The 72089-nt window shown below is 37.2% G+C and overlaps 1 protein-coding gene across 3 annotated transcripts; it reads left to right on the top strand.

Moving 5' to 3' along the window:
- Positions 1-51406: 51406 nt before the first annotated feature.
- On the top strand, positions 51407-61601 carry LOC107781434 (protein HIGH CHLOROPHYLL FLUORESCENCE PHENOTYPE 173, chloroplastic). 3 transcript variants are annotated; one of them, XM_075234990.1, is made up of 16 exons: positions 51407-51902; positions 52811-53218; positions 53365-53415; positions 54523-54657; positions 54884-54907; positions 55028-55139; positions 55721-55846; positions 55961-56010; positions 57673-57828; positions 57902-57997; positions 58088-58203; positions 58354-58477; positions 59689-59802; positions 60207-60287; positions 61073-61231; positions 61397-61601. In XM_075234990.1, the coding sequence occupies exons 1-15, from the start codon at positions 51834-51836 to the stop codon at positions 61217-61219; spliced, it is 1809 nt and encodes a 602-aa protein (XP_075091091.1). In that variant the 5' UTR covers positions 51407-51833; the 3' UTR covers positions 61220-61231; positions 61397-61601. The 3 variants fall into 3 exon arrangements, with proteins under 3 accessions (XP_075091091.1, XP_075091090.1, XP_075091092.1); XM_075234991.1 differs by having other exon boundaries at positions 51756-51902; positions 52811-52991; positions 53109-53218; positions 61073-61601; XM_075234989.1 differs by having other exon boundaries at positions 61073-61601.
- Positions 61602-72089: the final 10488 nt, after the last annotated feature.

Here is a 72089-nt window from a genome sequence, read left to right as displayed (position 1 = left end):
CGATGCAGGTCAATACAATCGAGGGACTCCAATCTTAGCTGAACTCGGTTGTTTCTCGTCAATAAAACCTGGCCAAGGAGCTTGAGGCGTCCAAGTTAGAGGTTGTTGTGGTCAGAGTCGAGGCTGATGATAAGGTGGCCCAATATAAAGCTGATACCGAGGCGATTCAGGACCAAGAAAAAAATATGGTGAAGCATGCGAGGTGGCAATCCTGAAGGGAGGCTCTCGAGGGAGTCCACGCTCAAAATTTTAACATATTGGCTGGAATAAAAAATGCCAAGATATACGAAGCCAAGGCCAGGAAACTGGCTTATCCCGAGGAAGATTCCGAGGGGTCTGAAGAGTTGGGTGAGTCCGATGGTGAGGCCCCCGATGAAGATTAGGCCATTTAGGATCTTTTTGTTTTTTGCACCATCTTTTTGTCGAGGTCATTCAGCCATTGTAAAAAATATGTATCGGGGCTATTCAGCCTTTGTAAAAAAATTTTGATATATATATATATATATATATAAAGCTTTTTCCCTTTTATAGCTCTTGCAGTATCTTTTTGCTTTTATTTGTTTTCTCAAAGGTCAATACGCCTTAGCATGAAATACTTAGGTTATGTTCGAAGGTTCGAACAAATCTTGCTTTTAACATTACTTTGTGTTAAGACATTGTAGGGATTCAGTGTTACCGAAAACTTTTTCCCAGAATTATTTAGATTTATAGCTTGCCGAGGGTAGCCTTTAGAACCGGTTATAAGAATTTTTTGAAGGCATTGTTTTTATTACGAGTCTCGGACGTATCCGAGTCGCGTTAATATGGTCGTAGCCTTTTTAATTCGGGCAATGCCAAATAAGCTTCATGCCCCCGAGTGTTATTAACTCGAAATGACCTTAGCCTTTTAATTCGGGCAATGCTTTATGCCCTCGAGTGTTATTAACTTGAAACGATCTTAGCCTTTTAATTCAGGCAATGCCAAATAAGCTTGATGCCCTCGAGTGTTATTAACTCAAAACGGCCTTAGCCTTTAAATTCGGGGAATGCCAAATAAGCTTCATGCCCTCGACTGTTATTAACTTGGAATGGCCTTAGCCTTTTAATTCGGGTAATGCCAAATAAGTTTTATGCCCTTGAGTGTTATTAACTCGAAACGACCTTAGCCTTTGGGCAATGCCAAATAAGCTTCATGCCCTCGAGTGTTATTAACTCGAAATGGCCTTAGTCTTTTAATTCGGGCAATACCAAATAAGCTTCATGTCCTCGAGTGTTATTAACGCGATACGTCCTTAGCCTTTAAATTCGGTCAATGCCAAATAAGCTTCATGCCCACGAGTGTTATTAACTCGAAACGGCCTTAGCCTTTTAATTCGAGCAATGCCAAATAAGCTTCATGTCCTCAAGTGTTAGCCTTTTAATTCGGGCAATGCCAAATAAGCTTTATGCCCTTGAGTGTTATTAACTCGAAACGGCCTTAGCCTTTTAAATTGGGCAATGCCAAATAAGCTTCATGTCCTCGAGTGTTATTAACTCGAAACGACCTTAGTCTTTTAATTCGGGCAATGCTAAATAAGCTTCATACTCTCAAGTGTTATTAATTCGATACGGCCTTAGCCTTTTAATTCGGTCAATGCCAAATAAGCTTCATGCCCTCGAGTGTTATTAACTCGAAACGCCTTAGCCTTTTAATTCGAGCTATGCCAAATAAGCTTCATGCCCTCGAGTGTTATTAACTCGAAATGGACTTAGCTTTTTACTTCGGGAAATTCTTAATAAGCTTCATGCCCTCAAGTGTTATTAACTCGAAACGTCCTTAACCTTTTAATTCGGGCAATGCCAAATAAGATTCATGTCCTCGACTGTTATTAACTTGAAACGGCCTTAGCCTTTTAATTCGGAAAATACCAAATAAGCTTCATGCCCTCGGGTGTTATTAACTCGAAATGGTATTAGCCTTTTAATTCAGGCAATGCCAAATAAGCTTCATTCCTTCGAGTGTTTATAACTCGAAACGGCCTTAGTTATTTTATTCGGGCAATGCCAAATAAGCTTTATGCCCTCGAGTGTTATTAACTCGAAACGGCCTTAGCCTTTTAATTCGGTCAATGCCAAATAAGCTTCATGCCCTCGAGTGTTATTAACTCGAAACATCCTTAGCCTTTTAATTCGGACAATGCCAAATGAGCTTTATGCCCTCGAGTGTTATTAACTCGAAATGACCTTAGCCTTTTAATTCGGGCAATGCCAAAAAAACCTTTATGCCCTAGAGTGTTATTAACTCGAAACGGCCTTAGCCTTTTAATTCAGGCAATGCCAAATAAGCTTGATGTCCTCGAGTGTTATTAACTCAAAACGGCCTTAGCCTTTAAATTCGGGGAATGCCAAATAAGTTTCATGCCCTCGACTGTTATTAACTCGGAACGGCCTTAACCTTTTAATTCGGGTAATGCCAAATAAGCTTTATGCCCTTGAGTGTTATTAACTCAAAACGACCTTAGCCTTTGGGAAATGCCAAATAAACTTCATGCCCTCGAGTGTTATTAACTCGAAACGGCCTTAGTCTTTTAATTCGGGCAATGCCAAATAAGCTTCATGTCCTCGAGTGTTATTAACGCGATACGTCCTTAGCCTTTAAATTCGGTCAATGCCAAATAAGCTTCATGCCCACGAGTGTTATTAACTCGAAACGGCCTTAGACTTTTAATTCGAGCAATGCCAAATAAGCTTCATGTCCTCAAGTGTTAGCCTTTTAATTCGGGCAATGCCAAATATGCTTTATGCCCTTGACTGTTATTAACTCAAAACGGCCTTAGCCTTTTAAATTGGGCAATGCCAAATAAGCTTCATGCCCTCAAGTGTTATTAACTCGAAACGACCTTAGTCTTTTAATTCGGGCAATGCTAAATAAGCTTCATACTCACAAGTGTTATTAATTTGATACGGCCTTAGCCTTTTAATTCAGTCAATGCTAAATAAGCTCCATGCCCTCGAGTGTTATTAACTCGAAACGGCCTTAGCCTTTTAATTCGAGTTATGCCAAATAAGTTTCATGCCCTCGAGTGTTTTTAACTCGAAATGGACTTAGCTTTTTACTTCGGGAAATGCTTAATAAGCTTCATGCCCTCGAGTGTTATTAACTCGAAACGTCCTTAACCTTTTAATTCGAGCAATGCCAAATAAGATTCATGTCCTCGACTGTTATTAACTCGAAATGGCCTTAGCCTTTTAATTCGGGAAATACCAAATAAGCTTCATGCCCTCTGGTGTTATTAACTCGAAATGGCCTTAGCCTTTTAATTCAGGCAATGCCAAATAATCTTCATGCCCTCGAGTGTTTTTAACTCGAAACGGCCTTAGTTATTTTATTCGGGCAATGCCAAATAAGCTTTATGCCCTCGAGTGTTATTAACTCGAAATGGCCTTAGCCTTTTAATTCGGTCAATGCCAAATAAGCTTCATGCCCTCGAGTGTTATTAACTCGAAACGCCTTAGCCTTTTAATTCGACAATGCCAAATAAGCTTCATGCCCTCAAGTATTATTAACTCGAAACGGCCTTAGCCTTTTAATTCGGGCAATACCAAATCAGCTTCATGCCCTTGAGTGTTATTAACTCGAAACGACCTTAGCCTTTTAATTCGGGCAATGCCAAATAAGCTCCATGCCCTCGAGTGTTATTAACTCAAAACGGCCTTAGCCTTTAAGTTCGGGCATTGCCAAAGTGGTAGTCCCCGAGTGAGAGTGAATGTTCGAAAGAAAGAACCGGGGCCGTACCTTAGTAGTAATATCACTTTAAATGAGTTATATTCCAGTTGCTTGGCAATTGCTCGCCGTTCATTATTTCGAGCTTGTAGGATCCTTTTCCGGTGATCTCGATAATATGGTACAGTCCTTCCCAGTTTTGCCCCAGTTTCAGGTTTCAGGTGTTCAGTGTAACTTTTCTTAGTACTAAGTCCCCGTTATTGAAATATCGAAGGTTGGCCCTTCGATTATAATATCTCTCGATCCGTTGTTTTTGGGTGGCTAACCGGACAAGGGCAGCTTCGCGCCTTTCATCTAATAGTTCCAGGCTTGTACCCATAGCCTCATTGTTTGATTCCGTTGTTGCATATTGGAATATGATTCTTGGTTCTTCGACCTCGACTGGTATTAAAGCTTCGGTGCCATAAACTAAAGAAAATAGGATGACCCTTGTACTGGATTTCGAGGTTGTACGGTACGCCCATAGGACCTCAGGCAACATTTCCTTCCATTTTCCTTTGGCGTCGATCAACCTCTTTCTGAGGTTTTGGATTATGGTTTTATTGGTGGATTCTGCCTGTCCGTTCCCACTAGGGTGATAAGGAGTGGATAAGATCCTTTTGATCTTATGGTCTTCGAGAAACTTGCTTAATTTGCTGCCAATAAATTGTTTCTCGTTGTCATATACAATCTCGGTCGGTATTCCGAATCAACATATGATGTGGTCCCAGATAAAATGGATGACTTCTTTTTCTCTGACCTTTTCATATGCACTTGCTTTCACCCATTTAGAAAAATAGTCAGTCATAAATAAAATAAATAGAGCCTTACTAGGTTCCCGTGGGAGGGGGCCAACGATGTCCATCCCTCATTTCATGAACGATTATGGTGACAAGACCGAATCTAGCGGCTCTCCTGCTTGATGAATCATCGGAGCATTCCTTTGGCATCCAACACATTTTCAAATAAACTCATTCGCGTCTTTTTTCCAGATCGATCCAGTAGTAACTGACTCTGATTATTTTTTAAACTAGTGATTCGGCGCCCGACTGATTTCCACAGGTACCTTCGTGGATTTCACTTAAAACGTATTCGGTGTCTCCTGGTCCCAAACATATCGTAATCGAGCCATTGAACATTTTTCTGACTAAGGTTCCATCCATCGATTTCTGTGGGTCTGAGGACAGTTTTTCGGTCTTGAGATATTCCACGTACTTATTCTTCCAGTCCCAAGTTAGGCTCGTTGAGTTTATCTCGGTGTGGCCTGGTTCCACCACCGATCTTATAAGTTGTACAATTTCTCCCTAGTTGATCTTGTTGTCTTCGACCGATGATCCTAAGTTAGCGAGAGCATCGGCTTTGCTTTTTTGATCCCTAGGTACATGTTGCAAAGTCCATTCTTTGAACCGATGTAATGTTACCTGTAACTTGTCCAAGTGTCTCTGCATTCATTCTTCCCTGACCTCGAATGTCCTATTAACTTGGTTTACCTCAAGGAATGAGTCGCACTTGGCTTCGATCACCTCTGTCCCTAAGCTTTTGGATAATTAAAGGCCTGTAATAATGGCCTCATATTCAGCTTCGTTGTTAGTCAACTTCACAGTCTTAATAGATTGCCTAATTATTTTACTTATTGGTGGCTTTAGTACGAAGCCAAGACCAAACCCTTTTGTGTTTGAAGCGCCGTCCGTAAAGAGGGTCCAGATTACCGATGAAGTCCCCGAGTTAATCAATAACTCTCTTTCGACCTCAGGTATTAAGGTCGGCATAAAGTCGGCCACGAAGTCATCCAAAATTTGGGACTTAATGGCGGTCCGGGGCCGGTACTCAATATCGTAACCACTTACTTCCACAACCCATTTGGCCAATTGGCCCGAGAGTTCAGGCTTATACATTATGTTCCTTAACGGGTAAGTTATTACGACACATATATGGTGACATTGGAAGTATGGTTTTAGTTTTCTCGAGGCGCTTAGCAAGGCGAGCGCCAGTTTTTCTAGGTGGGGGTACCTAGTTTTGGCCTCACCTAAGGTCCTGGCAACGTAATAAATCGGAAATTGCGTACCTCATTCCTCCCCAACTAGGACTCCACTTACCGCTAACTCTGAGACCGCCAAGTACAAATACAGTTATTCGTTTGTCTTTGGTGTGTGAAGCAACAGTGGGATCGATAAGTATCTTTTGAGCTCTTCCAGAGCTCGTTGACATTGAGGAGTCCATGAGAAGTTATTCTTTTTTTTCAACAGTGTGAAGAATCGGTGGCTTTTGTCGAACGACCTTGAAATAAATCGCCCCAGAGCGGCTATGCGCCCGGTTAGCCTTTGCACGACCTTTATGTTGTCTACGACCGTAATATATTCTATGGCGTTTATCTTGTCAGGATTGATCTCGATTCCTCGGTTGAATACCATGAACCCGAGAAATTTACCCGATCCAACTTCGAACGCACATTTTCTTGGGTTCTGCTTCATATTGTACTTCTTCAATATGCTGAAGATTTCTTGCAAATATTTTAAATGGTCCTCTGCTTGCAGGGAATTATCCAACATATCGTCAATGTAAACTTTCATCTATTTTCCTATTTGTTCATCGAACATCAAATTTACTAAGCGTTGGTGTGTGGCACCAGCATTTTTTAATCCAAACGACATTACATTATAATAGTATGTGCCGTATTTAGTGATGAAGGAGGATTTTCCCTGATCACCTGGGTCCATCCGTATTTGGTTGTACCCGGAATAGGCATCAAGAAAACTGAGGATCTCGTGGCCGGCCGTGGCATCGATCATACGGTCGATGTTGGGCAAGGGAAAAGAGTCTTTGGGCATGATTTATTCAAATCTTTATAATCTACATACATTCTTAGTTTATTCCCCTTTTATGGACTACCACTACGTTTGTCAACTAATTCGGGTATTTAACCTCCCGAATGGACCCTATTTTAAGAAGTTTAGATACCTCATCCTTGATGAAAGCATGTTTGACCTCGGATCGGGGCTTCCTCTTCTGCCTGACCGGATTGATTTTCGGGTCTAGGCTTAGTTTATGAGTAGTTACTTCCAGTGGGATCCCTGTCATATCAAGATGGGACCTAGGGAAACAATCTATATTAGTTACAAGGAATTGAATAAGTGTTTTCCTGAGCTTGAGAGTTAACCCCGTGCCTAGGTATACCTTTTGATCGGGCAAGTGCTCGACCAATATAACTTATTTCAGTGCTTCGACTGTTGATTTGGTTGCGTCAGAGTCATCAGGGATTAAAAAAGATCGGTGGACCCCGTAATCATCGTCTTTATAATAACCCTGCTCATCCAACTGAACATAAAAAAATTGTTACACCCTATATTTATTTATTTTTGTACGTAAAACTGCGTCGTGAGCAAACTAATGTAGGACCCAAAAAAAATGAGATCATCTTTGAAAATATATAAAGCAATTTAATCATGTTACCTCGGAAGTTACAAATATTGAATATCATGAACAACAAGTACAAAGAGGGTTGGAAGGTTTAGAAGCTAAAGGAATTGAAGAAAATAATGTTTCGTCGAAAGCCGACAAATTGGGAATGTTATAGCATGTACTTTTGGGATGAGACCAGGGTGTTTTACATGATAAGGAGGTTATGTTACAAGTTATGTTATTCGTATGATAGTCGTATGTTATGTTTTGAAGACAAGCGAGTGGTGGAACAAAATTCGATGAAAGTCATCACAAGTTACGTTCATAAATTTTACTGAAACTTTGGATCAAATGTAACTGCGATTTTATCCCAATATACTTAGAGTTATGGGGTGTTCCACCCATAAAATTAAAGATCTATGAGTCTAATTTCCAACGCACTAAACCGTTTGTCAATACGATATCTGAGTAGAGAGATATGGGCATTTTTGCAAGACTGCGCAGACTGTCACCTACTTGCTTAAACGATAATCCAAAACTGGGCCTGTTCGGGTCGTCCAAAAATGTGCCAGTTCGGGTCGTTCAAAGAGGCCTTTTTAAAGTCCTATACCCTTCATATATTAGTCTGATAATAGGGCAAAATAATCAGACTCATTCTCTGCAAAACTCCTCCCAAATATTTCCCCCAAACCCCAATTGATTTTCCCCCCCTTTCAAGTTCTAATCGGAGGTAAAGCCTAGAGTTTGAAGAACCAAGATAGGAGTCGAGTTATCCAACAAATAAGGTAAGTTTACTTCTCTCTTTCATACATTTTGTTTCTGTTGTAGATGTATAGTAAGTCGTTCTATATTTGTAAGAACTCACGGGACGGTGATCGGAAGCCGTGAGTTCGAGTTATTCACTTGTAGCGGACTGTTTTGTGGACTATTTTGTGGTGCTGTTGGGCTGCGTGTTTTACTACTATTTTGTGGAGTTTTGGAGGAGGAAGGGTGTGGAGAAACACCACATAAATGCAGGATGTTGGGCTGGTCATTCGTCGTAACATTTTCGGGTTGTCGACACTACTACGATAGTCATTTTGTGTATGAAGAGATTGGGGTGTGTTGGGCTATTTTGTAGTATTGTGTGGTGTGCATAAGGTTGGAAAATAATGTATATATGTTGTTATTGTTGTTTTTGGTATTGTTGGTGTTATCTTGAATTTGGAGGAAGTAAGAATTATAGGGGAAATGCTGTCCGTTTTAATACAAAATAAGCATGTCGTTCGTTGTGCGATAGTTATACGTTTCATAACTTAATGATAGTATTATTATCGTTGTTGTATATTAAGGTGAGAAGAGGCGAGTTTGAAAAGAGTGTGATAAGGTATGTTAAGGCTAAGTCTTCCTTCATTTTGGCATGATCTCGTAGCTACATGTGTTAGTAATGAGACAAAAAAAGAGAAGTCCATATTCATGAATTTATTCACACTATTCTAGTCTCATAAGTTACAATATTATTCCTTATCGAGACTCTATATTCAATTTAGTATCGTCTTCTTCCAGTCAAGAGAGCAGCAAGCCTATATATACAGTATTACAGTATTTTCATTACCATCGAGTTATAATCGATGGGCAGGCCCCTATTGGGCAACCTCTGATCAGATGTAAAGTTATATACCGAGCCTACTGTGGCCGAGTGCCTATGAGAGATCCCAGCATGGTCGAGATACATAGCCTAGTATGGCCGAGCGCCTATGAGCGAGCCTACTACGGCAGAGCAGTTATATATACCGAGCCTTATAAGGCCGGACAATTATTTTACTTACTGTATTGAAGAAGTTGAGTCAGTATCAATAGGTAAGTATATCTCCAGATCATCTTTGACTCCCAATTACTTTTAGTTATTATATTATCAGTTCAGTTTCAACTTTCAGTTATGTTATCGCCTTATATACTCGGTACATTAATTTGTACTGACATACCTTTTGTGGGGATGCTGCATTTCATGCATGCAGGTTCAGATAGACAGACGGGTATACCTCCTCAGTAGGTGTTTCCAGAGTTCAGCCTGATCGGTAAGCTCCACATCCTTCGGAGTTATCGGGTCTAGTTTTTCGTATACATCTTCTATGTGTATGTATATATATTATGGGTAGGTCGGGGCCCTGTTCCGATCACAATATATCTATCAGTAGAAGCTTGTAGACATATTCTGTCAGTTAGTGCATTATGTTGGGCTTGTAGGCCTGGTATGTATATTTTGGTGGTTTGTCAGTTGTAGTAGTTATGACGGCCTTATCGGCCCAACTTTATATTGATGTTTAGTCAACGCTAGTTTCCATTCAGTTTTATATTTTGCTTCGCAAATTGTCTTGCAAGGTGGACCCTTGGCCAAATTATGACATTATATGTTCAGAGTCCCTTAGTCGCAATTTGATACACTAGGTTAGTTGAGGCACCGGGTGCCAGTCTCGCTTCAAGGTCGGGGCGTGACAGTCGGTGACTGTTATTTGGTCTCTTGGTTTGTGCCCTAATTTTGTTCTTTCGAAGTTGTGAGTGTTGATATTGGAATCATTTCTTCGACTGCAAATATCTCTTTTGCGGCTGGTAACCCGTAGATTGTCTTAATCCCTTCCGGAGTTGAGAATTTTAACACTTGGTGAAGAATTGAGGGCACTGACGTCATGTTGTAGATCCACGGCCTTCCGAGAAGGGCGTTGTACCTCATGTCTCCTTCGATCACATAAAACTTGGTCTCTCGTATGGTTCCGGTGATATTGACCGGTAACGTTATCTCCCCCTTAGTGGTTTCACATGCCATGTTGAACCCGTTTAGAATTCGGACTGCAGGCATGACTTTGTCTCGTAGACCGAGCTGTTCCGCGACCCTCAACCGAATGATATTGGCCGAGCTACCTGGATCAACCAACACATATTTAATTGGAGTTTTATTTACGAGTACAGATATTACCAGTGCATTATTGTGAGACTGTATGATCCCTTCCGCATCTTCGTCATTGAAAAATAAAATTCCTTCCGGTACGTAGTCTTGAGTTCGTTTCTCCCTAGTGATGAATACTTTGGTGCATTTCAACATCGGACCTTGTGGGATATCGATTCCACCGATGATCATATTTATGATGTGTTGAGGTTCGGCATCTTCTTGTCCTGTATGTTTGTTAGAATCCATGTTTTTAAAGTGGTTCTTGGCTCGGTCGCTCAAGAATTCTCGAAGGTTCTCATTGTTGAATAAACGGGTTACTTCTTCTCTCATTTGTCGACAATCTTCCGCTCTATGACCGTGAGTGCCATGATATTTACACATCTGGTTAGGGTCCCTTTGAGCTGGATCATATTGTAAAGGTCGAGGCCATTTGGTATCATTGATGCACCCGATAGCTTATATGATGGCGGCAGTATAGACATTGAAGTTGTATTCTGATAGCCTCGGCGCTTCTTTAGGCCCGATGGACCTGTCGAAGCTATTTTTGGTCATGAGCCCCCGGTTGCTTCGACCTTGATCATTTCTCCTTTTGTTTCTTATTGGGTTCAGTCCAGACCCCACTGCTCTTCCGATCTCCATTATATGGTAGATATCGATCCCTTTTTGATCTTGGTTCACGAATAATGTCTCTCTTGATTCTATCGAGGGTTGTGACAAGATAAACAGACTCTGAGGGGGCCTCGAGTTGGTCATCTTCGACTCTGATTTTTGATTGATACTGTGAGCACCTAATTTTTGACTATGCTTGAATATTTTATAACTTTTTAGTATGTAAATATATTTTAAGTTCAAACTAAATATTTTAGCTCTTATTTCACCTTTTATAGTTATAACTTAAGAAAATATTATCACATATTTTACCACCAATACAATTATTCCCTCACAACTCACACTCCCGCACTCCCGCTCTTCCTCTTTAATAACTCACACTCCCACTCTTCCTCTTTAACAACTCACACTCCAACATTTCCTCTCTTATTTCTTATTATTTAAACACACTCAAGGGGCAGTCCTTTCTAGGTCCAGACACACACGAAAAAAGGGGTGTTGTATTCCTCTTCTTCTTCCTAATCATACACTCATCTTCCTCACCTCATCTCTTCCAATAACCCACAAAAAATAACCAGCTCTTTACCACCATCTTTTTCGTCGAACTAGTTCCAAAATTACCCCACACTTAGCTAAAAATTTCAGCTGAAAAAGTGCTGAAAAACAGGCCCTTTTCTAGCAAAAATCAGATGTAAAATAGCCAAAAAATACTGCTAAAACAGCACCGAAATAATCCGGAAATAGCAGGTCAAACCGCTGCCGGTTTCACCGAGAATCCGTCTAAAACAATGGCGATTTCTTAGGGTTCAAAGTTTTCCGTCAACATCGAGGTTCTGTTTGGGTGCTCCGTTCGTGTTTTAGATGCCGCTTCCCCGTCGGTCTAGGCATTGAAATTAGATTTTGAGTTCCAGAGTTTGTTTTTTGTCCTTTTTCTCAATTGCAAAGAAATCAAATAGAGGTCCAATCTCTTATCTTCAATCTTTGTTATTGATCTATCTGTGCGTCGATTTTTGCTTGAAGATTACATGCTGCATGTTTCGCTTAAATCAAGTGTTGCTTAGATGATGATCTATTCGTTTATGGTTTCACCCTTTTGAGATAAAAATCTGATTTTTCAAACTTTTAATTTCGATAGTGACATAATCATTTGTTGTTTAATAAAATTTGAAGAAAAGAAAAAGTGAGTCCATAGGCACAACTTATATTATATTTTTAAGAATGTTTATTTAATGGTTTAAACTCAACTATTGACTTGCATATTTATTCTTAGTTTTTTGTTATTGTATGTTTAGTTTGCTGCATTTGATTTCGAGAGTTGTTTAAATAATTTAGTGAATTTGTTAGTGGGCTCATGAAGTTCTAATTACTATTTTACGGATGGTATTTGGGTTTAGATATAATTTAAGTCCATTTTCTTAATTAATGAAGAATGTTCCGTAAAAAGTCCATTCCAAAGTAGTTAAATATCATACTCTTCCACAATAAATTCCATATACATGACTTTATAATAATCTCAAAGTTCAGAAAGAGTAATGAACATCGTTAGAGTGTTTTAGGCGCGCTTTTAATTAGTTTATCGCGATTATATATACGTTCGTGTGGCATAATTATAATTTTTAAAATTAAAACCGAAGTATGTGTTCGCGCAACTTTGGCCAAAACAATCTTAATATAATAAAATATTATCAATTGTGTACACATATGCGTGACATGATTTTGGCACAATAAATAAAACGGATTCACACACTTGATTCATTTCAAAGATAATTTTATATTTTAATAATTAAAAGCATATAGATAAAATATGGAAACCAATAAATCACAGTTTATTCAAAATTAATTCAAGCTAAATTATAGTTAATAAAGCGACCGTGCTAGAACCACGTGACTCGGAAAATGCCTTACACCTTCTCCCCGGTCAATAGAATCCTTTATCCGGACTTTGTTTTCGCAGGCCAATAATAAAAGAGTCAAACCTTCCTTTGACTAGGGATTCAAATAAAAGATGACTTGGAACACCAAAAATCAATTCCAAGTGGCGATTCTGAATAACAAAATTATCCCTATTTCAAAATTGTCACTTTAATTGGAAAAACTCTTTAACCCACAACAATGCATAGCACATATCTTGCGGGGGGTATAAAGGGGTGTGACATATCTTCGAGCTTGTACATATTGACTTTTATTTGGCTTTATTAATTTTGTATATATTGTGATTTATTTGAGCTTAATGTGCTACTTGTCTGCTTTTTACCCCTTTGATATTATTGAACTGTACATTATAAATTATCCTATCTCGCACCCCTCTGAGTCTTCTGATAGTTAGTTATGTTGTGTTTGCCTACCAGCATCACAAAATTTCTGTCTTGAGATAAAACCAGTTAGCCTACCAGCTTCTGGTGAAGGATTTAGTCACACGTGTTTAGGCGGGAGAGTCGTTAGCTAGCCAGTGCTGTTATACTACTGGTGACGCTTGACGCTCCTCGGCTTGGTTTGTCCGTCTGGATAAGCCAGGTGTAGATACCATCTCCTTTAGGATTTGAAAACTTAGAAGAACAAGCCAGAAGCAATGAATATTCCTAGTAGGCTACACTTTATTTGCATCATGTGTATTTGGCTTAGCAACACTCGGCACAGGGGCCGGGTTCTGTTTTAGGACAGATACCTTGTTGAGACCAATATGTTCATTTTATGTGCTATTTGTTGTACTAATTTGGAGGCTTGCATGTTGACCGACTTTAGGATAGATTAGTTGAATGAACAAGAGAGAAATTCTCTGATTTATGTACAAATGTCCGTTAAAACAAACAAATTAAAAAATAAAAATAAAATAAGGGGATGATGTGGTCTAGTTCTATGGTTTTAAGGATTAATTTTCATTAATCAAAAGAAAACATTGTCAGTTTTTACCGAACTACGCGGGTCTGATTCTCACCGGATATGAGATACGTAGGCAAACCTCATCGGTTCCGGCCCCAATTTTCAAAAAACAAATCCAAAAATACTTTCCCTTCCCTTAATTCCTTCTTAGAATTCTTTCCTTAGAAAATTCAAAAACAAATCAAATCCAAAAATATTTTTCTTTTTTCTGAAGTCTTTCATTAAAAAAAAAAATCAAATCAAAAATATTTTCTTTCTTCTTTAGAAGTCTTTCTTTCAAAAATTTCCAAAAAAACAAAGAAAAAACATAAAACAATATATAAAAAATCAAAATCTAAAAATATTTTGTTTATTCTTAAAGAATTTTCCTTTCAAAAATTCCAAAAAAAAATAAATTAAAATTCAAAAATATTTTCCTTGTTAGGAGCTTTTGTGGTCTGTTTGTATATGAAAAAAAAATAAAGGGAAAAAGAGTTAGTTTATTTACTTTATTCCTGATCTTCCCTTGAATTACGTAATCGTCAGATTCATGCGGGCTGCGGCGTCATGATACATAGGCAATCTCTATCGGATGCGATCATAGCCCTAATTAATCTAAGTGAAAATTAACAAAAAGAGAGGGGAAAAAGGGGGGACAGTGTGATAAAAATGAAAGAAAAAACTGGAATGACAACAACAGGAACAACCAGGAATGACAAAGCGAAAGAGAAAAGAGAGTGGAAATGAAAGAAATGAACTACAGAATGAAAAATAAGATAGTGAAAGTCGGGATGAAATACGCAGTCATTGCAAAAATATTTTAGAAACGTTTAACTGTTCAGGTACATTACATCCCCAAAGTGTGATTCCTTATTGGTTAAATATCTCAAAACGGATAAGGATGTTGTGTGTGCAATTCAGTAGGTCTTGCTCAGTTGGTTAGTTTTATCGGTAATCTGGTTTCTCATCCCTATTTTACAAGATCCAAAGGAAAGATCCCAATGGCTTCAGAAAGCAATCTCCGCATCATTAACACTGAGGATAGCCCTGAGCTTGCTATTTCACAACCTGAGTTGGCAACTGCCGAAGAAAACAAGATGTTGCGTCTCCGCATGTTGGAAATGTGGGACGCTTGGTCCAACGGTAGGGAACCGCTAAGCGCAATTTCTGGGTTCCCAGAGATGGTCCCAAGGACAGTTGGAACCACCGACATCCCTATGACAAATCCATTTGTCCCATTTGGGTACCCATCTATATCATACAACTTCACCGGTATGCCTTCTGTGGTCCGCCCCCAGGCATCATTCTCCGGAGCACTGTCAACGTTGTTCTTCGCACCACCAGTCTTTACCATGGCATAGCCAACCGTGCCCAGGCCATGCTTTGAACATTCAACATTCACCTTCCAAGGCCCGCAATTTCAGCCAAAACTGACTAATATTACTCCGCACTTATACGCTTTACAACCACAATATGAGTCCCCGATTAACAAGAAAAAGCGGTTAGGAATCCCGAGCAGGAAGAAATGGCTCGGAAGTTGAGAAGCTTGGAACAAAGCTTGAAAAACATGCAAGGCCTGAGTGGCTAAAAAGGTGTTTCTTATTCAGACCTGTGCATGTTCCCAAATGTTCATCTACCTGTCGGCTTCAAAATGCCAAAGTTCGAGAAGTATGATGGAAACGGAGATCCACTAAGATGGGCTGGTGGGAAAGAAGAGTTGTTGATGGCCTACTTCGGAGAAAGCATGACAGGAATCGCCTCAGAATGGTATATGGATCAGGAAATCTCCCACTGGCACATATGGGATGATTTAGCTAGGGATTTCGTCAGACAGTTCCAGTACAACATCGACATCGCTCCAGACAGAAACTCCCTCTCTAATTTGAAGAAGAAAATTGCGGAAAGTTTTCGCGAGTATGCTATCAAATGGCGCGAGCAGGCCGCCAGAGTGAAACCACCCATGGACGAAGCAGAAATGGTTACAGTCTTCTTGCAAGCCCAAGAAGTTGATTACTTCGAGAATATAATATCCGCTATGGGCAAACCATTTGTTGAGGCCATCAAAATCGGTGAGATGATAGAGAACGGTCTGAAAACTGGCCGGATATTGAGTCAAGCCACCTTGAAAGCTACCTCTCAAGCCATCCAGAACGGTTCAGGGGGTTTGGCTAATCGCAAAAAGAGAGAGGAGGGAGCCATGATGGCTTCGGGTTCAAGAGGGCCTCGCCGATCATTTGCCCACTCTTATATGCTATCAAGAACCCCACAACATTACTACACGCATCACGATGTAGCTTATGATGTGGCACCGCCTCACTATGTGGTGATGAATGCCCAACCTTACAAATGACCACAACAGCACTAAAACCAAGCTCGAGCTCCACCTCCCAGACATAACCATCCATACCAAGCTCCATATAATCCTCGTCCACCACAAACCACACACCAATATAATCCACGCCCTCGTGATCCTCCCAAGAGAAATAATTTCACCCCTATTAGCGAATCTTACTCCAATCTGCTTCAAAAGCTAATCCAATTGGGTCTATTGCAACTTGTACCTCCCAATCGGCAAAATACTGAGTCACCATCATATAGGACCGGTACCGGATGTGCTTACCATTCAGGAGTAGAAGGCCATGATACAAAAGACTATTGGACCCTTAAAAGGGCAGTTGAAAGCTTGATATAAGAAAAAAGAATTGTGCTAAGGGACGGAGAGATCCCAAATGTGACTAACAATCCATTAACGACTCACAATAATGGGCCAGTCATTGGTGTGATTTGTGAGAACAAAGAATTTGATCTGGCACCGAAGGCCATTGCAGCCATTGCCGAGACAGAATAAAAGCCAAAAAACGATCGCCAAATCTAAAAGTTTCCGGTCAGACAGGAGTCTCGGTTGACGGTCTTGCTATCCTTTCTGCATTCGGATTATTTCAGGGTGTGATCCGGATGTTTAACTTTGTTGTCTTACTTTCCGATTGTAAACCCTTTTATCTTTAAAATTAAAAAAAATAAATCAAATGAAATTAATATTTCATTGTCCAGGAATGTCTCTTTTCTTAATCTTGTCATTTTTTTATTCTCTTTTCAATTCTGTTAAATACAGATTTTAATGACATGACATGCTTGCGGACTTCAGGCCCAGATTCTAAAACGCTGTCAGTCTTTGAAATAATGAATCAAAAATCAGAATGCAGTGAAGATAAGTTTAAGGAAATAAAACAAAGAACCGGAATAGTTAAAGGAAAATTGGCTCTAGATTGGAAAGGTCCATATATTGTAACGAGAGTACTACCAAAAGAGAGCATTGTACATGGGAAATATCGAAGAAAATGTCCTGAAACAACTGTCAACGCAGTTGTAGTAAAAAAGGTACTATGTTTGATCCTCTATATAACCTTAATGTTCTCCCATTTGGATGAAGAAGGCTTTCATTCTCGCTACCCAAACATTATCAAACCTTTGCAAACCCTTTGAGTCGGTTACTCTTCTTTGATTACCCTCTTTGGAACCTGAAAGTGTTATTGAAAAAGAAAAGAAAATGAAATTAAAAAAAAAAAATAGAAAAAAAAAAGAATCAGAAACAAAGTTTATCGAACTACGTTCGACTTGATTCTGAAAGGATACGTAGGAAACCTCTCTCTGGGGTTCAGTCATACAAAAATAAAAATCCACATTCCCCCAAAAGTTGAAACTGGGGTAGGTGTTACAATGGTTCGGCGATGGTTTCGCCTGAGAGGTTCCAAAGTTATAATTCAATCCAAATACTTTTTACCCAAAATTCTTTTCAAGTTTCTCCGATCAATCAATGAGAATGTTCAAGAATTTGAGGATGCAGTCACTTGGATCTGATGCCACCAAAATGAGAGAGTCTTATTGGTGAAAACCCTTACTGGCACTATAGGGCGATGACGAGCAGAGAAAATGAAAATGAGAGTCTTGTTAGAAAAAACCCGCAAATGTCACTATAAGGCGATGGTGAGAAGAGAAATGAGAGAGGTCAGCTGGTGAAAACCCATAAAGGGCACTACTGATCGAAAATAGGATTTTCACAGCCATTGGTATTGACAGTCCCGGGCAAGGTATCTCAGTTTTGAGGCAAAAGTTGTGATGAATTTCTAAGAGTCGGACGATTTACACATATCAGGCATCCAGTCCAAAAGGCATGTCATGTTCATTGAAGTCCGCATGTACTCTAGATAAGTCCTTTCCTTTCCCCGAAAGGGATACCTTTTGTATAAATTCATTATCCATTCCATTGTTTGCTTTTCTTTGAATCCCGTTCGGTCTAACTCTGTTCCAAAACTAACACAAAGAAGGGATGGCAAGACTGATTTACAGGGCACCCAGCCTCGGCAGGGGCATCAAATCAACCCCGACTGGCCATGGTGGCTGATGCTTTAAAATCAATCAAAAACTCTCGAAATGAGGAAATTAAATTGAAAGTGCCTACAAGGGTAAAATGAAGTTAAAAAAGTTAAATCCCAAGTGTCTAACCATCTTGGCAAAGTTTGAAAATCCAAAGGTTTTCCAATTCTCTAAAGTTAAAATTAGAAAAAAGAAGTCAAATGCCCACAAAGGAAAAATAAAGTTGAAAAAGGTTAATCCCCACGCGACCAACCGTCATGGTAAATTTTGGAAAAACCAAAGGTTCTCCGGGTCCAGAAGTGCAATCAGTATTCAGGAGACAACCAGTTGCAGTTGAAATTATCATCAAAGAAGCCGGGTCGAGATCCTTAGTTGAGGTACGTCAATCCTTAATTGAGGCACCATTTAGACAATCAGGATACACCATTCCCAAAGAATCATGTTTTTCCAGGGTACACTAATTCCGACCTTTTATTGCTTTCAATAATGAAGTAGTTAGAGTTTTGCTACAAATAACTAACGAAATTTTCCTAGTATAAACTGGAGCAGAAAAATTTTGTTCATTTGTTTGTTTTGATGTCTGAGAAGGTTTTACCTCGAGGCATAAGGTTCAAGACTACCAAAAGAAGAAGTCTCAATCCAGAATAAAAGAAAAAAAAAGAAAAGAAGAAAAGAAAAAAGAAGTGAGTTCAAAATGCAAAGCAGATGAAAAGGTGTGGACTGCTCAAGACATGACTGAAGTCACGAGCATTACATTTCCCATTTTGATCAAAAGAAGGTTTAGAAGAATGAACTAACACATGCAGCTAGCAAGCATCAAGGCTCAGATCATATTCTGCATGAAAAAATAGTCAAGACTCAAAGATCAAGTTTCGAAAGACTTATAGATAGGAATCTTGTAACTCATAGCTGATAGGCTTGTTTAGTTTCATTTGATTTTAAATGAATTTTGATGTAATAACAGGACTACAGACCGGAGTCTCGACAGAACCTCATTCGACTCTCCAACTTAGCATTCCATCATTTTCCTTGAACTATACGCGACCTCATTCCCTTATAATCCGGGATATGTAGGCTTTCCAAAATCAGGACTCGGTTGCACTATTTTCTCTTATCTCTTCCCTTTTTGAATAATGGTATGGCCAAAAATTAGTCATATCGCTCATTTTTTCTTTGCCTGAAAACCCTTCATGTTTCCAAGCAAAGAGAGACATGCTGTGAGCACCTAATTTTTGACCTTGCTTGAATTTTTTACCACTTTTTAGTATGTAAATATATTTGAAGTTTAAACTAAATATTTTAGATCTTATTTCACCTTTTATAGTTACTACTTAAGAAAATTATATCACATATTTTACCACCAACATAATTATTCCCTCACAACTCTCACTCCCACTCTTCCTTTTTAATAACTCACACACCACTCTTTCTCTTTAACAACTCACTCTCCCACTTTTCCTCTCTTATTTCTTATTATTTAAACACATTCAAGGGGCAGTCCTTTCTGGGTCCAGACACATACGAAAAAGGGGGCATTGTATTCCTTTTTTTCTTCCTAATCATACACTCATCTTCCTTACCTCATCTCTTCCAATAACCCACAAAAAAATAACCAGCTCTTTACCACCATATTTTCTGTCGAACTAGCTCCAAACTTACTCCCAAACTTAGCTGAAAATTTCAGCTAAAAAGGTGCTGAAAAACAGGCCCTTTTTCAACAAAAATCAGCTGTAAAATAGCCAACAAATAGTGCTAAAACAGCACCGAAATAATTCGAAAATAGCAGGTCAAACCGCTGCCGGTTCTGCTGAGAAGCCGTCTAAAACAGTGGCGATTTCTTGGGGTTCAAAGTTTTCCCTCAACGTCGAGGTTCTGTTTGGGTGCTCCGTTCATGTCTTAGATGTCGCTTCCCGTCAGTCTAGGCGTTGAAATTGGATTTCGAGTTCCAAAGTTTGTTTTTTGTCCCTTTTCTCAAACTGCAAAGAAATCAAATAGAGGTCCAATATCTTATCTTCAATCTCTGTTATTGATCTATCTGTGCGTCGATTTTTGCTTGAAGATTACCTGCTATATGTTTCGCTTAAATCAAGTATTGATTAGATGAAGATCTATTCATTTATGGTTTCACCCTTTTGAGATAGAAATCTGATATTTCAAACTTTTAATTTCGATAGTGACATAATCATTTGTTGTTTAATAAAATTTGAAGAAAAGAAAAAGTGGGTCCATAGGCACAACTTATATTATATTTTGTAAGAATGTTTATTTAATGGTTTAAACTCAACTATTGACTTGCATATTTATTCTTAGTTTTTTGTTATTGTATGTTTAGTTTGCTGCATTTGATTTCAAGAATTGTTTAAATAATTTAGTGCATTTGTTAGTGGGCTCATGAAGTTCTAATTACTATTTTACGGATGGTATTTGGGTTTAGATATAATTTAAGTCCATTTTCTTAATTAATGAAGAATGTTCCGTAAAAAATTAATTCCAAAGTAGTTAAATCTCATACTCTTCCACAATAAATTCTATATACATGGCTTTACAATAATCTCAAAGTTCAGGAAGAGTAATGAACACCGTTAGAGTGTTTTAGGCGCGCTTTTAATTAGTTTATCGCGATTATGTATACATTCGCGTGGCATAATTGTGATTTTCAAAATTAAAATCGAAGTATGTATTCCCGCAACTTTGGCCAAACACAATCTTAATATAATAAAATGCTATCAATTGTGTACACGTACGCGTGACATGATTTTGGCACAATAAACAAAACGGATTCACACACTTGATTTATTTCAAAGATAATTTCATACTTTAATAATTAAATGGGGATAGATAAAATATGAAAACCAATAAATCACAGTTTATCCAAAATTAATTCAAGCCAAGTTGTAGTCAATAAAGCAACCGTGCTAGAACTATGGGACTCGGGGAATGCCTTATACTTTCTCCCCGGTCAACAGAATTTCTTATCCGGACTTTATTTTTACAGACCAATAATAAAAGAGTTAAACCTTTATTTGACTAGGGATTCAAATAAAAAGTGACTTGGAACACCAAAAATCATAGAACATATCTTTCGGGGGATAAAAGGGGGTATGACAGATACCGATTATGTACATCTACCCAAGTAACGACAGGGTATTCTATTAGATTCTACTTTAGTTGGTGGGAAGCCACCGAGCTATGAATATTGAGTCCTTTAGTGAAAGCTTGAACAACCCAATCATCAACGACTGGCAGCAGATCCATTCATTCCATTTGAAAACGGGACACGAATTCTCTGAGCATCTCGTTATCCTTCTGTTTAACTTTGAAAAGGTCTGATTTTCTAGTTTTGACCTTGATGACACCAACATGTGCTTTTTCGAAGGAATCTGCAAGCATAGCAAATGAATCAATAGAATTAGGAGGTAAGTTGTGATACCATGTCATAGCTCCCTTTGACAGGGTCTCCCTGAATTTTTTTAGCAGAACATATTCGATCTTGGCGTCTTCCAAGTTGTTCCCTTTGATGGCACACGTGTAAGAAGTTACATGCTCGTTTGGATTGGTCGTTCCGTAATACTTAGGTATTTTGGGCATACTAAATTTCTTGGGGATTGGCTTTGGAGCCGTGCTCAGAGCAAAAGGTTCTTGCACGAACTTCCTGGAATCTAGTCCTTTCAATATCGGAGGTGCTCTTAGGATTTGATATACCCTCGAATTGTAGGTTTCCACCTTTTTGTTGTTTGCCTCGATTTTCTTTTCCCCTGATTATATACGCTTTGTCATCTCCTCGAGCATCTTTATAATCTCGGGGTTAGTACCCGATTCTTGTTCATTTGACTTTACTATGACCGGTTCATTTGTGTGGGTGACTTCACGAGGCGGATCGGGTTCAACCCTGCTTGGAGTCTGGCTATGGCTCTGCAACTAGGCTATTTCCACCTGTTGAGCTTGTAGCATTTCGAAGATCATCCGTAGGCTGATCATGTTTTCTTCATTATTTTGTGTGTTTCAAGCCGCCGATCGGCCCCTACCACAAATGCTATTTTCGGGGTCGGTAGGCAAGTTGGCGTCGATCACCACATGTGAATTAACATCAATCGGATCTGCGATTGAAATTCCTACAGGACCAGCGGGTGGCCCTACGTTACCGGGCGCTATGTTGTTATTCTCACCCTGATGACCGGACTCGTTGTCGATATGCAAGGGTGCTAACTGAGAGTTCGACATTTTTAGCCTGAAATCAAAAGTATTTCAAAGAGCAAGTGTAAAGTAGTGTGTGTTATGAAGATTTGTATCAAATAATCACTATTATCCTTAGCCCCACGGTGTGTGTCAAACTGTTTACCCTCAAAATCGGATAACAATTGAATTTGTTAGTGGTTATAAGGACATGTGGATTAACTTGATACAAAGCGATAAATTATATTGTAATTGAAATAAATAACGATAGATTAACCGTAAATCTCGTGAGTTGGATGATTTCGGCTTAGGAAAGCATGACACCCTTGAATTGAATGCACTTTATTTGACACCAAAATATCAAAGAGTAAGAACTTAAAGAATGTATTGCTTATTAGTATATGTTAACATACCGTTAATGAATTGCCAAGTCCCCTTTATATATTAGGGGAGATCTACCTTTTAAGGTATTTTTGTATTATTCTATAAAAGGCAAAAGTCCTTGATTTGTTAACCGTTAGTTCTCTTTTTGAGTTAGTTCCGTGATTTCTATCATAATAAATGGTTAATGGAGAGAATTACGGACCCCTGTCGGATGAGTTGACAAAACTTTCCCCGAGGCCGTTGGAAACATGAACGGTTACGCCTTTGGTAAACTCGACGACAAACCTGATAGTTTCGATGGCTAACTTTGACAATACTTTGGGTTCGATCATAATCATTATGTGTCGATCTTGGCCGATGGTGTTAGACGTCAGGTCGATCTTCGAGCTCGACTTCACCCGGTCACAGATATTTCGACCCTGGCCTAATCAAGGAGTTCGAAAGCTCGATTGAATATCGAGCTCGATTTTAACCGTATACATATCCTATGTCATTTAACTTGGATTTTCTGACCAAAATGCTTCGATTCTAAGGACCCGTTTGGCCATAAATTTTGCCAAAATAAATTTGGGTTTTATTTGGCAAACACATATTTAGCCATAGATTTTGCGTACATTTTGGCAAAATCCAAAATCCCAAATCCCAAAACCAACTCAATAACTGGTTTTGGGTCAAAATATCACTATTATATTTTTTAAAAATTATCCCAAACTTTTGTATTTTATAAAATAGCCCACCATTTATTATTTTGTAACAATGTTGCTTCGTCTTCTCGGTCACCTGATAGTGTATCATGTAGTTCATTATAAAAATGATAATTCTGTATCAAATTTATTTATGTTGAGAACTATGATTTGCGATAGTATAGTGAATGTTATTGATAATAGTATTATTGGGTATTTGTGATAGTTTTTAGAACTTGTGGGTATAAGTCATGTTTTACGTTTTTCCAAAATAAATTTAAGAAATATGTTTTGAAAACTGATATCCAAACATATTTTCATCTTCAAACCAAATTTCACCCAAACCAGATTTTTCAGAACAAATTTGGAAATCCATGCTCAAATGCTAGCTAACTTTCAAGCATAAATGTCTGCTTTACCTCAAGCTTAAATCAGATAAACAAAGGGAGAAAAGAGAAAAGAAAAAATCACAAGTTATGGCCCATCCAACTATCCAAGCGTGCAGCTGATTAATCTATTTTAAGTTTTTTTGTACATTATTATTAACATTATCTTAAGTTTATTTAGTATGAATCCCATATTAGTTGCACCAAAACAGCACGCCCCACAAAACAAAAAGATCTATTTACCAAAAATAAGCTTAAAATCAGGGGTTTGCTTTCTTGCTGTCGTCGCCATGCCATTAGCATATAACTTATTGCAATTAGCATCAGAACCAGACATTACACTTGGTATTTTTTCCAATGAGTTGTCCAAAACGCCTAAAAAGAATAGAAGTCTGAATGTTTTCGATAGGGAGTTAACATTAATAATAAGAATCGAAAATGACAAAAAGTATTAAATTCCCTATAATTAATTTTTATTTTGTCTATGCTTATAATAACTGCTCACTCCGTTTATTTTTAATTATTTACTTTTGTCTTTGCACTCCATTTAAAAAAAATAAAATAAAGTATGTATTTTGTAATTTTACCCATAATAATAATAACATTTTCAAAAGTCTTGGAAATAATTTAAAAAATGAGTAGTTAATAATAAGAGTAAAACATGAAAAGAAATATTGTCTTTCTCTTGATTTAATATAGTGGACAAGTAAAAGTAAAAATATATTTTTAGTATAATAGACAAGTAAAAATGAATGGAGAGAGTAATTATTAGTTATTCTGTATAACATTAGTATTTGTTTTTGAGGCTTGCAAAAACAATGAATAGAATCTTGTATTTTGAAGCATCCTTTCAAATATAAGAAGTCATTGAGCATTATGCGCAACTTAAAAGTTAGCATTCTCATTATGACAATATAACTCTTTTTCCCATAGTATTTATCAAACACAAAATTCCTTCTATTTACGACTTTAAGGAAATAAATCATTTGGAATTCCCTATAGAATAAGGTCTCATTTGTTTGCACTTAATGGAGGTCTGAATCTTAATTATTCAGATCTCAGACGTTAAGTGTGTTTGTTTTTAAAGTCTGAATCTTAATTATTCAGATCTCAGACGTTAAGTGTGTTTGTTTTTAAAGTCTGAATCTTAATAATTCAGATCTTAACCATTAAGTGTGTTTTTTTTTTTTACTTCACAATCACTTAATGGGTCTGAATAGGTTTATATGATTAAGATCTATAACAGAGATTTAATTTCATTAAGATGCTATCATCCATATTCTTTATTAACTGCCGCACCGCCTACCATTATCAAGTACCACCACCACACCACTATCATCATCATTACATAGCCGCCACCATTATCGACTATCACCACCCACCATCTCCACCACTGCCACCATCATCATTCTCAACCACAATCAACACTCATTCACCTCAACTACCACAACTAACTACCCCATCAACATCAACAACCAGAGCCGGCATTACCCATCATTATAACCTACCACCACCCACCACCACCTTCTTCAATCACAACTACCACCACCACCCGCCATTATTAACTATCACCACCCACCACCACCATCCCCAATCATAATCGCCACCATTACCAATCACCATTAGCTACTACCTTGAACCACCACCATCAACCAAAACTACCTCCAACCACCGCCTCTAGTCGGCATTCACCCGTTAGCCATCACCACCAATAGCTATCATATTTTAAAAAATTATATATTTTATTGATAGAATATTAGATTAATTAGTATTTTATTTGAATTTTATGTTTATTAATTTTCAAATAAAGATAAATTATATACATTCAGATGTTAAAAATCAAACAGTCATAATCATTTAGTATTCATATCTTAATACACATTTTGATATTCAGTTGCGTATTCAGATTCAGATATCTTAATCTTAATTCACATCTTGATATTCAGATGTGTATTCAGATTCAAACGTCTTAATCTTAAATAAAACAAATGAGGCCTAAGTATAGAACAGTTAAGCGCGAAATCGACAAAAGAAAAAAAAACAGTTATAGTATCTGATTATTGATCTTCAAATATATTAGGGCTTCATTCTAATCCTGTTTTTTAAAAGAGCACATGAAATGTTGGGAGGCATGCTTGAATCTTTTTGTAATATCTTCCCTACAAACAAAACAAAAGTACAGTACATTTCTGTAAGTAGATAAGAGAGGAACTAATAATCCACAACGGAAAATAATATGCACGCGTCTTTGTTTAAGCATCAAAGGGTCAATGAGTAATATACCAATTTATATAGTACATGGTTTCCTTAATCTTGTGCTAAAAATATTCTAAGCACCTACCATTAATTTAATATCATCCATAGATTGCACGCGATTATTATAAGTAAAATCTACCTAAACTTGAATTTGGATTACAATTTTGAAATTAATTCTCCAATGAAAAAATGAAATAAATAAGTCACCTATTGTTATTGTTTTTGCTAGCAATCATCCAGTAGTTACACTCACGTACGGCTTATGAGTAAAACTAAGAGAAAAATATAATTTTCACCATGCTTGTATGGTCCCTATTGGCCAAGCTAGCCTTTTCATTATACTTTGCATTTTGAATCATATTCCAATTATTCAAACTAAAAAGTCAACGATAAACCTCGATCAAAATCTTCTGCTCGTATGAAATCGTATTAATATAAAGAAATATCCATATAATAAAAGACAGGCTCTCTAAAATATTGACGGTGGTTGTCACTTTAACTGACAACCCATATGACTTGATTAGTTATTTTATTTTATTTAATTAACTGTCATATTTCCAAGACTGTTTCGACAGGTCCTCTGATAACGTTTCTCTTAATTTTTATTATTCTTTTATTAGCTTTTCCTTTTTATTTTTGTCTTTTCGAGCTAGCGGAAGACAAAAACAACATAAGTTGGTTTAGTCGTGTTAAGACTTAGGAGGCCATTCTTTCGTGAGTGTTCGCAGAGCATGTTGAGTGCGTCATCCTAGAAATAATATTATTGCTTTAATTCAATTTTCGGTTCACTTATTTAGTTATTTGCTGTAAAAACAAAATGATATCTAATTCTACTTATATAAAGAGTATATAAGCGACGAATATAAATAAGCCGAGAAACAAATATAATGTGAATTTGAGTTGATAGTCACAACTAATTGCAAAAGCATATGTAAAGAGAGTTGAAAGAAGAAATATAATTACTTTAAATTGTACTATTTAGAAATTATATAAATATCTATGTTGTATATTGTCTCTTAGTATATCTTTTCTATAGGAATTTCCTTTTTTTTCTTTTAAAGAAACATAATTTTCCACAGTGTCCATTTTCATAATGTACCTACTCTTACATATAACATGCTTCAAATCATCCCACAAAATTATTCAACAAAAACCTACCTCATTACCCCATAATTTCTGCCCCAATTGTCCAATAAGGACCTACCGTGCCACAACAAGCTTAAAATTAACAAAGATTTTTGTGGTCCTATAGAATTAATAAATAAGAGCACAAAACATCATAGGAGGTGATTGTCTGACTTGTATTGAATGAAAATAATTGAAACATCCCAGTTATAGATATATAAAAATAAAAGATTTTCCAACACGGAGAAGATCAATCAATCTTACCAAAATTGTCAAAAATATGGAAAGGGGGTGACACACACATATATTTTTATTTTCAGGTTTTGTTTGTGGTGTCTTAAAATAGGCTGAATTGTCGGCATGGAATTTCAAACGTTTGTGGGGGGGAAATGAGGTTTGCTAGGAAGAAATTGAACATTTGGCCCCTTGAATCAGTGGCCATGTCCACTATTTTGGTGTTTGTTTTTAGACAGCAGCAATTAATTTTCCGGCTATGGTTGCTGCCGAAAGGGTTTTGTCTTACTTTTTGAGTATGAACATGATTGTTACCTTTCAACCATATTTATTACACATAGATCTCCTACCCTTTCGTGTTTTAGTCCATTTTTTGTTTTTTCTATTTGCAATTATACATAGACTTTCTTTTTCAGCATTTTCTTAAGCATGATTCCATGAGAATAATATATATATATATATATATATATATATATATATATATATATATATATATTCTTTCTATAGCGTATTTCATAATACCAACATGATAAATACATCCACTGTAATGAAATAAAATGATAAATACATATCATATATTATATTGGAAGATTTAATTTTAAAACTTTGAACTATTATAAAACAGAAAATAACACAAAACTTAAAATAGATAATATTTAAGGAAAGATTACAAATTATATATACAGAAAACTAAGGTATTAAGCATTTGAAATGAAAAATTAAATTGATGTCAATTTTAAGTAAGTCCGTAAGTAGTTGAGAAAATGACTTTTTAGATCTTATACGTAAAATACAGATTTCTTACGTGTAAAAATAAATCTTTTAAATATAAAAAAATAAATAGTGTCATAAAACTAAAAAAAAAAAGTTTATAATGATCAACATGACTATAAGCAGTTTAAGGTAGTGAATAGCCACTAAAATTTTACGGCAATTTGTCTTTATATGGATCAATTCTATAGCAAAAAAGGAAGAAAAGGGGAAATCTAAAGTTGCTTCACATTTTACGTAATCCTATAGACTATGTTAATCGAAGGAACACAGCTAGTTACATTTTTCAATAACATCTAGCCTTCTCAAGTAGAAAATCTAAGAAAGAGCCTAACTACAATCTATTCAAATTATAAACTGCTTACTATATTTGTTTTAATATATCATATCTAATGCTAACATATCTTAAAGGAATCTAATTACCTACTATCATTTCCACGAATGGTACAATAGTTTCACCAGTATATATGCTACACATAAAATACTTTATAGAGCTATCTAAAATATTCTTAAACAGCTGCATCCTGATGTGCAAAAAAAGAAGTCTTTAGACAACTTGCTAATCTTCTGTTAGATTTTGTTAATTTCTTTTTTCCTTCTAATGTATATTTTACGATTGAAAACCCAAAGAAGAAGAAAAGAGGGGCTTTCTAGCACCTTAAATATAACGGAAATTATTCTTCATACAACTGAACTGATCAAACTAATTAAACATTTGATTACTATCATGCATGTGTGTCACGATATCCTTTAATTTACTTAACATCATATTTTTTATTTCTAAGCGTTAGATAGAATAAAGAGCATTATTGAGTAGTTAAATAGCCCCTCCTTGTTCGTTAATTAATGAATCTTAGCGTCGTCAGAAGATGTAATCTGAGATGATTTTGTTCATTGATTCCTTGACGAAATCCACAACCTGTAATTGGATTTATAATAATCCGTATTATTCTATGAGAATGAAATGTTGTATTATAATTTTTACGATTTCGTATTAGCTAAGGAACAACATGCAGGCCATGCCTCCACTTAAGTAATACAGCAAGAGTTAAATACAACTTTATAATAATTGGGTTAATCCTACAGCTTTTTAAACAGTAATTAATTAAGAAATTGAGATCATGGGATTAGCAAATCTCTTAGTTTAAAGCAAGTAGTAATGCTAAGAAGAAAATCTAATGAGGAGAATTATTAATTCATTAAGCTTTTGTAATGCTAATTTGTATGTAGCTAAAAGTAATTTGTGTATGGCCAACTTAAAGGGCGGACGCCTTAGGAGTAGTAAGATTTTGAGTAATATCAATCTATTAATATGTTTTACTCCATTTTATTTCGTATCTTTGTTTTAGAAATTCATACCTAATTACAATCTATTGTCCGTGCTTATTATAAGGAGGTCACAAATACGAATCATAGTATAGACAACTTCAAGGCAAAATTTTGTTATTTACTAGCCACTTCTAGTTTATTCAGACGATCGAAAATTTCTTTAGCGTTATTTCTCTACTATTATTTTGTTATATCAGTTCTTTAAATTGTTGCAAGATTTGAGAAGTTGAATTTTAAACCTTTTCTTTTAAAAAAACATGATATTTTTGAAATTTCCAACAAAATGCGCAGGACAAATAAAATAACCGATATGTCAATTTTCACGCATTCCGAATATGCCACCAATAATGGAACTGTCAATTACCAAGGAATCCACCCCCCAACCCCCACCCCATACATACACACAAAAACACACACAAGAAAAATAAAGATATTGGCGTGTAGAGACTAGAGCGATGACCTTAATTTATTTACTCAATAATATGCTAGAGAATAGTACTACATATTAAAATTTACTACAATAATTAATTTATTAGATTGCCTCATCATAAGGAATCTCCGTCTTAGATTTAGATGATAATGCTATTATTTCAATGAAATAATATATATCTAATGCCGTGGCTTGTTCCTTTCTTGACGAAATCTACAACTTTTAATTAATGTGAGTAGTATATATATAATAACAGTTCCACAAATTCCATGACAGTAAGGTGTTTTACAACATTTTAAAACATGCCATTTGCTATAGAGAATTAATAAGCCAGCCATATACTTGATTTGCAGAACAAGATTTTTTTTCTTTTATTTTTCTTTTGGGGGCAATTGTCCCATTTCCTCCCCTCTATTCTCTCTCACAACTCCAAGGCTACAACTGGGAAAAGGGAATTTTTATCTAGCTATACTATATTAGAAACTTATTTACCTATGTTCTCTATATTTTGTAGTTTTTAATAAGTATCTAGGTTTTTCTTACAAGTTATGTAGATTGCTCTCACCCCATCATTTAAGGGATTCAAATCCTTTCCTTTTCTTCCCCTCTCCTCTTCTCTCTCCTTTTTTTACATCAAAATCCCTTAATCTACGCCCAGAATCTCCATCTTCTCTCTTCTCACCATTGCCGATAACGTTATATTATTAAAAAATTATCAATTGCATCGTTCTTTTGTTGGGAGATTAGACAACACTGAACATGAAGAAATATTCATGAATTGTATGATAACTGTATCACAATTGTATCTAACTTGTATATGGTATATTAATACCCAAAATAATATCTGATATAATAAATATATAATTATCACATATTTGTGATACAAACTATGAAATTCTTCACGAACTCACAATTGCTCGTAACAATATATAATGAATATACAATTATCATACATTTGTAATACAAGTCCTTCAACAATTATGATGCATATACAATTGTAATACAATCGTGATACATCTCTGAAAAATTATGATACAATTATGGTCTTCATCTTCTTCAAGTTTCAATCACAACTCTACACTAAAAATATAATATAATCGTATTATAATTGTATTAGTATTATATCAAGTATTGTTTTGGGTATTGATGTATCATATACAAGTCACATACAATAAATATTTTAGAAAGAAAGAAAAATAGATTTAAAATTTACCCACAACTTGATTCTAGAGCAATATTCCGTATTTTGTCTGCATTGTATCAATAAGAAAGAGAGATTTTGGGTGATTAGTAAGAAATAGAAAAATTAGGTTTGAAAAGCTTTGGAAAAGGAAAAGAATCGACAATTTTTTGGGGATAAGTATAAAACAATTAAGAGAGATTTTGAGTGATTATTAAGAGAGAGAGAAAATATTTTTGAAATCCTTTGGAAAAAGAACAGAATATTAAATGTAGGTGTTATTGGAACATAATATAACCGATAGGCTAAATTTAAGGGATCTTGAATTTTCTCCTTTTTTATGATTTTATATATAACTTGTAAATATAGATATATAAAGTAATTAATAAGGAACCTAAATAAAGGTGGTAAATATGTTTCTATTATAGTATAGCTATGTAAAAGGACCATATATGGCAGCCCAACTTGCGGCCGCTGGCATTTCGATTTGACTTTGGGCTTTTAAATTAGGATATAAAAGAGAAAGGGAAAAGTACAAAAATAGACAATTTAAACTCAAACTTACCAACCTCTAGCCCAAAATTAGACACTTACCAAAAGTAGCCGAAAATTAGAGATACACGCAAGGAAGGATTCTTCCATCCGAGAAATAACGCTAAAGATCTTCCTTCCTTCCCTATTTTTCAAGCGTATCAATTTCACAGAGACCTACATTATGTAAATCACGACATTCTCCCCCAAAAAATTCTCAAAAGGAGCTCCAAATTTTACTCAAAAATTGATCAATTTCACTGTAGAAGCAACAATTTCCTTTCGCGATTTCTCTATAGATACATCTTTGATGAAGGAACTACGAACTACAATCAAAATCAATCAAGGAATTAGTGAGTTTTGACCTAATTTCAGCTAGTTCAATGGCAAATTTATCAATTTTTATTCAGTATGGTGGCCGATGGAATGTTGACAACAGTTTTGTAGATTACAATGCCGATGTTGTAATAGTTACTCCAAATATAAGTTTTGAAGATTTTGTAGACGTGATTTCGAAACAACTTATGATAGATACTTCATTGAATGTTATTGAAATCAAATATTCTGTCCAAACCGGTTCTCCACCAATAGTGATACACAATAATATTGGTGTATGTGTATATCTTGTGCTGAAAAAAAGCTCGGAATTTACAATGTATTCTCTTTGTATAACATCAAGTGAAAAGGATATAGATATGATCTGCTACAATTCAACTTCTGTTATGATTTCCTCAGAGTGTGCACAAATCTCAGTTACACATGAGAGATACAATGGCGATACAATTAATATGATTGAGTTTGGGGATGGAGAAGACTGGCAGGATACAGAATCTGATAAAAATACAATAATAACTGACCCTCAACACATAGATGTATAAGAAGGTCAAATTTATAAAGACAATGCTACGATAGTCAAAGTCATGAAACACTTGGCAGTAAAGGAAATATTCCAGTTTAAGATGCATAGATCAAGGGAAATCATGTATCAAAATATTTACTGTATAATTATGTATCTCAATGTATATCGTAGTTGATGTTAGAAACATAATTATGCAGAAAATAAGTTGATGCTTGTAAGTCTGTGGTTATACACTTTTATGTTGTGGTTGTCACCGTGTAGTACTAGTATTGTATAGTAATTGTATTTTTTCATCTAATATTGTTGATGGCAGTGTGTATCACTATATATCATTGTATTTCATGTCGCTCTGTTTATTGATGGAAAAGTTTATATCCTTGTCTTAAGTTCTGCCTAGTATGCATCAACAACAACTGCGATTGGTGTTTTAAGTCTTCGAGCCTGAAAAAAACAAAACTTTTCAATGTCATAAATTTCAGCAAACTGCACTCATTCCCGCTGAAACACAGATCTTATGCACAACGTCAAACTACTGCAAAACTCATCGGCAGTCTTCTGATAGATAAGTATAAAGACCCCAAAATAATATACACTCTTAATGACATAATTAGAGACATGAACAAGCAGTATGGTCTTCAAATGACATATATGAAATCATAGAGATCGAAGAAATATGCAGTTCAACTATTGAGAGGGAACCTGAGCGAATCATATGAAAAGATGCCAAGCTACTTTCATATGCTGGTTCTTACAAATCCTATGCCGGTGGTAAGTTTGAAAAAATAGAGGAAGACCTATTCATGTATGCTTTCGTTGCACTTATTCCGTCTATAAAAGGATGACAATATTGCAAACCGGTTGTTGTTGTAGATGGAACCTTTCTTAAATCGATATACAGAATAACATTATTGATAGCATCCACACAAAATCCAGCAGGTAAAAATAAGAATAATATGCCATAGTAGATTCAGAGAATAATGCTTCATGAGAGTGATTTTTTGCGAGGTTCAAGGATACATTTGGGGAAAGGGAGGGAATATGCATTGTCTCGGACATACATGAAGGCATTGAAAATGCGGCAACATTATATCCACAAGTACCTCACTGTGTCTGCATATGGAATCTATGGAATAATGTAAAAAGGAAATTACAAGACGAACCATTTGCAGGTCAAAGACATATTCTTTGCTATGGCCAAAGCATACATAGTTGAGAAGTTTGATTACCACATGGTAGAGGTAGAGAGAATTGATAAGAGGGTCAAAGATTACTTAATCAACGTTGGGTATGAAAGATGGTCCACAACACATTCCACTGTTAACAGAACATTGACAATGACTTCAAACATTACGAAGTCGATCAATGCAGCGCTCAAGGCTGCTAGGGAACTCCCAGTACTGCCTTTGTTATAGTACATAAGGCAATTGATCGAACGATGGAACGTTACAAACTAAAAAAATGCAATAGAGTCATTTACTGATCTTGGGAAAAAATATGATACAATGCCGATGGACAATCTCGAATTGTCACATCGGATGAACGTATGACTAGAATCTGTATATACTTTTGCATATAATATGCAGTCATGTCGAATTCATGGATCTGTTATATCTTGAACCCTTTTATGTGATTCTGTCAAACTAGTGTCCACTTGCACGGCACAAGGAGACCAAGTTGATTAAGGCTAACATTTTCTAATATTCATTGTTTGCACAAAAGCAATATTATATTGTTCAAGTAATTGAGGGTCTTATCTCTGTTACCCGAGGCTTCAGGTTTTCTATTTCTTTTCATAGCTGGTTGGTTTACCTCTATTCTCTTTTTCTTCTGGAGCATGCAAGAAATTAGTCATTATGTAAGCAAATTGTTCAAATTTTAGGCGACTACCAGTATGTATATAAGGCTTTCAATTTAATGAAACATGTCTACCCCATTGCTGAAATATTTGTTGGTTTGACATGATATTAAGCTATTTTGAATCTTGTAGGATCTCCAGTATATGTGTTTTGAGGACATCTGTTTTGTCACCACTAATGATAGTTGATAAATTTTGTAGGTGACCCCTTCAACGAGTTACTTATATTTAGTACTTGACAAGGGTATGCAGAGAATGGTGTTCCTAAAAGATCGAACTTGCAGCTGTAGAAGGTTTTAGTTGGATAAGCTGCCATGTGCACGTGCTTGGGCAGTATTAAAATACAAATACATTGATCACATTGAGTATTTTTCGGTGTACTACACCAGGAAGTACCTCTTGAAGACCTATGAAATTCCAATTTATCCGGTTCCTAATGAAAGCACATGGAAAATTCATGCAGAAGTTCTAGATGAAAAAATCTTGCCACCAGACATGACTAAATCAATAGGAAGTCCAAGGAAGGGGAGGTGCAAGCCAATATCTGAAAGGGAACGAAAAAGGTCGATTTCATGTGGACAGTGTGGAGAACAAGGTCACAACAAGAAAATTTGTAGAAATAATCCAAAGAGAGGATGAAATATGTCACACTTAGAATTACTTGTTATTTTACTTTACTGAGTATCATAGAGATTTAGAAGAATCCAATATATCAAGAATTATATCAATGCAGAATGTCATTTGAATTTTAGATATAAATAAATATTTGATCTATCATTTAAAATAATTTTGCAAGTGTATTTTTTAAATTATACATCTGTTTGATTAAAAAAGAAGTTGTATCAACTATGTATCATATTTGTATCTCTTGTGTACCACCTATGTATCTCTGTGTATCGGTAAATTATACATTTGTTTGATTAAAAAAGAAGTTGTATCAGCTATGTATCATATTTGTATTATCTATGTATCTCTTGTGTATCATATATATATCTTTGTGTATCGGCTCTTACTCATGTCTGTATTTGTATAATAACAAAGCTAACTAATGGAAAATACTTGTAGCAGCTAGAAAACTATGCAAATAGTTTTAGAAATTTGCAAATAAGAGTGTGGCTTCATAAATACATATTTCGAAACCAAACAAAATGCAGAACTCATTGTGAATAAATTAACTATGCAGCAATCCCAAACGACCGTATCATCTATGTATCATGTGTGTATCATATATGTATCACATATGTATCATATGTGTATCATGCGTGTATCTGGAAGAGACAGTGTATCACAAACTACTGTATATTTTTCATATCTTGAATTCACAACACAAAATCAAGGGAGAAAACACCAAAATAAACTAAACTGCAACACTCCAATATTGCACTAAAACTCATTAAACCTTTATAACAGAGCAGACATCTCATTTGCCGTACAAATCTTAAAAGTATTCATAAAATTCAAACACAAACAAATCTCATCTGTTTTACAACAATGACAATATAACAGAATACAATACAAAACGAAATTATTGAGTTCATCCTACAACAATGACAAAGGTAACTACTTCTTCCGCTTCCGCGACTTATTCTGTCGACCAATAATCTCATCATCACTTTGCGCATTCAGTTTCATCTTCTTTCTAGCATAATCCCATAAAAGAGCACCAAATCTGCGTCAGTATGCATAAGCAATGAATTTTTTAGGAGGCGTCTTGCCCTCAATGAAATACTCGGCAAATTATGCCGCAAATACATCGCAATCACTACAAAAATCAAAATAACAACAATTATCAAACTGCAGAATTAAAAAACAGAACAGATTGTGTTTAAATAAATTCATACGCTTCGACTTGTTGAGGCAGTCCTTCAACCAGTTTTACATCAAAAGGGGTAATCAAATCCTTTGATTTGTAGACACCAGTGCGCTAATTGATATCTTTTTTATTTAAATAGAATTGCGCGTGCATGAAATAATGAGAAAGCAACACATAATACTTGCACATTGTGTTATGAACTTTGGTTTGATGAGCAGCTCCACTGCGCATAGAGTCATACACATAAATGCACCTATCCTTGAAGGACATCACAACCATTATCCAATGCCATTGTTCCGTAATATTAATTGGCATTAAGACGTGCTCGACAATGTGCCATGGAATATTGGCATCCAAGACATACCCCTGAATATATTCTGTAATGACATGTTTCGGATTGCACACTTCACTATCTCCATATGTATCAATAATGCCACAACTCATTAATTTTCTCGTTGAAGTATCAATCTGTGGTGGTGAATGTTACAGGTAGGCCTTTGTCATACTTCCCACTCTTCCTCAAATAATAGAACAAAATATCAATGTGATGAAACAAAACATAACAAATAATTAATCACTGGAGGCTCGTAAGCTTTAAGCAGCTACATCTTTTCAAACCAAATGCACAGAAAACAAAGAAAAATGAATGATCACTACTTCTTTTGTGCAAGGAAAGATATAAATTAATAATCTGTTCTAACTTAAGAGGCCTGATCACGTGTACACTGGCTAAAATTTAAAAAAACTGTAAAAGTAACTTCTTATATATCGAGTCATCCAAAGGCTGACCATTATTGTAACACCCCAAAAATTTTTGAAGTACTTAAGTGTAAAGCCCGGTAAAATATGCAAAGAAAATAATGTTTCATGGTGCAGGACTAGGCTTACGTGTTTGAGGATTGTAGAAATTATTTGTGGCAAGCTTGCGAGCCTTGGCTCTAACTTTTTGGGTTGAACAATGCACCGGAAAGTAAAAGAAAATTTTTGGCAGAAATGTGTATTTCTGCGGTCCATTATGCGACCGCAGAATCACTCTGCGGACCGCATAATGGCCGCAGAGTGAGGCAGTTAATTGGGTCAGTTGGAATTAATTATGCGGTCGACTATGCGACCGCATAAATGTTATGCGGTGCATTATGCGACCGCATAAATGTTATGCGGTGCATTATGCGATCACATAAATGTTATGCGGGCCGCATACACAGACAACTTTTTTGATCATTTTATCAGCAATTATGCGACCGATATACGGTCCGCATATCCATTATGCGGTCGCATATGCGACTGCAGAACTGTTTCGGAGCTCCATTTTTGGGTTTTTAAAACCCGATCCTATTTCGTTAAATACACTCTTTGGGCCCTTTTTGAGACATAATCTGATATTTTAGACTGAAAGAGAGTGCCCTAGAGTGAGAAGGTGTTCTTCAATAATTTTTCTTCAATTCTTGCTCAAGTTTTGGAAGATTAAGAAGGGAAACTCACTAGGTCTTCATCCTAGAGGTAAGATTCTACACCCTAAACCCTAATTTCGAAATCATCTAAAAATGGGTAATTAGCAAGATAATATTTGGGCATGAGAGTTATTTATTTTACATGCATGTGATATCAAAGGGTGTAGGAAGATTGTTGAGCTAAAAATGGTAAAGATTGGGTTGTGAGATGATGGAATCCTTCATAAAAAAGACATTGAAATCTTATGCATATCTAGTGTTTGATAAAATGCTCACGCGAGCTAGAACCATGTTCATCTTCCAAATTTTGATTCAATTTGTTATATTTCTACAATAGATTGAAGCTGCTAAGAATTCCGGAATATTTTAGAGTTAAGGAAGCTCAAGTGAGGTATGTTGGCTAAACTCTTCTCTTAGAATTGAATCCCACGATATTCATGTTAATTATGTAAGTCTTGAGTGATTCATTATGAGACTGGCCATTCCGAGTAAGATTGGATTGAAAGATATATATTCAACAAGCTTCCTAAATATTTGTTATATTTCTACAATAGATTGAAGCTGCTAAGAATTCCGGAATATTTTAGAGTTAAGGAAGCTCAAGTGAGGTATGTTGGCTAAACTCTTCTCTTAGAATTGAATCCCACGATATTCATGTTAATTATGTAAGTCTTGAGTGATTCATTATGAGACTGGCCATTCCGAGTAAGATTGGATTGAAAGATATATATATATATATATATATATATATATATATATATATATATATATATTCAACAAGCATCCTAAATATTTTATTTATGTTATGTTACCAATTGAGAATGTGTTAAAAATACGGGTTGTGCATTAATAATGTTTCGACTTTAAGTCAAGTTCAAATGAAGGCTATTATGCCAAATTTTGTGAAATATCTCTATGTGCCTTAGACTCTAAAATTGCTCACATGTGTATTACACACCTTGATTTGAATTGTATGTGTTGTTGATGATGATAATGATATTTGAAATTGATAAGGTGAGCATGAAATACTGAATATGGCTAACGTGCCAAGAATGATCTTATAATAACGGCCATTAGTGCCAATGAAATGAAAAGGTGTGAAAGCAATACGAAATGCGATGACTGATATAAAAAGGTTGATGTCTCAAATAAGACAGCCTAGCCGATCGGGCCGTGATCGGACACCATGCCGCACACATGGTGGTGATTGTGCTGGAAATTGTAATTAAAATTGTGATTGTGGCCGATGTCCCTAATGGATAACCTAGCCGACCGGGTCGTGATCGGACTCCGTGTTAAAGAAGGTGGTATTGATATTGAGAGAAATTGTAGTTGATGTCTCTAATGAGATGGCTTAGCCGATCGGGTCGTGATCGTACTCCGTACTAAGAGTACGTTGGTACTGGTTTTGTGAATAATGGTATTGTGGACAATGGTATATCGATACTAAAAATCTCCCAAAGTGAGATATGAAAATTAATTTGAACACTGTCTTGATCCTAAATTGAGGTTTGATGTTAATTAAGGCTTTCATTGATATTATGATAATCTTGTTTGTATTATTTGTCATTCTATTGAGAGGCTGTTTAGTTATACATACTAGTGCTATTCGACGGTACTAACGTTCCTTTTGCCTTGGGCGCTGCATCTTTAAATGGATGCAGGTGGTTCCACAGCAAGAGATATTGATCAGTAATAGCAGTACACCTTCTTCCCAGCTGACTTGGTGAGCCCCACTTCATTTCGGGGTCATGTATCTTTCGTACTTTGTGTATACGGTTTGAGGTATACCCGGGGCCTTGTTGCCGGCATTATCATTGTACTCTTCTTTATCTATAGATGCTCCGTAGACATAGTGTGGGTTGTGTATTGGTGCTGGGGAAAGACAAACTATGTTATGTTGTAGTTGTATTACTTGTCCATTTGAGACTTTAAAAATGATGAAACTATTGAAAATGAATTGGTATTGTAGACATGAACACATTTTCGTCTAATTAATGAAAATATGTATATCTCCATTCGTGAATGAGTTTGGGTAGAATGAAAACTAACAGGCTTGCTCGGTTGGGTTCACTCGGTTGAGCACCGAACGTGCTCCTCGGTTTTGGGGCATGACAAAATTGATATCAGAGCCTAAGGTTTTAAAGTGTCCTAGGATGTCTCGGAGCCGTGTCTAGTAGAGTCCTTATTATCGGTGTGTTGTCGACCACATCTATAATTAGGATGCTACATGGGCATTTAGGAATAATACCCTTCTTTCATGTCCTTGATTGTGCGATAAAGCTAGTTGTAAGATTGTTCCTTCTTTAACTCCTGAGTTGCTCTAATTTTCAGTACATGGCACCTAAGAAGAAGGCAAGAACTGGCCAAAGAGCCAATGTCACTCCAGGAGTGACAGTTGATCCTATAATTGATGATGTGGGTGAGCACCCGAGGAGTGAGAATATTCCTCCAGCTACTACACTTCCTGACTCTACTATAACTGATCAGATTGTACCTGTCCCTATACCTACTGAGGGTACAACGGTCCCTCCAACTGATATACCAGTTCCACCTCCAGTTCCAGCTTCCGATTCTGGTGTTTCTGATGTTGATCTTAGGGGAGCCATATAGATGTTGGCTCAAATAGTGGCTTCCCAGACCCAGAGGTCAAATGTTGCACCCACTTCTTCCAGTCAGCCAGGGGATTCTACTGGTTCCAGGGTGAACAAGTTTCTCCAGTTGGATCCTCCAGTGTTTACGGGTACTAACCTAGAGGAAGATCCCCAGGATTTCATTGATGAGATGCACAAGACTCTCCGAGTCATGCATGCTACTGAGACAGAGGCAGTGGAATTGGCCTCCTACCGCCTGAAAGAGGTGGCATATTCTTGGTTTGAACTATGGGAGGAGTCCCGTGGAGAAGGAAGCTCTCCGGCAAGGTGGGGTGAATTTGCCGATGCCTTCATTGATCATTTCTTGCCTGCCGAGACTAAGACAGCCCGTGCTGCTGAGTTTGAGAACTTGAGGCAAGGTAGTCTGAGTGTGTGGGATTACCATATGAGATTCGCGTACCTGTCTAAATATGTCATTTACATGTTGCCCACTATGGAGGCTAGAGTTTGCCGATTTGTACAGAGCCTTAGTCCCTTGGTAATTAATGAGGCTGCTACAACTGCCTTGAATTCTGATATGAACTATGGAAAGATGGTGGCATTCGCTTAAGCCATAGAGACCCACAAATTAAGGAACAGAATGGAGCGAGAGGGTAATAAGGCCCAATCTACGGGCAACTTTGGTGGTTCTTCAAGTGGTGGCAAGTCATCATTCAGAGGAGGGTCGTTAGGGCCATCACAGTCCTTTGCTCAGTATTCGGCTAGTGCACCGCTATCAGGGCCTAGTCAGCCGTAGCAGTGGAGCCGTTTCAAGCCCAGTCAGGGCAATAGGGGATCCAATCAGCAGGGTCATCATGTTGGTAGATTCCAGCAGCAGAGGAAGCCCCCATGCCCTAGGTGTGGAAAGATGCACCTAGGAATATGCTACATGGACTTACCCATATGCTACGGATGCGGATTAAGGGGTCACATTCAAAGGGATTGTCGTTCGTCCCGCCAGGGTACGGGCAAGGGCATGGCACAACCAGCCAATTCTGTAGCTACTACATCCACAACACCTCCTCCAGCTCGAGGCACTCCAACACCCGCAGGGCATGGTGCAGCTAGGGGTGGAGCACAAAGTTTGGGAGGATCTGGTCGTTTCTATGCTATGAGGGGTCGCCAGAATTCAGAGGCTTCTCCAGATGTTGTCACAGGTATATTAACCGTCCAATCTCATGATGTATATGCTTTTATTGATCCCGGTTCCACTTTGTCATATGTCACACCTTATATTGCTATGGAATTTGGGATAGAACCAGAACAGCTTTATGAGTCGTTCTCTGTATCTACTCCGGTTGGTGAGTTTATTTTGGCCACGCGGGTTTATAGGGATTGTGTTGTCATGTTGAGTGGTCGGGGCACCGTGGCCGATCTTATTGAATTGAGAATGGTCGATTTTGATGTGATAATGGGGATGGATTGGCTTTATTCATGTTTTGGCAAGTTTGATTGCCAAACCAGAACTGTTAGATTCGAATTTCCAAATGAGCTAGTTATTGAGTGGAAAGGCGATGATGTAGTGCCGAAGGGTAGGTTTATTTCTTACCTAAAGGCCACAAAAATGATCAACAAGGGATGTATTTACCATTTGGTCCAGGTTACGGACACCGATGCTGAGGCACCTACACTTGAGTCCGTGCCTGTTGTGAATGAATTTTAGGGAGTTTTTCCGGATGAACTCCCTAGGATCCCACCAGATAGGGAGATTGATTTTGGGATTGATGTGATGCCAGACACATATCCTATATCTATTCCACCCTACAGAATGGCACCGGCAGAATTGAAGGAGCTAAAGGAACAATTAAGAGATTTGTTAGAAAAGGGTTTCATCCCGCCAAGTTTGTCGCCTTGGGACGCACCGGTCCTTTTTGTAAGAAAGAAAGATGGGTCACTGAGAATGTGTATTGACTATCGGCAGCTTAATGAGGTAACAATAAAAAATAAGTACCCACTGCCAAGGATAGATGACTTGTTTGACCAATTGCAAGGTGCTAGGTACTTCTCCAAAATTGATTTACGATCCGGATATCACCAATTGAAGATCAGGGAGCGGGATATTCCGAAAACAACTTTTAGGACTCGATATGGGCATTTTGAATTTCTGGTGATGTCTTTTGGGCTAACAAATGCCCCAGCAGCCTTCATGGATCTTATGAATCGAGTTTTTAAGCCATTCCTTATCTCCTTTGTGATAGTGTTTATTAACGATATTCTCGTATATTCACAAAGTCGAGAAGACCATGCCGATTATCTCAGGGTAGTTCTGCAAACCCTGCATCAGCACAAATTATATGCAAAGTTTTCAAAATGTGAATTTTGGCTCGAGTCGGTCATATTTTTGGGACATGTTTTCTCTAATGAAGGAATTGAGGTTGATCCTCAAAAAATTGCAGCTGTGAAGAATTGGTCGAGGCCTATAACTCCAACAGAGATTCGCTGTTTCTTAGGCTTAACTGGGTATTATAGAAAGTTTGTGGAGGGGTTTTCTACTTTTTCCTCTCCATTGACTAAATTGACGCATAAGGCAATTAAGTTCCAATGGTCAGATGTTTGTGAAAAGAGTTTCCAAGAATTGAAAGCAAGATTGACTACAGCATCGGTGTTGACTTTACCAGAGGGTATAAATGGATTTTTGGTATATTGTGATGCTTCAAGAATCGGGCTTGGGTGTGTATTAATGCAACATGGAAAGGTGATAGCTTATGCTTCTAGGCAACTAAAGGATCATGAAAAGAACTATCCAACACATGATTTAGAACTTGCGGCGGTGGTATTTGCATTGAAAATTTGGCGTCATTATTTATATGGGGTCCATGTGGATATATTCACGTACCATAAGAGCCTTCAATATATTTTCAAACAGAAGGAATTGAATCTGAGGCAGAGAAGATGGCTTGAATTACTCAAGGATTATGACATTGATATTTTATACCATCCAAGGAAGGCTAATGTTGTGGCGGATGCTCTCAGCCGAAAATCTATGTGTAGCTTAGCACACTTGGAGGCATATCAAAGTCCATTGGCCAAAGAAGTTCACCGATTGGCTAGTTTGGGAGTTCGTCTTACGGACTATAGTGAAGGAGGGGTAATTGTGCAAAATAGGGCTGAATCATCGCTTGTTGTGGAAGTCAAAGAGAAGCAATACAACGATCCATTGTTGGTGCAGTTGAAAGAGAGGATTCATAAACATAAGACCATGGCCTTTTCTCTTGGCATGGATGATGGTACACTAAGGTACCAAGGGCGACTGTGTGTTCCAAATGTGGATGGTCTCCGGGAAAGAATTATGACTGAAGCTCACACTTCTAGGTATTCTGTGCACCCAGGTTCTACGAAAATGTATCATGATCTTAAGGAAGTCTATTGGTGGAATGATATGAAGAGTAATGTGGCAGATTTTGTGGCAAGGTGTCCAAATTGTCAGCAAGTGAAGGCCGAACACCAAAGGCCCAGTGGGTTGGCACAGAACATAGAAATTTCAATGTGAAAGTGGAAAATGATTAATATGGACTTTGTGGTAGGATTACCGCGCACTCCGCACAAGTTTGACTCAATTTTGGGTGATTGTGGATCGACTCATGAAATCAGCACACTTTTTGCCGATTAAGTCTACCGACACAGCGGAGCAGTATGCTCAGTTGTATATCAAAGAAATAGTCAGGTTGCATGGCACCCCAGTTTCCATCATTTCTAATCGGGGAGCACGATTCACTGCTAATTTTTGGAAGAAATTTCAGCAAGGTTTGGGTATTCAAGTGAATCTTAATACAACCTTTCACCCGCAGACTGACGGCAGGCAGAGCAGACTATTCAGACGCTTGAGGATATGTTGCGTGCTTGTGTTCTAGACTTCAAAGGTAGCTGGGATGATCATTTACCACTCATAGAATTTGCATATAACAATAGCTATCATCTAGCATTCAAATGGCACCGTTTGAGGTTTTATATGGTAGGAGATGCAGATCTCCCATTGGGTGGTTCGAAATTGGGAAAACAGATTTGATAGGGCCAGACCTTGTGCATCAGGCTATGAAAAAAGTTAAAGTCATTAAGGAGTGGTTGAAGACTGCTCAGAGTCATCAAAAATCCTATTCGGATATTCGTCGTAGGGATTTGGAGTTCAAAGAAGATGATTGGGTGTTCTTGAAAATTTCCCCCATGAAGGGTATAATGCGGTTTGGTAAGAAAGGGAAATTGAGTCTGAGGTATGTCGGATCGTACAAAGTCATTCAGAGGATCGGTGAGGTAGCGTACAAGCTTGAGCTACCACCTGAGATGCCATTAGTACACCCGGTGTTTCATGTGTCTATGTTGAAGAAAGTAGTTGGAGATCCGACACTCATTGTTCCGGTCGAAACTATTGAGGTAAATGAAAGATTGACTTACGAAGAGATTCTGATTTCTATTATTGATCGGCAAGTCCGAAAATTGAGAAATAAAAAAATTGCCTTAGTGAAAGTGTTGTGGCGAAACCAACAGGTTGAAGAGGCTACTTGGGAGGCCGAGAAAGAAATGAAGAAAAAGTATCCTTATTTATTTGAATGACAATGTATTTATAAAGTTGTGATCTATGAAAAATTCTAAGAGTTGCTTTCTATAAATTATGTATGATTTGTACATTTGATGTTAAGGGGGTTCCGTGCTGGTAATATAATTGCTTATGAGGTCACAGTTGGTGTTGTTTTGTATTATGTTACGTCGTTGGCATACGTATATATTGTTAGGATGTGTTTCTGGGGCTCTCTAACAGGTGGATAGGCCTAGTTACAAGGAAAAATATGGCGAAATATTTGGAAATCTTGGGAGTTAGTCAAATTTGGGGCTGCTCGAATGTGGTATGAAACAAACTGAGTTGCATAAGATGCTAATGATGGATTTTTACCCTCATTCGAGGACGAATGATCCTAAGCGGGGGAGAATGCAAAGAAAATAATGTTTCATGGTGCCAGACTAGGCTTACATGTTTGAGGAAAAATCGTCGCGGCTCGGACTTTTTGGGTTGAACAATGCACCGGAGAGTAAAAGAAAGTTTTTGGCAGAAATGTGCATTTTTGCGATCCATTATGCGACCGCAGAATCACTCTGTGGACCGCATAATGGCCGCAGAGTGAGGCAGTTAATTGGGTCAGTTGAAAGCAATTATGCGGTCGACTATGCGACCACATAAATGTTATGCGGTGCATTATGCGATCGCATAACAGTTATGCGGACCGCATACACAGACAACTTTTTTGATCATTTTATCAGCAATTATGCGACCGATATGCGGTCCGCATATCCATTATGCGATCGCATATGCGACTGCAGAACTGTTCCAGAGCTCCATTTTTGGGTTTTTAAAACTCGACCCTATTTCGTTAAATACACTCTTTGGGCCATTTTTGAGACATAATCTGATATTTTAGAGAGAGAGAGAGAGAGAGAGAGAGAGTGCCCTAGAGTGGGAATGTGTTCTTCAATAATTTTTCTTCAATTTTTGCTCAAGTTTTGGAAGATTAAGAAGGGAAGCTCACTAGGTCTTCATCCTAGAGGTAAGATTCTACACCCTTAATCCTAATTTCGAAATCATCTAAAAATGGGTAATTAGCAAGATAATTTTTGGGCATGAGAGTTGATTATTTTACATGCATGTGATATCAAAGGGTGTAGGAAGATTGTTGAGCTAAAAATAGTAAAGATTGGGTTGTGAGATGATGGAATCCTTCATAAAAAGGATATTGAAACCTTATGCACACCTAGTGTTTGATAAAATGCTCAAGTGAGCTAGAACCATGTTCATCTTCCAAATTTTGATTCAATTTGTTATATTTCTACAATAGATTGAAGTTGCTAAGAATTCCGGAATGTTTTAGAATTAAGAAAGCTCAAGTGAGGTATGTTGGCTAAACTCTTCTCTTAGAATTGAATCCCACGATATTCATGTAAATTATGTAAGTCTTGAGTGATTCATTATGAGACTGGCCATTCCGAGTAAGATTGGGTTGAAAGATATATATATATATATATATATATATATATATATATTCAACAAGCATCCTAAATGCTTTATTCATGTTATCCTAAATGCTTTATTCATGTTATGTTACCAATTGAGGATGTGTTAAAAATACGGGTTGTGCATTAATAATGTTTTGACTTTAAGTCAAGTTCAAATGAAGGCTATTATGCCAAATTTTGTGAAATATCTCTATGTGCCTTAGACTCTAAAATTGCTCACATGTGTATTATACACCTTGATTTGAATTGTATGTGTTGTTGATGATGATAATGATATTTGAAATTGATAAGGTGAGCATGAAATACTGAATATAGCCAACGTGCCAAGAATGATCTTATAATAATGGCCATTAGTGCCAATGAAATGAAAAGGTGTGAAAGTAATACGAAATGCGATGACTGATATAAAAAGGTTGATGTCTCAAATAAGACAGCCTAGCCGATCGTGTCGTGATCGGACATCATACCGCACACATGGTGGTGATTGTGCTGGAAATTGTAATTGAAATTGTGATTGTGGCCGATGTCCCTAATGGATAACCTAGCCGATCGGGTCGTGATCGGACTCCGTGTTAAAGACGATGGTATTGATATTGAGAGAAATTGTGGTTGATGTCTCTAATGAGATGGCCTAGCCGATCGGGTCGTGATTGGACTCCGTGCTAAGAGTACGGTGGTACTGGTTTTGTGAATAATGGTATTGTGAACAATGGTATATCGATACTAAAAATCTCCCAATGTGAGATATGGAAATTAATTTGAATACTGTCTTGATCCTAAATTGAGGTTTGATGTTAATTAAGGCTTTCATTGATATTTATGATAATCTTGTTTGTATTATTTGTCATTCTATTGAGAGGCTGTTTAGTTATACATACTAGTGCTATTCGACGGTACTAACATCCCTTTTGTCGGGGGCGCTGCATCTTTAAATGGATGCAGGTGGTTCCACAACATGAGATATTGATCAGTGATAGCAGTACACCTTCTTCCTAGCTGACTTGGTGAGCCCCACTTCATTTCGGGGTCATGTATCTTTTGTACTTTGTGTATACGGTTTGAGGTATAGCCGGAGCCTTGTTGCCGGCATTATCATTGTACTCTTCTTTATCTATAGAGGCTCCGTAGATATAGTATGGATTGTATATTGGTGCTGAAGAAAGACAAATTATGTTATGTTGTGGTTGTATTACTTGTCCATTTGAGAATTTAAAAATGATGAAACTATTGGAAATGAATTGGTATTGTAGAAATGAACACATTTTCGTCTAATTAATGAAAATATGTATATCTCCATTCGTGAATGAGTTTGGGTAGAATAAAATCTAACAGGCTTGCTCGGTCGGGTTCACTCAGTTGAGCGCCGGTTGCGCTCCTCAGTTTTGGGGCGTGATAATTATATGCCAAAGTGTAAAACCATTTTTTGTCTTCAACATGATATACACCAAGATCATAAGCAGGATTGAGTTCACTAACATGGTTAGGGTAAATTTCATTCCCGATAATAGATATACACAAAAGAGATATAATGATTTGATATAAAATAATGCTACAAATAACAATATATTAAAATATAAAACTGAACAAAACTCAGAAGTTGGAAACATACTTCTTTCTGGACTTCCCTTCTTTGATCCACGCATGAAATACATTTAACAAAGAGCTGTTAACGCCAATTTCGATTTTGCTTTGAAAAGGATGCTTAACAACATAAATTTGCTTTTTTCCTTTCGCTGCAACAACACCAATATTGGATCCTGAATCTAATATAGTAATAAACAGAGACTGCATGGCCTTTGCAGGACATCTCTTTCTTTTTTTCATTTGCGGCGAAACTTCAGGAAGTAATTCAGGCTGGTACAGAATAATCTGAGATACTGGAACCTCTTTCTCAAGTTGTTCCTTCATCTCCCCTGCCGCCTCATCAACACTTGAAGTCAGACAAACAACGACAGTCTAAGATTCGGGAACCTTTTCTTTCTCAGATTCTGCCTCCATCTCCCCTGTCGCCTCATCTGCAGTCTCACCAATAGCGCTAGCATGCACTACATATGGTGTGAAAGTTACTTTAGCAACGAACATGTTAACTTTCACACCAGAAAGTTCTTCCATGATATTGACACCTAACTGATCTGTTGCATCGAGCATAGTGTTGTTACGATGATGCGCATTGGTATCTCCTTGAGAATATGGAACATCTTTGCCTTCACTTCCACCGACCTATTTTTTATAAAAAAGAATCTAATTATCAAAAAACAACAAAGAAAAGAAAAAGGAAAAGTGCAGAATGCACAACTAAACACACCTTACAACCATCCATGTCAACATCTTTATTGCCACCAAACTCCATATTGCTCACAAAATCATTATTGTCTTGACGACTGCTGGTGTCTTCCTCTGGATGTGCACCATATTTGTCTTCGCTTGCACCAAACTATTTTTTAAAAAAAAAGGATACAGTAAGTTAACTAAAATAATAAAAGGAAATGTACAATGGAAAAGAAACACATACCTTGGAATTTATCAACTCAAACACTTCCTTGAATTTATCAGAAACGTATTCCATGAAGGACTTTAACATCAACTTTCAACTTCTGCAACTCATGGTCATAATCAACAGGTTGGACACCCAATGCTTTTTTGGTGAGACATGCTCCTTAATCTGTTTCGGGGGTAGCGTGACAAAATCATCGCTATCATCAATATGAAGTTTTCCCCTGTTACGTGATATCAAATATTTCTGATACTCGTCGTTAACTTCAACAGGCAAAGTAAATCTCCTTAGCTCTTCAGTTGTAGGAGAACTATTTTTAAACTACAAATGTAACAAAAAGTGTTTCAGTCCTAGATGTATCAAAGATGTATAAAAACTGTATATTTGATGTATCACAATAAATTGCAGTGTATCATATATGTATAACCCATCAATACATAAAAGTTGGTACCTGATTCCCTGTGCTGTTGAAAAAACCAGTAGAGAGGTCCTCGCGCGTTGGCGTGTGTCATTTCCCAATTCAATATACATGGTGTATGATCTCCAACGCGAACAACAAACTTTTTATCAACTACAATGCAACATTCATAGAACAACACCTGTAGTGCAAGAGAAAATCCACCAATCCTATAAAATTCAAACTTTCCCCTCAACCTGTCCCTCACCGACTTCATTAAAGCTCGAAACGCAATCTTACCCGAGGGAAAGGACACATACTCACCACTCTCGACAAGATGGAAATCACGTTTACTTATAAATGTCTTCTAAGCCTGAGTGGACATTAGAAATGTATTTTTGAAATAAATAATTACAATCTTAACTGCGTCTTCATCAAACTGCCATTTCTTCTTCTCAAAATAATTAATAAGCGACTTCTTTGACACCGCTTCAAAACCAGAAAAATAGTAGTATCCACCAACCTATTGGGTCCACTAAAGTTACCCTCAACATGTTCATTTCCACAACAGTTTAAACCACTTACAACACCAAATTCCTGAAGACCCAAACGTAAAACACATTCGTCATTCAATTTTACATAAAATTGATCACATTTTTCTTGAACCAACTCCCGAAACATTAAAGAACGAATTAGTTGTGCCTCGATTGCAACTCGAGGTAAATCAAGGAAATAGCCAAAATAACTTTCACTAAACATCCGAAGCTGGACATCACTCAACTTTGACTGTAAAACTGATAAAATATCCACATTAGTGTATGATGTCCAATGAGTAACAGGAAAAGGCTCACCAATTGGAATATAAAGCTTCCAAGGCTACAAATAAATAACACGAATTAAAAACCAGAATACACGAATAAATAACACGAATTAAAAACAAACAAATACAAACTAAATCCAATTTTAAAAGAAGATTCAACAATAGAAAAAAATATAACTGAAATTGTATGTACCTTACAAATTTTGTCAGGAATTTTAACTTTTTCTGCCTTCTGAACCTTACTTTTTTCTGGTTTGACACCCAAATTCACTTCGTCCTCCACGACACGTTTTCTCTTACCTTCAACATCATCCACTCTAACCCTTTTGCTATTTTTTTCTCAGATTGTCCAATAACATCATTTCGAGATTCTATCACTTTAACACCGCCGTAACGATTTTGTCTTCCCATATTTCGTTCATCAATCAATTTCTCAACTAAAACCGGGGTTGAATGAGAAGATAAACTCATCGACCTAGTTTCTCTTCTCATGTTGCTCGATTTCTCAATTAAAACCGACTTTGAATAATGTGATGAACTCATCGAATGAGTTGTCTTGTCATATTGCTATGTTTCATAATTGAAACTAGGTTCAATGAGAATTTTTTTTTTTAAAAATTATACGAACAAACGGTTACAAATTTTTGTGAAGAAATTGATACAAAACTTAACCAAAACTAACAAAATTATCTATAACAGATACCTACGATGAACTCTAACTAAACAATTCAGTCGCAAAAGCCTAAAAAAAGCAACATCGCTTCTCCAAAAACACATGCAATCCGAAAAAATATACAAAAAGATTTTCTACTCCGAATTACCTGGAATCAGACGAAAATAACCGCAAATGTATCTTGTTTTGTCGTCAATTTCAGCAATTTTGGTTCAATTTAGCAAAAATCGCATATATGTATATATATAGAGAGTGAAAACTTAGAGAAGAGAACGGTGTCTGTATTACAAAAATAACGGATACAAAAAAACTGACATTAATTGAAACTATTTGGGTCCAAAATGATATTTGGACCTTTTTTAGTAGATATTTTGTTTTGAGATATTTTTGGTTGGGAAAGTTTATAGAGTGATAATTTGGGTAATTTCCCCAAAGAGAAAATGAGAAATTTCTCATTTGGGGTTTTAAATAAGAAGAGTTTCACGGGCTAGTCCAAGTTCTACTGTTTGCTGAGTTACCATCTAATCATTTATGGGCCAAACTGTCCAGTAAATAGCTCGACCCAGAAATTTCGGGTGAAATTAAAAAATAATCAGATTTATAAGTGATAATTGAAAAATAACTACAGTTTCAAAAGTAATCGAAATTTCGTCACTTTTCATGTAAAGATAAATCTGAACGAAAACACTGTTCAAAATCCAAAGAATATTCCAGCACAATATACTGGAGTTAGAATTTTTTACATGCGAACTTCTAGCATAATATACTGGAGTTCCAGCATAATATACTGGAGTTACAACATAATATGTTGGAAGTTTATACACAGGTGCTCCAATTTCCAATATATTATTCTGGAACTTTCCGTGTTGCAGCAAAATAGTAGCTAGTTTTAATGACTTTGCAAACGCTAGCTATTTTTTAATTACCAGTCCGAAAACTCGCTAGCCCATGCTATTTTAATAGTAATCTCACCTTTAAAGCCACAATCGCTGCCAGAATTTTGAAACACTCAATAAATTTTAACGCACGTTGCTAGAGCTTTAAAGCATATTACTAGAATTTTGAAGCAAATTTTGAAGTTTGAAGCACGCTGCTAGAATTTTAAAGCATATTACCAGAATTTTAAAGCATATTGCCAGAATTTTAAAAACTTTTTTTCCAGCTTTTCTGGTAGCATACTTTAAAATTCTGCTAACAAACTTTAAAATTCTGTTTACAAAAACTTTTCTTAACAAAATATAAACTGTTTTAAAAAAAATGTATCTGGCATAATTCCGTCATGTATATGATTGAGAAAAGACTTTTTTCATTCAAAGCGTCAAACGTTCCCTCCAAATGTGTGGTGTGAATTAACTCTAAAACTTCACATGTGCCACTTTATCAACCACATATATTTTTAATTTTTTGCACTCATAAGAAGCAAAATTAATTTAGCATTGTTACCTTGTTCTCACTCAATTGTGGGAAGATGGACTCTTGTTATTTCGCTGTGACAAAGCCATCATCTTCTTCGTCTTCAGCTATTCTGAATTTTCAGGTATAATCTTTTCAACATGCCCCTTTATTTGTGTCCTTTTTCTGTGTAATGGGAATCTTTAGTGTGTAGACGGAGGCAAAACAAAATTATTTTCCTTTTTATTTTGAATTGAAGCTCATAAATTTTTTGATGCAGTTGATTGAAATTTGATTCTTTCTGGATGGTGATACAGTGATACTTGTGTGCAAGAGTTTGTCTTAGCTGGTATTAATGCTTAGGGACATATTTGATGAATTCTGTTAATTATCTGTACGCTTGTATATCAGCATATATAATTTTTTGAGTTGTAGGTTGCTCGATTTTAATAACTTTTATGTGGCTTAGAGTGATTGATGATCCAGAAATCAATCTTTATAACTAATTCTGTTAAGAAGCTAATGTTAAACCCCATAATGTAGTGGTCTTAGTCTACATGAAACAGATGTATAATTGGGGTTTTATAGGGCAGAAAGTATTAGAGGTGAATGAAAACTAAGATTTTGTCTGAGGGGTTTTCGCTGGTGTGCTGTGTTTTTCTTTGACTTCAATTTGACATCGAGAATGCCAGGTACTTGATTTGTTACATGAATTTATTAACTCGTCAGTAGTTTCTACCATGAGAAAGAGACTCTATTAGAGGACTTTGTCTATCAAATTCTTATGCAGACACCATGAAGCTTTGTGAGTTATCTCCGGTTTTGTGATGCATTTGATGAAATCATAGTTCCACAATGTAGAGTATAATATGGATTCATTTAACCGTTAGGCAAAGGTTTAGACGTGCAATTTATTTGAAATGCTAATTGGACTTCAGATTCATTTGTCAACTGCTTGCATTGCTTGATCTGTTTGTTGTGTGTTTCCTTTCTCCATTTTGGCAGTTCCTAAATGTTAACATTTCTACTTTTGTATGTGGTAATGAATTGCAGGGTGTTTCATCTGTTGGTGTAAGATCGTCCCAGAAATCCTTACGTGCTGCCCCTTCTCAACTTTGTTGGCCATTATCTAGACCTAACAAGAAATATCAAAATTTTGTTTATAGGCGGACCTCGCAGAATCTTAGTTTCAAGACATTTAAGGGACCCATCTTGGCAGAAGCTGGAAAACAAGGTTGGGATCTTGGCAGATTCATAGAGACATTGTATTTTTTTAATGGCCCTCCTTCCCCTGCAAAGTTCTTTGAATCTCTGATTGAGAAGCTAACTGGTCCATCACCTAGTACACCAGTCAACTCAATGGATTCTTCCGGAATTACGCTGGTAACTGGAGCCACAGGTGGTGTCGGGAGAAGAGTGGTCGACGTGTTACGCAACAAAAGATTGCCTGTCCGAATACTCGTATGTTTCTTCCAATTTTTTCTACCTTTATATTTCCTTTATATGATTTGATTTAACTCTCTTTCTTTTGCTTACTAAATAGAAAAACATGTTCACTCTCTATTTGAACTGACACTCTTCTTCTTGACATTCTTAAATACTTGTAGGTCAGAAATGAAGAGAAGGCAAGAAGAATGCTTGGTGCAGATGTTGACCTGGTGAGTATTCTTTTCAGCTTATTCTCACTTTCTCTACTCTGATATCAAGCATCGTTTTAGTTATGCCCATTATGGCTTGAGAGTAAGAAATTGATTCTTCTTCTCTGATTTACAAATAATGAATAGATTAGAGAAGAATGGAAAAGACAAATGTTACAAATACTAAGGTGGTTATTTTCGTTTGCTCTTGCTATGAGGATCTCTTATCTAATTCCATTAGTTGATCTTTTGAGAAACTTACTGATGAATAATGATAACTGATTGATAATATTTCTTAACATCAAAGGCCCTGAATTGCCTCTTTTCAAATTGACTAGCCACTAGAGTTAGGAAACTTGCTGGGATAGGTTAACTAAGGAATCCAACTGGAAAAATAATTCCACACAGATAATGGCCACTCATGTAGTTATTCTATCACAATGGATAAAGGTTCAGCTGTATGATAGGCAAATAATGGAAGATTATATTCATACTGCCTAATGATTGAAACCTCATCTAACTACAAACGAATGGATATAACTCTGGCAGCGCGTTGAGTAGAAAGTTATAAGTTTCAACTGTTTTTTCTGATGAAAGAGTCTCTTGTAATCAATAGCTCAAGAGTTGTTTGTGAATATTATCTTATACTAAAGAGTATACAAGTATACTTGCTGAGTGCATTCCTGGATATTTTCATTGGAAATGGAGAAAGAATGATATTTTGTCTCAATTGCAACTGATGGTTAATAAAGAAAAGCAAAGAGAACATTTTACCGCTCCTGATAGATATGCTTCTGCTAGAATGAGAGTTGCTAACTAGTGTTCATATTGTTGTACTCTTCATTCCCCTGTCAACATTGCACTCTCTAATAAACATAAAGCTCTATGTCAGCTGGGATATCTTGTTACCTTTTGGAATTGACCTTTCCTGTATTATCTCTTCGAAAATGCAACTGCGCCTTCCAAAATGAGTATTCATTATCCTTGTCATTCACTACCTTTCTGTTGTTTTTTCATTAATATTACTTCAACATGAAAAGCCATATCTGGACGAACACACAGTTTTTAATTGCAGTACACCCACATATTCAACAAAGTGAAATTGTGCATTTCTTTACTGAATTTTAGGTTGTTGGAGATGTTACCAAATCAAGCACTCTGCTTCCTGAGTACTTCAAAGGAGTAACGAGCGTAATTAATGCTGTTTCTGTAATTGTTGGCCCAAAGGAAGGGGATACCCCTGACAGGGCAAAATACAGTCAGGTAAATAAGCTGTAACTTTTGACAAACCCCTTAGTGTATTTCTTTGTTTTTGTATTCAAACGAATTTACATCACTCTGTGGCTAGACTGTAAATTCTACTCTTGGTTCTTCTTTACCCAATACTACAATCACTTCTTTTTCTTTTTTTGTCATGGTATGTGTTCATTGGTTTCATAACTTTTAATATTGCTTCTTGCTTATGCTGTACTCTTGACGCGATTTGCAGGGAATCAAGTTCTTTGAACCCGAGGTGGCCAACTGATTGCCTATCCTTGGAGTCATATTGTACTGTTACCATTCAAATTTTATAAGCTAACTTGGGTGTTGGGGCACCAGTTCACTAAGCATCCTTGTTTACTTGGCAGAACAGATTAAGGGTGACTCACCCGAAATGGTGGAGTACATTGGAATGAAGAATTTAATAAATGTCGTCAAAGAAAATGTTGGCCTTTGCACAGGAAAACTAGTATTTGGATATGAAGGTATGATGTTGCAGACTGAAGAATCCATTGTTGAAATGTTATCACTGGCTCTAAAAATCAAATGTCAACATAAGAACAAATTGCAAAAATCAATAGAATGAAAGTTTTTCGATTTTCTTATTATACCATCATGGAGTGAAACAGCTGAGGTCTCTTTACAGGAAAGATTTATATTCCCTTATCCGTGTATTCAAGAGTATCTTGGAGGCAGATACTTGAGCTGGAAAAATTATACTTGAAAATTATTTACATTAAATTTCATAAGTAATAACATCTGCATTTTGGGAAGCTCTAGTATCAGTTCATACGATCTTCTTGCTCTTTTTTCTTTTTGTGAGGGTGGTCATCGTGGGGTGGGGTTGGGTGTTTTTTTTTTTTTTGGGGGATGGTAGGGATTATATATGATCTGCTTGCTCTTATGTGATTGATCAGTGTCAAAGTTTGCATTGGTATGGAATAAACTCCCAGCATAGTTGCTCTTCCTTTCTCGTCTTTGAGCTTCTTTATTTTCACAGTTTACCCCATTGTAATGTTGTTTAGTTTCACCCAATAGATTGACTTTGTTCAGTAATTCCATGCAGGTAATTCATTTAAAGAACTTCCTTGGGGTGCTTTGGATGATGTTGTGATGGGTGGAGTGAGTCAAAGTACATTCCAGATAGATCTAACTGGTGGGGAAAATGGTGGACCAACAGGGCTCTTCAAAGGTTATCTTTCCTGATAGATAAAATATTCTGGGTGATATTTTGTTAGATTTCTCTGGGGTCATGGTGATCTCTAATTATTAAATTATCAATTTGACTTGTTTTCTGTTTGTTCAGGAGTTGTTACCACTGCTAACAATGGAGGTTTTGCCAGTATCAGGACAAAGGTAAATATATTTTTCGTTACCCTAATTTTCTGCTTTGTTTTTCTCGCTTTCTACTTCATGTTTGGTTTTGAAGCTTTTGACGATTGAATCATGTTATTTGACATGCCTGAGGCTTAACTTTTCACTTATCAGTTGGATGGATTTTTTATTGTTAACCCCAGAACATTATTGTCCGTCTTTTTGTTTTTAATTCCTCTTTGAGTCTTGCAATCTTACTGGATTCAAGCTCATAAGCAATTACCTAAAGTAACCTGAAAAATTAAAGATTCTAAGATCCTTTGCAATACCTTGTAGTCTTTAATATCTTTTTTTTCCTGTCGCTTTCCTGGTATTTCAGCAATTTGAAGAATAATATTTCAGCTATCATATTCAGCGCAGAGCATAATAATGCTTTTCATGAATATACTCAAAAGTTGAATCACTTTTTCTCTTATGCCAAGATTGATACTTCCTCTTATAATTACATTGTTGTCTGGCTTGTTTGGGTGATATTTGCATTCATCCCTTCTGTTAACTTGTATGGTTGAAACCTTGAACATTGACAATTTCTGGCAAAAAGCAATAGAATAGCTTCTAACTTCCTGAAGGCCTTGTGGGTAACATAATTTGTGAATTACAGTAGGATGAAGAGGCAATGTTAGCAGAGCTAAAACAGTCAACTGAAGCACTAATTATCCTTTATGTAAAGTTTTCACTGTTGAACTAGTGACTGTGACCCCAATATTCTAGGCAGATTTAAAATTTTTGATACATGCCATGTATCCTACAGCTTCAGAAAATTTTAGCAGTTCCCTTGAGTTGATGGCGCTAGACGTGTTAGAAATGTACGATAGTCAATAGCATTATGAAAGGACCTTATAAGGGTTTTAGTCACATGGACATTGAGATTTGAGCTATACCCTCCAGCTTTAACTTCTTGTTTCTACTTCTATTTTATCTGTTTCTTATGAAGCTCACCCTAGCAATGTTCCAGTAGCCTTATGTCAACAGCCCAAAGAGTGCTTTCTTGTGGATTGTATTGTTCCTGACTAACTGGACGTGTTTTTCCTTTCAATGATTTCTGATTTTAACTTTGAGACAACAGTCCTGTTATATTTCAAGGTTAAATTCATTAATGAAGCTCGTATGTGGAGACTTACGCTTTATTTGATTACCTAAAGGAAAGGGGAAGGGTGATGTAGAGATGTTATGACTTACCTCCTTGGATGGAGTACCTATCAACGATTTTTGGTTTTCAGTGTAGGGGAAATGATATATGATCGCTCCAAACTATCCATAATAGCAAGGCTAGAAATATCCAACATGGAGGGGTATCCACCCTCCCCCTATCATTTACTTCTTTATCAAACATGGAAGATGGTTATACCTTCCTTACATCTTTCCCGTTGACGCCCCAATTATGCATAGTGTTATCCACGAACAAGCTGAATATTACTTCCAATAAAGTGACTTAACCAGTAAGAGTTTTCGACTTTTTGTTATGCGTTTATGGCTGGTAATTTAACACCAAACTGCAGTTGCATTTGAGATGTAATTTTCATGAGTGAAGCTCGAATAGCAAGCTTAACCTAGAGCTAACTGAACCTTTTGCCTAGATCACAATAATCAGGGAGAGATAGTTACTTTCTGATCAGGGTTTTGACTCACTTTCTGTGTGTGCAGAACTTTTTTGAACCTGAAAATCTTTCTGCTTATGATGGTTTAGAGTTGCGTCTTAAAGGTGATGGCCGTCGTTATAAGCTTATTGTTCGCATTAGCCGTGATTGGGATGCTGTGGGTTATACATTGAGCTTTGACTCCGTTGAGGGTTGGCAATCGGTTAGTTATTGTGAATTTCAGCAATTAGTCGACTTTCCGAATGTGAATTTTATCATAAGTGCATCATTTCCAGGTCCGTTTGCCTTTTTCTTCTTTGAGGCCTATATTCCGAGCGCGAACTGTACTAGATGCACCGCCTTTTGACCCCAGTCAAATCATGTCATTACAGGTATGTTATATCAGCAACTTACCTTTTTTCATCTTTGCGCACTCTATTCCAGCTTTCTGCATTTTCATTTTTCATGTTCAAAAATTGCAGCTTATGTTCAGCAAATTCGAATCTGATGGTAAACTGAATCCAACTTTCAAGGAAGGTCCTTTTGAACTTCCTGTATCATGCATTCGGGCTTATCTTAAAGATACCATAACTCCCAGGTTGGTATCTAGATTCCTCTTTTATATAGTTAGTTTAAAATTGCAGCAGTGGAGTTTTCTTCCTTGATTTTTTGGCTTGTATTTAAACTTGAAGCAGTGCATTATTCTTCCTTGATTTTTCAGTTTTGTACTAACTCTATTGTTCTGCAGGTTTATACATGTGAGTTCTGCTGGTGTAACTAGACCGGAAAGACCAGGAATTGATTTAAGCAAACAGCCTCCAGCTGTGCGATTGAACAAGGAATTGGGCTTCATCCTGACATTCAAGTTAAAGGTTTGTATCTCAAGTATTCCTACTTCTTTTACAACGAGCATAAATGCGTTGATAATTCTGCTGCTGCCTAATGGTTAGGTTACTGATCCACCCAAAAATAAAAATGCTTAATGGTCAGAATAAATGTGATATATTCCCAAATTCTGAGCCTGCACTTGTGCGTAGTAAAATGGGAATATGATCTTTTAGATAAAATGAATTTTTTATTTAAGAATATTAAATGGTGGTTGAGATGGATGATATTCCCGATCCAGTGTCTAGGACTCAATAAGAGAGATTTTGTCACCGATTGAACACAGATGGTTAGCTTGCATCATTTCCCAGTTAACCAAAGTTGTATTTACAGCTGCTGGTATTGTCAAGTGCTACCGCTGTTGGAAGTTGTCCTAAGAATTTTAACCATATACAAAGAAGTTAATAGTGGTAATTAAGTAGGAGATAGGAGCTTCTCCTTGGTATGCATTTCTACCTATACATCTACCCTGCCCATTTTATAACAGCAATTCCATCTTGTTTTACAATGAGCATTCTGTCTAAGAGGGTGTTCAAACTTTAAACAACTCAATAAATTTTTTGTTGATAAATGGTGTACGCAATATTTAGCTAAACAATAAAAAAACTTTTAATAGAACTAGAATTTTAGAAATCAAAATTAAAATAACAAAAAGACAACATTAGAAATTTTACTAATAAAAGTAGCATAAAACCAAAGGAAAGAGAAGAGTCGAGAGGACTTGTAGGGAGCTTTTGTTGAAGAAATTTTTGTAGAGCTTGATTTTTACCTTATAAAATTTATTTAAGAAATAACTTTTAGGTAAAAGATTACTTCTAACATTAGTTGTTTATTTCTACACAAATTTTAAGTTATAAGAGTTATTTTATTAGGAAATTTTTTAGATTGAAAAGAATCAAATAGACCACTTGGTGGTATCCGTTTAGTTTTTGCAAATAAAATGGGCATAACTTTGAACCCCTGAACAACACGTTATTTTGAGCACCCTAAACTGCTGAACTGCTTCACCCAACTGTGTTAAAGGTGTTCAAAGTATAATATATAACCATATAAAGTAATATTTAACTTATATACGCAGTATAATGTTTTGGCGAAGGGTGTGCGCTTGACCACCCTTGGCATAGGGTGGCTGCGCCACTGGTCTTAAGCGTTCTGCTATTTGTGATCCTATTCTCACACAGATAAAGGTTCTTGCCAGGGGGAAGATGAGATTCGAGAATCTGGCATACCATATACAATAATCAGGCCTTGTGCCTTAACTGAGGAGCCTGCAGGAGCTGATCTCATTTTTGATCAAGGAGACAATATCACGGTATTTGCTCAGAAATTAAAGTTGTTTTCTGATTTATAGCCTTGTGGAGCCAGTGTAATTCTTTTTATGTTTTCCACAAAGTCCAGTTGAAGATCAATTTGTATAATGTTGGTGAGCAGTGGTGGAGTTTCCCTATTCATAAGACGTTTAATTGAATCATCTTCACTGAAAACTCACTGCTTACTTTGGCAATTATATTTTTAAAAGTAAGAAAATATTGGTATATATACATGTTATTGAATCCCTTGACCCATGGAATGTGTCTTGAGCAAGTCTTGTGTTCAGACCCCATTAGTACCTCTTTTGCTGCTTTTTCCAGAGCCCCCTTAGTGTAGTTTCTGGATCCGCCCCTGTTGGTAAGCTCTCTAATTTCTGATGAGAACATTTATATCTGATATATACAGGGGAAGATATCCCGTGAAGAAGTTGCTCGGATATGTGTGGCAGCACTGAAAAGCCCCTATGCATGTGACAAGACATTTGAGGTGGTGCTTGTCCTTTCAACACGACATATAATTGCTTATTCCTTATGTTTTGCTTATCATATGCAGAGTTGTACTTGCCTAACAAGAAACATAGTTTATAGCTGGCTTCTCTTGATCGCCAGTACATTTAAATCACATTTATGGCATCTTATACTTGTCTTTCCTCCAATGTCTAATCATTGGCTAGGTGGAAAAGGTACTCCATATTTAAAATCCATCTTTAAGGTATCTTTGTCTGGATGGCCATCATTTTAAGCAGAATTTTAGGATATTCAGGCAAATTCATGTATCTAAATTCATATGGACCGGTGGGCAGATTTTTTTTTTATGGGTCTGGAAGCAGTGATAAATAGCAGCAATGTGCAGAAGTGTGTACATTTCATGTATACTATGTAACTCCAATTAAATTTAGAGAAAAAGAACTTCTATAAGAATAGTAGATTCTCGCAAGTACTTCATTCTATCTTCTTCCTTTGTTAGTCTCGGCACTGTCGCGACAAAACTTATACTCTAACTGCAGCTTCAATTTATACATGCACACTTAAATATCTTCCGTGAAAGTTAAACTTGAAAATACAGTTTCCTGCAATGGGTTTGAAATCCTTAGAATTGTTTTAGGCTTCCCGAACAACTGTTTAGTGATCTATATTAATTGAGAATTCCTGGATCTGATCTATCTATTTTCCAGTTTGCTCATGGGGGAAAAGAAGGAAAAGTGACTAACAGAAATGAATTGTCTTTTATCTGTTCTGAGTTACTAACATCTCGCTTGCTTCCTCTGGTAGGTTAAAAGTGTCATTCCATTTAGTGAGCCGTTCACGGTGGATCCAGAGAACCCTCCTCCAGAGAAAGATTACAATGAATACTTCAAGACTTTGAAAGATGGCATCACTGGGAAAGAAAGCCTAGAGAAAACTCCGATCCCTGTATAAGAACCAAGGGTGGTATGTTCATTTTCTTCTACTGCTCCAACATATATTGAATGGGGAAGCATATGAGAATTCTTACTAGTTCATAAGTTGCAACAGTATTATGTAGAGCAAGATTTTGGAAGTTCTTTTAGTTTTCTCTTAGTAGATGCAAGTAAATACCCTTTTTCCTATTAATAGAACAAGATTTTGCTTTGGGATTCAAGAACTGAACCGAGAGAACCAAGATTAAGGTATGTTGCATCATCCCCAAAGGCAGAAAGGAGGTGTATTTGTACATATTCTTCACTGGCATAAGTTCAGTCCCATGTGGAAATAAATAATTGAAAGTCTTGCATGGGAACGCCATGAATATGAATATATTGGCATATGATTATCCCTTGAATTATTATTTACTGTTTGTGAAGTGCTGATACAATAAGCTGTATTTAAGAGCATGCACTATCCGTTTTTAATCTACGATGTTACGCTGGGAACTATTTTCACCTAATGTTGCAGCTTTAATATTACCCTTTTTCTGGGAGGGTCTGTCTAATGCACTGTTTGCTGCATGAACAGTGAGCATTGTGAGAGACCAGTGGATAACTTGGGCTAAAATTGGCCCATAATCCAAATCTGGTGCAACTGTTGCCAGAGGCGGCGTTAAAAAAAAGAAGCAGAATATGGGGATGAAATAATTAGGCCTTGATAGTGTAGTCATTGTCCTTAAGTAATTTAAGCCTCCCAATTTCGTTGCTGTAGGGATTATGGCAGAATTCCTCCAGGATTCTACAAAGCCTCTGAAATTCGAATACCAACAATTAACTCGAATTTTCACTCGAACAAACTTTGTGAATTGTAGATAGTAGAAAAAGAACAAGATGGAAAACTGTTGCTTTTCTGATGATTTTCATTTTGGAGAGGAATGAGGTATTTTTTAAACCCTTTTAGGTGTCTGTTAGGATTAACAAACTCAACCTTTGCCAATAGGAACCTTTTAAAAACCAATAGTTACCTTTTAATAATTTAAAACGTTTTTATCAAATAACAAAATTAATAAGTGACTAAAAATTATTAAATTTCGGACTATTTATTGGCCAAAGGACCAAGTGCCCAATCTTGACTATTAATAATATAGTCAAATTCTAGTTTCCGTCCAAAACACCTTCAAAATAAACTCAAACCATATAAGACAAAAAAATGCTTTTAAATAGTTCTTCCTTTCTTTCTTTTTCCATTGAGGGACAAAACAACCTCTTCTCAAATACTCCCTGTAGCCATATAAATTTTATTAAAATTAAATACATAAAATAATTTGGATTATATTTTATAGTTCAAGATATATTGGTCCAAATAGATATTATTGGCTAATATAATTGGATTAATTATATAAATCCAATATATATGCATGAAATAAATAAGTCTTAATCCATTGGGCTAAAGTGATGGGCCCACTTCATTAGGCCCAAGATGTCATCTTCAAAGAGGCCCAGTTTGGTGCCACACGTGAAATGACGTGGCACGCCAATTCAAACGAAAGAGCCAATAGGATCATGCCACGTGTCAAAATGACAAGGCATGTTAAGTCACATTAAAAGGCCAATGAAACAGCGCCACGTGTGCAAGTGACATGTTCTGGCCAATCAAATGCGACCATGTCACACTCTAATTTGATTGGTCGGAAAGAGTTTGTTCTTATCACAACTACTCCCTTCCACAACTATAAATAAGGGTCTTCATAACCCAGAAAAGACACCAGAAGTTATAACAAGAAGCAAGAAAGAGCCCGTGGATCAAACGCTGCAAATTCCTCCATAAGTTTCAAGCTTCAAGCAATCAAGTTCAAATTTAACAAAATCAAGTTCAAGCTCAAAAACGAAGAACAAATTAAGTTCAAGCTCAAGAACGAAGAATAAATCAAGATTCAAGGAGTACGAGTTCAAATCAAAGTTCGTGCTAGTTGAATTCAAGATCATCGTTCGTGACAACAAATATAGGTTCAAATCAAGCTCAAAGGCCCTTGAATTTATTTACTATTGGAAAAGTAGAATCAGAGGATTCATAGAGATTGTACACTCAAATATTTGAAATAAAATACTACGATTGTTGCGATATTTTCGGTCTTGATTTTATTTTCTCGACGCAATTTATTGTCTACAAATTCTGGCACGCCCGGTGGGACAATCTCTACCTCTCATCTCAACTTTTCAATCACCAAAGTTCAAGAACATTGAAATGGCTTCAAAGAAAATCAACTCCGGTTCAATTTCCACCAAGGCTGCTAATTCCAGGTTCTATGCTGATGTGGAAAGCATCCTCGATGTTACCTTTGGAAGCTTTGGACCAGTTACGAGGAGCAAAGCAAGCTCGTTAGGACAACACGCACCCCAAGTGCCGTCCGCATCAACTCCTGTTTTCGGATCTTCTTCCTCAAAAGGAGCAAGATTCACAAACGCACCCGAAGGAGGAAGCGATGTTGCTAAAAAGATCAAGAAAACTCTTGCTCTGCTTGACCTCTCCGAATCCAAGCACTCTGCTGTGAAGGAAGATGATGATGCTTCAAGTGATGGATCCTCCCCACTTACACCACATAGCGTGAGTCAATCAAGGATCAATCTGTGTGAAAATCCATGCTACTCTCCATCGTCCACGACAATCATGCAAGCCATGGTGACAAACACTTCATCTGTGGAGGAGCAGTTGGCAAACTTGACGGATGCAATCGCTGGCTTGACCAAGTACATGCAAAATCAAGATGCTAGAATCGACAAGCTAACAGATAGGGTGGGAATCTTGATGGAAGAATAATCCACCCATGCACCTGGCAAACTCCCAAAAGTTCAAGAGATTGATCCTCCCCCACGACAAGTTGCATCCACTAAGGAAATTCCAGCCTCTTCGGAAGGGATGATTCCAATCAATCAACTAAAAGAGTTCATTGAAGGGACTATAAAAAACAAATATGAAGTCGCTTCCAGGTCCTCCTTTACCTACGCAAAGCCGTACACTTCAAGGATCGATATGTTGAAGATGCCTGCTGGATATCAACCTCCAAAATTTCAACAGTTTGATGGCAAAAGGCAATCTAAAGCAACATGTGGCTCACTTCGTTGAGACATGCAACAATGCTGGGACTTATGGAGATTACCTCGTCAAGCAGTTTGTCCGCTCATTAAAAAGAAATGCTTTTGATTGGTACACGGACCTCGAGGTTGGATCTGTTGATAGTTGATATCAACTAGAGCAAGAATTCCTCAATCGCTTTTATAGCATGAGACGTACTGTGAGTATGATAGAACTTACAAATACTCGTCAACGAAAGGGTGAACCAGTTATCGACTTTATCAATCGTTGGAGGAATGCAAGCCTCAACTGCAAAGACAGGCTTAGTGAAGCTTCGGGCATAGAGATGTGCATCCAAGGCATGCATTGGGGATTGCGCTACATCTTGCAAGGTATCAAGCCTAGCACATTTGAAGAACTTGCAACTCGTGCCCATGACATGGAATTGAGCATGGCCTCTGCTGAAAATGAAAGGCTGCCCATCTATGAACCTCGCAAGGGGAACGACAAGCAAGAAGTGAGGAAGTGGGGCAAGTTCGTACCCAAGCCTGAAAGCAAAGAAGCTATGAATGTCAACACATCACTTGTAAAGTTCACGACGAAGGTGAGCAAGAAGCAGAGTATGAAATCCACTTCTTTTCAAGATAAGCCAAGTGAAAAGTTGACTCTAAAAGAAATGCAAGAGAAAGAGTACCCATTTCTGGATTCTGATGTGCTAGCTATTTTTGAAGAACTCCTCGAGTTAAATGTCATTGAGCTTCCGGAGATGAATCGACCAAATGAAGCCGGGAAAACAAATGACCCAAATTACTGCAAATACCATCGACTTGTAAGCCACCCTCTGGAGAAGTGCTTTGTCTTCAAGGACAAAGTTATGGACTTGGCTCGCGAAAAGACAATCGTGCTTGAAGATGAGAAAGTAAGCGCAAACCAAGTCTCTATCACCTTTGGCTTATTCAGTCCGGATGAATTATGTGGTTTTAAAGAAAGTAAAGATGAAGAATTACTCGAGAACGACAAAGCTGAAGTCAATCAACCTGATGATGATGAAGGTTGGACGTTGGTGACTCGTCGTAGGCACCACAGAAGGAGCCCACGAAAAGAATCAGTAGAACAACCAATAAGGAAAATGATGGTAAAAAGACCAAGGAGATGGAATCCAGTTAAGCACTTAAAGAAAGCAAAAGTGGAGGTGTACCACTTTCAAAAACCACGAAATCCAGTGACCTTGGAGGAGTTTTTACCAAGTTGGTTCCGCATAAAGATTTCCCATGGGGGTATCGATGCCTCTTGTTGCTATGCTGACGAAGGGAAAGAAAAGAGTGATGACCTACCGTTGGCAACATCTTCGGAAAAGCTCATCGAGTCCACTCCTCAAGAAGTTAATGCTTGTGAATAAAAAGTCACGTTCACAAATGACGATCTTCTGCTAGGTGATACTCTTCATAACTGCCCATTGTACCTGGTTGACTATATGCGTGATGAAAGGGTAAATCGAATTTTGGTTGATGGAGGATCCTCAGTGAACATTTTGCCAATTCGCACTGTGAAAGAACTTGGTATTCCCATGAATGAACTCTCAAAAAGTCGTGTGATGATCCAAGGATTCAACCAAGGGGGGCGAAAAGCCATAGGCGCGATCAGGTTGTAAATCATCATTGAAGATATGCAATCAAGTGCATGGCTGCATGTGATCGATTTAAAGACTTCATACAACGTCTTGCTTGGAATGCCTTGGATACATGAGAATAAAGTGGTTCCATCTACCTACCATCAATGTTTGAAATACTACGAAGGTGAAGTCGAGAAGAAGATAATTGCTGATGACGAGCCATTCACCGAGGCTGAGTCACACTTCGCCGATGCAAAGTTCTACTTGAAGAACCGCATTGTGAATGAGCTAAAAGTTGATGATGTCATGAATGTCAAGGATGATGAGTCCATGGCTAAGAGAGCTGAGGTGGTTGCTGACAAAACCAAATATGTTGCTGAGAAGGTACACCCCAACCCAAATAAGTCTCATAAAGGGAACATTGTGTCTTACGACAAGAAAGTAACTCCTCCGCTCCAATATGTCCCTAAAAAGAAGAAAAATGAAGGTGTATCATCTAATCTCCAAACTAACATGCTAAATGGGTTAACTCTTCTGGTGAAATGAATTGAGGCAGTAAAGTCATCCTCAATGCCGCTTGCAAGGTTTGTGGCCCAAAATCGTTTGCAGAATGTGGCACTCCCTACAAAGCGAACATATGAAGGTTTTGATCCTAATGCTTACAGGCTATTTGCAAAAGCTAGATACAATCCTAATTAGCCGTCAAAGTTAGGGAAGCTACCATCATAAGCTGTGACGAGACAACCACATGAAGGTTTGGGATACAAGCAACTGTTACCAGTGCGCATCTCCATAAGAAGGGCGAGCATCAATTATATCACTGTAGAAGATGAATCTGCTGCTTCTAATAAGCCTTCTGTCTTTGATCGACTTGGAAAATCAACTGTGAGGACTTCTGTGTTTGAGAGATTGGGTCCATTAAAGAAGGGGAACAAGTTCCAGAGAAATTTTCAAAGCATAAGAACATCCGCTTCGCCCAAAATCCAGAAGATCTCTAAGGATTTCCAAAGTTTGGTTCCTTCTAGAATGAGGCGACAAACAAAACTTGTGGTACTGAAGGTAAAGCCATATACTGTCGTCTACACTAAGGAACGTGACGAAGATGAAGAAAGTGTGGGTTCTTCATATCATGTTACTGTACAAGGCGAGAATGGTGTTCCATCTTCAATGGAGGATAATGCAGAGTTAGAGGATGTTTCACCATGTTATCATACATCCTTCAACGATGGGGACCCTCAAGAAGATGAAGATGCAAAAGATGCTCCGTCGGAACTTGAATAAGGGGTGAAGGCAACAATTGATGCCTTAAAAGAAGTTAACCTTGGCACTGATGAAGAACCAAGATCCACCTACCTAAGTACTTTACTAGAAGTTGATGAAGAAAGTACTTATATTGAGTTACTCAAGGAGTTTAGGGATATCTTTGCTTGGAGTTACAAAAAAATGCCTTGTTTGGACCCTAAAGTAGCAGTCCATCACCTTGCAGTCAAGAATGACGCTCGTCCTGTTAAGCAAGCTCAAAGGAGCTTTAGGCCGGGCTTGGTTCCCCTGATCGAAATCAAAGTTAACAAACTCATTGAAGCTGGATTTATTCGGGAAGTTAAATACCCAACATGAGTTTCAAGTATTGTCCTCCCTGTAAGGAAGAAGAATGGCTAGATTCGAGTATGCGTTGACTTCGGGGATCTCAACAATGTGTGTCCCAAAGATGAATTATCGCTCCGTATTCCAGAGCTGATGATCGATGTTACTACTGGTTACGAGGCAATGTCTTTCATGGACGGTTCGTCGGGCTATAACCAAATTCGCATGGCACCAAAAGATGAAGAGCTTACTGTATTCCGCACCCCCAAGGGTATTTATTGCTACAAGGTAATGCCTTTTGGCTTGAAGAACGCCGGTGCTACTTACCAAAGGGCTATGCAGAATATTTTTGACGATCTTCTCCACAAGAATGTCGAATGCTATATTGATGACTTGGTGATAAAATCAAGAGAGAAGGGCAACCACTTGAAAGACTTGAGAATGGTGTTTGAGTTGCTCCGGAGGTACCAACTTAGGATGAATGCATTGAAATGTACCTTTAGAGTTACTTCTGGAAAGTTCCTTGGTTTCATTGTCCGACATAGAGGGATCGAAATTGATCAAGCCAAAGTGGATGCCATTTTGAAAATGCCTGAGCCTCGGGATATTCACGAATTGAAAAGTCTGCAAGGAAAGTTAGCGTACCTTAGGAGATTCATCTCAAACCTAGCTGGGAGGTGCCGACCATTCGGTCGCCTTATGAAGAAAGGTGTCCCTTTCAAATGGGACCAAACGTGTAGCAATGCCTTTGAGAGTATTAAATCCTACTTAATGAAGCCTCCAGTTTTGGCAGCCCCTACACTTGGAAAGCCGCTGATACTATACATTTCATCACAAGAAAGGTCTCTTGGAGCATTGTTGGCCCAAGAAAATAGTGAAGGGAAAGAAAACTCCCTTTACTACTTGAACAGGATGATGACACCAAATGAGCTGAATTATTCGCCAATTGAAAAGTTATGTTTGGCGCTAGTCTTCGCAATCCAAAAGTTGAAGCACTACTTTCAAGATCATGTCATTCGTTTGGTTTCTAGAGCAAATCCCATCAAGTTCGTGATGTCAAAACCTGTCCTTAGTGATCGACTAGCGAGATGGTATCTCCAATTTCAACAATTCGAGATTTTGTACATCCCTCAAAAAGCTGTAAAAGGACAAGCATTGGCAGACTTCTTGGCAGATCACCCTATACCTGATGATTGGGAGCTAACTGATGAACTGCCTGATGAGGACGCAATGGTCATTAAAGTTCAACCTCCATGGAAGATGTACTTTGATGGTTCTGCACATCGCGAAGGAGCTGGTGCTGGTGCTGGTGTAGTATTTGTCACTTCTCAAGGTGAAGTTCTGCCATACTCTTTTACGTTGACGTAACTCTGCTATAACAACCTTGCTGAGTATCAAGCACTAATACTTGGGCTTAAAATGGCTGTCAAAATAAAGCGGTTGCAATTGCAAGTCTTTAGTGACTCTCAGTTGGTGATCAACCAGTTTTAGTTAGTTACGAGGTTAAAAAACCTGAATTACACCCATATCATGATTATGCTAAAAAATTAATGGGATGGGTCGGTGACGTGACTATTCAATATGTGCCAAGGAAAGAAAACAAGAAGGCTGATGCTTTAGCTGCCCTAGATTCATCGTTAACCCTACCTGATCAAGCGCAAGTTACTGTGTGCCAAAAATGGGTAGTACCGCTACCAAATGAGGTTGAAGGTGAAGGAAATGAACTTAAGCATCTTGTCGCTGTTTCTGAAGCTGAGAAAGAAGAATGGAGACAACCCATTATCGACTACTTAATCTATGAGATACTTCCAGAAAATCTGAGGAGAAGGACTGAAATCCGTCGTCGTGCACCTCGCTTCCTTTACTACAAAGATACTCTATACAGAAGGTCATTCGAGGGAGTACTCTTGCGATGCTTAGGGGAAGAAGAAGCACTCCAAGCTTTGCAAGAGGTACATTCTGAGGTATGTGGGTCACATCAGTCTGGACCAAAGCTCCACTTCCATATAAAAAAGATGGGGTATTATTGGCCAACGATGGTAACAGATTGCTTGGACTACGCTCGAAGATGCAAGGCTTGTCAATTCCATGCAAATTTTATTCATCAACCTCCTGAAGTGTTGCACTCGACTGTGGCATCCTGGCCGTTTGACGCTTGGGGATTGGATGTTGTTGGACCACTACCAAAGAAGTAAAGAAGGAAAATATTACAAGTTTCATCCAAGTAGACATTATTTATCGCTTTGGCATTCCTCGTTACATAATAACGGATAATGGAAAGCCATTCGATAATAGGTTGATGAACAAGATTTGTGATCTCTTTGGCTTCAAGCAACGTAACTCTTCGATGTACAATGCTGCCGCCAATGGTCTAGCTGAGGCATTCAACAAAACTCTATGCAACTTGTTAAAGAAAGTCGTCTCCAAATCCAAACGAGATTGGAATGACCGTATGGAAGAAGCTCTATGGGCATATAGGACGACTCACCACACGCCAACACAAGCGACTCCTTATTCGCTCGTTTATGGAGTCAAAGCTGTCTTGCCACTCGAGCGTCAAATACTTTCATTACGACTGGCTATTCAAGAAGGGATCATTGATGAAGAAAATGCTATACTTCGATTAGCAGAGTTGGAGGCTCTTGATGAGAAAAGGTTGGAAGCTCAACAGAGTCTTGAATGTTATCAAGCTCGATTGTCTCGCGCCTTCAATAAAAGAGTTCGCCCCAGATCCTTTCAAGTAGGAGATCAAGTCCTTGCCATAAGAACGCCCATTATTACTTCCCATAAACCTGTAGGGAAGTTCACTTCAAAGTGGGATGGGCCATATGTCGTGCAAGAAGCTTATTCAAGTGGGGCTTACAAGTTAGTTGATGCAGATGGCATGAGAATCGGCCTTATCAATGGCAAGTTTTTGAAGAAGTATTATCCTTGAAGTTGCAACGCTCCTTGACGCATGAGCCTAAACTGCATGTTCCTACACTCCTGGCCCGCATGAGTCTAAACTGTGTATGGCCCCCCGCATGAGCCTAAACTGTGTATGGCCCACCACTAAAAAAAAAGAGTCTGCTAGGTTGAAAACCTCGAAAGAGGCGACCTAGGCAAAAGTTAGGACATAAAAACAAAAAGAGAAAAAAAGGGTCATCAAAGTCCAGATCAAGAATATTAGAATGGGCACAAAGGTCTAAATGGATGAAATGGCCTTCGGTAGTCGAGCCACATCGAGAGTAATCTCTCTGATAGTCGGGCCATATTGAGAGTAATCTCTCCGATAGTCGGGTCATTTTGAGAGTAATCTCTCCGATAGTCGAGCCATATTGAGAGTAATCTTTCCGATAGTCGAGTCACATTGAGAGTTATCTCTCCGATAGTCAAGCCATATTGAGAGTAATCTCTCCCATATTTGGGCGGGGATGAGTATCCCCTCACATCCTATTATTGTCTTCTTCATGTATGAATCATCTCATTAAACAAGAACATATCCTTCTCGTTTGACCTACTAAAAAAGAAAAAAAAAGAAAAAGAAAAGAACAAGCAAAGAAAACGCAGAAGAAAAGAAGTAAAAAATTTACCTTCTCGTTACTGCTTTTCTGAGCAGCTTGCAGGAACCAAAGATTAATGCTCAAACTATATGAGAGAATAAGGGGTTTATATAGATTCAGTGGTACGGCTATTTGAAGATGAATGGCGATGTGGGACTAGTAAGAGTTTGATAGAATCCAACAAGAATTTGGCATTCTAATTCAACTAGGAGGACAAGCTATGGCGGCTGGAAAATATGTTTCCAACTTGGACTCTGTGTCATTGTCTCCTAAAAAAAAAAAACTTGACTTGTAAATGCATCGTGCAATTCAGGTGATCAAAGAAAGCTAATTCAAGTAGATCTTAGTGGGCTCACGTGAATTTTCATGGAGATTCTCAAATGTTTATATTTTCCATTCTTATCAATTTGAACGTTTTTATGTGAAGATCAATTAGATATTTCAATGAAAAGTGTAAAGCAAAATGAAGACATTTATTACATGAACACTTCAAGCCTAGTCTTCAAAAATTGAAAAACCTTGACAAGTCTTGAAGTAAGGGGTATTTGTAGGCATATAAATTTTATTAAAATTAAATTCGTAAAATAATTTGGATTATATTTTATAGTTCAAGATATATTGGTTCAAATAGATATTATTGGTTAATATAATTAGATTAATTATATAAATTCAATATATATGGATTAAATAAATAAGTCTTAATTCATTGGGCTAAAGTGATGAGCCCACTTCATTAGGCCTAAGATGTCATCTTCAAAGAGGCCCAGTTTGGTGCCACACGTGAAATGACGTGGCACGCCAATTCAAATGGAAGATCCAATAGGATCATGCCACGTGTCAAAATGACAAGGCATGCTAAGTCACATTAAAAGGCCAATGAAACAGCGCCACGTGTGCAAGTGACATGTTCTGGCCAATCAAATGCGGCCATGTCACACTCCAATTTGATTGGTTGGAAAGAGTTTGTTCTTATCACAACTCCTCCCTTCCACAACTATAAATAGGGGTCTTCATAACCCAGAAAAGACACCAGAAATTATAACAAGAAGCAAGAAAGAGCCCGTGGATCAAACGCTGCAAATTCCTCCATAAG

This window comes from Nicotiana tabacum, chromosome 17 (assembly GCF_000715075.1).
Source record: "Nicotiana tabacum cultivar K326 chromosome 17, ASM71507v2, whole genome shotgun sequence".
Lineage (NCBI taxonomy): Eukaryota > Viridiplantae > Streptophyta > Magnoliopsida > Solanales > Solanaceae > Nicotiana > Nicotiana tabacum.
Note: the sequence above shows the minus strand (reverse complement) of the source record. Positions and strands in the feature narration are given on the sequence as shown.

Excerpts from the sequence above, each read along its gene's own strand:
- LOC107781434 (XM_075234990.1), top strand. The coding sequence starts at position 51,834 with ATGGACTCTTGTTATTTCGCTGTGACAAAGCCATCATCTTCTTCGTCT. Across the intron at positions 55,847-55,960 it reads ACCAACAGGGCTCTTCAAAG|GAGTTGTTACCACTGCTAAC; the intron begins GTTATCTTTCCT and ends CTGTTTGTTCAG. Across the intron at positions 58,478-59,688 it reads TCCTGACATTCAAGTTAAAG|GGGGAAGATGAGATTCGAGA; the intron begins GTTTGTATCTCA and ends GGTTCTTGCCAG.